General features: G+C 31.6%; 1 protein-coding gene, 1 long non-coding RNA gene and 1 pseudogene across 2 annotated transcripts; all 3 read right to left on the minus strand.

The window, feature by feature from the left end:
• Positions 1–5,334: 5,334 nt before the first annotated feature.
• Positions 5,335–44,473, minus strand: LOC134694193 (uncharacterized; annotated as a pseudogene).
• Positions 44,474–48,044: 3,571 nt separating this feature from the next.
• LOC134694194 (uncharacterized) lies at positions 48,045–51,602 on the minus strand. The gene has a single exon (XM_063555191.1). The coding sequence runs from the start codon at positions 51,600–51,602 to the stop codon at positions 48,045–48,047; it is 3,558 nt and encodes a 1,185-aa protein (XP_063411261.1).
• A 712-nt stretch (positions 51,603–52,314) lies between these two features.
• LOC134693919 (uncharacterized) lies at positions 52,315–53,468 on the minus strand. Its single transcript, XR_010102523.1, has 2 exons — positions 53,364–53,468; positions 52,315–52,678 (listed from the first exon to the last, which is right to left on the minus strand). It is a non-coding gene; the product is annotated as an uncharacterized LOC134693919 (long non-coding RNA).
• Positions 53,469–72,089: the final 18,621 nt, after the last annotated feature.

Here is a 72,089-nt window from a genome sequence, read left to right on the forward strand (position 1 = left end):
TTGATCTTCTGTTAATTCTCCTTTACTGTCTCTTATAGCAGTAATGTTTTTCCTTGTTTGTCTTGATTTTTCTAATCCCAAAAAATATTTTGTATTTTTTTCGCCCTCTTCTATCCATTTAACTCGTGATCTTATTTGTGCCCCTTTTATTTTATCTGAATATAAAGTTTGTAGTGTTTCTTCTGTTTTATTTATTGAATCTATTATATTTGGCAAATTATTATTTTTTTCATCTATGTAGTTATCGTGAATTTCATTCAAAAGTTTAAGTTCTTGTTCTAGTTTTGTAATTTCATCTCTTTTATGTTTAGCTTTTATTTTACAATGTTCTATAGTTTTCTCTCTAACTTCTATTTTAAAAAGATCCCACACGATTGCTAGACTTTTTTTATTTCTTAATTTTTCATATTTATCTATCAAAGTATTTATTTTTAGTTTGTATGATTCGTCGTTAAGGATATTATTGTTTAATTTGAAGTATCCCTTTCCTTTGTTCCCTTGACAATGATTAATTTTAAGTGAAATCGCTAAGTGATCTGTATATTGAATTGTTGCAGGTCGTATATCAGTGCTGAGTACTCTTGGTCTCACATCTTCACTTACTAGAAAATAATCAATGCTACTAGCTACTTCATTATTTTTTCTTTTCCAGGTATATTGCGTTTTATTTGGATTTATAGCTCTCCATATATCTATAACTTTTAGTTTTTTTATCAGAGTTTTTAGCCCATTTGTCTTATTTTTTTATTTTTTGTTGATCTTTTCTATTACTTTTTCTATCTTTTATATTAAGCGTTTCATTCATATCACCGCCTATGATAATTATACCAAGACTATATTTTTCAATGACACTTAAAGCTTTTTTAAAGAATATATTTCTATCTTTACTTGTGTTTGGGGCATAAAGGTTTACAAAAGTAAATATATTTTTGTCGATTTCTATGTTGATTAAAACAATTCTTCCGTGTTGATCTACATATTTATCTATGATTTCATACTTAATTTTTTGGTTGATATAAATCGAAACACCTCTTGATTGTGTGCTTCCAAAACTATGATATAAATCGCCCGTAAATTCTTTATCTATTGAATTGTTCGAAAAATGTGTTTCTTGTAAAAATATTATGTTGCATTTTTGTTGTTTTATCCATTCTTTTAGTCTAATTCTTTTTTCATATTTTCCTAACCCCTGACAATTTAAAGAACATATATGCAATGGATTAAGTGACATCTTGATTTTGTTTTTAAAAGAAGTATTTGATACATGTATTTCAAATATAAAAAGCATAATATACATACAAATATATACAGAATTTAGAGATAAAAATACAATCATATGTGCATCTCTAGTGACAGTTTTAGCTTTGACTGTACATGTGTAAGTTGCTAGACGAAATATAATTACATGTACACACATACATTTAATTTCATATTGACCGACTTTAATAGGTTTCCACCTATTTCTATATTTAGAATTGTTAGCTGGTAAAATATATTGACCTTCACATGTAAAACGATTAATGTTTTTTTAAATATAAGATAAGATAAGATAAGATAAGATAAATTTTATTTTCCAAATTAGGTCCCCAGGGGGGCATATACACATAACATTTATGATTGATACAACATACAGTATTTTACATAACATTGTAAAATAAACTATTGAAATAGTCATACAGGTATTATTTGTTAAATAAAAAAGTATTTGAGAGTTGCTACTCCAGAGATGTGGCAAACCCCTTTTTTTTCTCTTTTTTTTTTTTCTCACTTGATTTTATAATATTTTGCTGAAAATGTATAAATATAAAATATAAAATAAATATTAGGTCCGAAATATTTGTATGGTTGGTACGAAATGTTCTTTGATTGCGATTTTTTCTTCGCCCATTATAACTGTTTTTATGAACATTTTTAGAAACTATATCCAAAATGTTAACATAATTGGTTCTTGATATATTACTAATTCCCATGCTATTATCATTTAGACCGAGAGGGTAAACTGTAATTCTTTAATCCAATTTAATTCAATTATTTTTCGTGATCGTACAAACTTTGAATATGATTAACCAAGCTGCTTATCTACTACTTCTAAAGGTTGAACTGTTAAATATTTAAAAGGATGATTGTGCTTCTTTATAAGATGTTGATAAATGATACTTTTGAATTTATTGGGTCTAGATCTTTTAAAACGATACAGGTGTTCTTGCGTGCGTTTAGATAAATCTTGTCCAGTTTCACCTACGTACTGAATACCGCATCCCAGTTTGTTTTATGTGAGTAAATAAATAATACTGTTTGCTTTTCAAGTTATACCAGTTTCAAAATGTAAAGAAAATGTGCGACCATTAAGCGTGGACCTTTATACCGTATTGTTGGTGGAAAGCCGGGCCGGGACATGTTTGTAATTTTTTGATATGACACTAATCGATAGAAGGGTATTAACCACGATTCTTTTTATGCCCCACCTACGATAGTAGAGGGACATTATGTTTTCTGGTCTGTGCCTCCGTTCGTCCGTTCGTTCGTCCCGCTTCAGGCTAAAGTTTTTGGTCGAGGTAGTTTTTGATGAAGTTGAAGTCCAATCAATTTGAAACTAAGTACACATGTTCCCTATGATATGATCTTTCTAATTTTAATGTCAAATTAAAGTATTGTCCCAAATTTCATGGTCCACTGAACAAAGAAAAAGATAGTGTGAAGCTCAGGTTAAAGTTTTTGGTCAAGGTAGTTTTTGATGAAGATGAAGTCCAATCAACTTGAAACTTAGTACCCATGTTCCCTATGATATGATCTTTCTAATTTTAATGTCAAATTAAAGTATTGTCCCAAATTTCATGGTCCACTGAACAAAGAAAAAGATAGTGTGAAGCTCAGGTTAAAGTTTTTGGTCAAGGTAGTTTTTGATGAAGATGAAGTCCAATCAACTTGAAACTTAGTACCCATGTTCCCTATGATATGATCTTTCTAATTTTAATGTCAAATTAAGGTATTGACCCCAATTTCATGGTCCACTGAACAAAGAAAAAGATAGTGTGAAGCTCAGGTTAAAGTTTTAGGTCAAGGTAGTTTTTGATGAAGTTGAAGTCCAATCAACTTGAAACTTAGTACACATGTAACCTCTGATATGATCTTTCTAATTTTAATGCCAAATTAAAGTATTGAACCAAATTTTACGGTCCAGTGAACATGTAAAATGATAGTGCGAGTGGGGCATCCGTGTACTATGGACACATTCTTGTTTGTTAAAAATGTTAGCGATGGTCGTATTTTTTTATAAGCAATTTTGAAGATAGAAACGTGTAGATACCCTTTGAACGGGTTTAGTATTTATTATTTTTCCATTTCTAAGCTTCATATTTGTTTTTTGGTATGTGGATTTTATAAGAAAGGAGCAAAGACTAGCGTCCAGAATATGAACCAGCACACAATAAATTGAATTATGTGAGGTAGTACCGCTCTTAAATTTTTTTATATCGAATGAGAGAAAAAACAAGAGTGCCACACTGAAATGTATCGCCTTTTTCACTAATCATTGATATTACGTTGACAGTTCTTAATATAAATCTCGACTTCAACTATCACCTACACTAAACATGATCCAAGAAAATGGGGTCAAGGCCATAAAAACCAAACGAGAAATATATGTTCACCTTGCAATCATTCAAAGCACTATTTTAATAGTTGACATATTGTTTAGTTTCTGAGAAACAGACTAAACTAAGAAAACTAAACATTGAGCATTGAACTATGGAAAAGTGTTCACCACATTTTTAATGTTACTTCGAATAGACAGAACAAATATTACAGTCATTCCTTATAATGTATGTGTCAGTCTCACAGGTTTTATTTGACCTTTATTAGAAGACACTTTACATCCAAAATTAAATCATCATAAAATATTTATATACACGAAACATAGTTGACCTACTGCATATTGTATTACAAAAAAAGACAAAAATACACTGAACCATGAAAATGAGGTCAATGTCAGATGATATCTGCCAATTGGACATTTACACCTTACAATCCATCCATACACCCAATATAGTAGACCTTATGAATACAGTATATGAAAAACAAACCAAAACACATAAACTTAACTATTTAAAACATTGAAGCATAAAAATGAGGTCATGGTCAGATGACACTTGCCAGCTTGATATGTACACTCTACAATCCTTCCATACTCCAAACATACTTGATCTATTTCCTTTAGTATCTGAGATATGAACTTGACCACCAAACCTTTTTTTCAAGTAGTCACTTAACCAAGTATATGAGGCCAAGGACAATGGTCATGTGACAGACTGAACCTTTGTACCTTAAGGCATCTTTATACAAAGTGTGAAGCATCCAGATCTTCCATCTTCTAAAACATAAAGATTTTTAGAAGTAAGTTTACTGTGCTGTCGACGCCCATGTCACTATCCCTGTGTCAAGCTTTCTGCAACTTAAGTGGCAGGCTCTACATAAACCGGGTTACAAACTAAAACCAAGGGAGACATATCAACTATAACAGAAAATCGCCAGTATCTTTGAAGCATCCACCTTTGAAGATTGCAAGGTGTAGATATTTTATTGAATAATAATAGCATTCAAAAGTGAACATTAGCAAGTCATCTAGGTTTTTTTCTCAGAATTAAGAGTTTAAAAAAACACATTTCGATATGAATTTTCGTGAAAGGTAAAAGATGAGATTAATTATTTAACTAGACATGTATTGTTAATTTTTGTTATAGGATATTTATTTCTTTATTATTTCATAATCAAGCTACAAAACCAGAAATTCATTATTAGAAATTAAATTCCCTATTATATTTATAAAGCATTAATCAAGATAATTGTATTTATTTATTTAAGATATGTATATTTGTGCATCAACTTATAACAAATGGAATTATAATAACATAAAACAAGAATGTGTCCATAGAACACGAATGCCCCACCCACACTATCATTTACCATGTTCAATGGACTGTGAAATTGGTTAAAAAATCTAATTTGGCATTAGTATAAGAAAGATCATATCATAAGGAACATGTGAACTAAGTTTAAAGTTGATTGGACTTCAGCTTCATCAAACACTACCTTGACCAAAAACTTTAAACTAAAGCGGGACAGACAGACAAACTGACAGACAAACGAACAAACAAAAGAAGCACAGACCAAAAAAAATAATGCCCCTCTACTATCGTAGGTGGGGCATAAAAAACAATTCTTTATTAACATTGATAATATGCATAAATAAACACATTTCTACCAAAACAATCATAATTGTTGAAAAGAAAAAACAAAATAAATGCAATTGAGTTCAGATAATTATGAAGTTTGTTCCTAGTTTGAATGTTTTTGTAAATTCAGTTTCATGGCTTCGAATCGGGAATGAACTTTCTCCAAATTGATTGTAGATGGAGCTTCTGACTGGAATGGATGTGTATATGTTGAAGCATTTGTGACAGAAGAGGAACGAGACTGGGAGGATGGCTTACATCTGAAACATAAAAAAATACAACTCTATAAATCTAAACAAAATTAACTTGCATGCATTGAAATGTAAAAGAGAGGTGCAAGATCCCAAAGGGATATTGAAGATAAACTGAATACCAAATGGAATATATGAAAAAAAAAACAACAAAAAAAAGACAGTTTACAAAACACTGTTAATGTATATTTGTTCCCTGTGATCTTTGCTATATACAAATCTAACAAAGTGTTATAATATGCATACTAATTATGTTTACTTAAGATCCTGCACCAAGCTGATAGACAAGTTGTCTAAGTTCTAAACAATTTTATGTTTTTTGGATTAAAAATAGCAATCTATATACTGTACAATTGATCTGCCAAATTAATTACCACGACGATAATTTTGGAAAAGAACAAAATTATAGAATGATTTTTATACACATTTATATCAAATTTATCAAAATTGAACAAAAAGTCTGAATAACCAGTTAGGGTTTTTGGTATTTGATATTCAGTTCTTCCCACAGTTAACCGTTGACAAAACTAGTCAATAGTGTGTTATCTTACCTGACAGGATGTCCCCGTCTGCCCCTCTGAACTTTTTTAATAATGTTTTTATTATTGGTCATCTCTTCAGCCAGTTTTCCATCCAATGTCCGAATATTTAAATCAGTCTCAGGACAATTCTGAAACAAAGAATAATATACATGTACAAAATAACTCATAAAAAGTAGGGTTTCTTTTTTCTTTTGGTCTTATTTTTAGGTTTTAATTATCATGTGCATATTATATGAGAAAACCATGATTTGTCCTCGGCAGAAGGACAGCTTTAGAATTTCTACTTGCTCACCAATTTTCTCGTGTAAAAGCAACAAGCACCAATCCTATATAGGCTTTTCTTTACCCTAGCTGAGGGTCAAACTTGTAACTTCCCTTAATTGTAAAAAAAATGCACAAGATTTTGGGGTGGTTCATAAAATATAAAATGATGTTCCTTGCATTAAAACTAATCAATTGATATTTATAAACTATAATTTTAGAAGCAACCTTTATCACTGAGAAGGGGCAAAAGGGGGTCTGTTAACATGTTTACAACACCTCAATTTTGGCAAAAACAGTTAACAAAAAATGCAAAAATCATGTTAACAGTTAACAAAGTGGGTTGAAAACAGATAACAGTTTAAATTTATCTCAGATAACAGTTAACAACACCTTGAAAAAGGCCAAAACAGGTTAACATAAAAGGGTATTGCCCCCCCCCCCCCCCCCCCCCCCCCCTCATCACTAATATATACTGAATTCATACAAAGCGTAAGGAAAGGTCAATTTCAACTATGTTGAAATCAAATACAGTGAACTCTGTTTAAACCAAATCTTTATAAAATTTGATACAACTGGAATTAAGAACATGACTGTATGGTTCAGACAGGTTTCAATTTGTGTGCAAGATCCAGTTGATACAGGTTTCACTGTACCATGCTGTCAACTTATCAATAGCAAACAGTATACTTACAACAAGAATTTCTGTACATTTCCTTCTTTCTAACTGGCAGACTAAATGTAAAGGGGTTAACCCTGATTTGTTTTGAAGGCTGACAGTCATATCATTGGGATCTATTTTTAGTAACAACTCCATTATTCTAAAGTTGTCTCCCTTGAGTAGAGAAGTATGCAGTGAAGTTGAACCATCCATGGAATTAACAGCACATATATGATTGATGAATCCATCTGTTATTAAACAATAATAATATAAATGTTCTGCAAATTCAAAAATTATTGTGTGCATTTATTATTGAGATGTTTGAAGAACAAAAATGTGAGTTTGATTATTGTGATTTTAGGAAAAACTATATATCATATACAGATATATGTATTAGATATCAGAATGCAATTTCCTATTAATATAATACTAAAATTGTCTAGCAATTTTTTTATTTTACCAAAATGGACGTTTACATTCATAGCTTTACCAAACTCTAAAACCTAAAAACTAGAGGCTCTAAAGAACCTGTGTCGCTCACCTTGGTCTATGTGAATATTAAACAAAGGACGCAGATGGATTCATGACAACTTTGTGTTTTGGTGATGGTAATATGTTTGTACATCTTACTTTACTGAACATTCTTGCTGCTAACAATATCTCTATCTATAATGAACTTGGCCCAGTAGTTTTAGTGGAAAATGTTAGTAAAAATTTACCAATTTTATGAAAATTGTTTAAAGTTGACTATAAAGGACAATAACTCCTTAGGGGGTCAGTTGACCATTTTGGTCATGTTGACTAATTTTATGGTATCACTTTGCTGTACATTATTGCTGTTTACAGTTTATCTCTATCTAATCCAGATTTGCTCTAAATGCTTTGATTTTTGAGTTATAAGCCAAAAACTGCATTTTACACCTTTGTTCTATTTTTAGCCGTGGCGGCCATCTTGGTTAGATTGTCGGGTCATCTGACACAGTTTACAAACTAGTAACCCCAAAGATGTTGTGGCCAAGTTTGGATTTATTTGGCCCAGTAGTTTCAGAGGAGAAGATTTTTGTAAAAGATTACAAAGATTTACGAAAAATGGTTAAAAATTGACTATAAAGGGCAGTAACTTTTAAAGGGGTCAACTGACCATTTTGGTCATGCTGACCTTTTTGTAAATCTTACTTTGCTGAACATAATTGCTGTCTACAGTTTATCTCTATCTATTATAATATTCATGATAATAACCAAAAACAGCAAAATTTCCTTAAAATTACCAAATAAGGGGCAGCAACCCAATAATGGGTTGTCTGATTTATCTGAAAATTTCAGGGCAGATAGATCTTTACCTGATAATTTGCTGTAAATGCTTTGGTTTTTGAGTTATAAGCCAAAAACTGCATTTTACCCCTATGTTCTATTTTTAGCCATGGCGGCCATCTTGGATGGTTGGCCGGGTCACCGGACACATTTTTTTTATCTAGATACCCCAATGATGATTGTGGCCAAGTTCGGTTTAATTTGGCCCAGTAGTTTCAGAGGAGAAGATTTTTGTAAAAGATTACAAAGATTTACGAAAAATGGTTAAAAATTGACTATAAAGGGCAATAACTCCTAAAGGGGTCAACTGACCATTTTGGTCATGTTGACTTATTTGTAAATCTTACTTTGCTGAACATTATTGCTGTTTACAGTTTATCTCTATCTATTATAATATTCAAGATAATAACCATAAACAACAAAATTTCCTTAAAATTACGAAATCAGGGGCAGCAACCCAACAACGGGTTGTCCAAAACATCTGAAAATTTCAGGGCAGATAGATCTTGACCTGATAAACAATTTTACCCCGTGTCAGATTTGCTCTAAATGCTTTTGTTTTTGAGTTATAAGCCAAAAACTGCATTTTACCCCTATGTTCTATTTTTAGCCATGGCGGCCATCTTGGATGGTTGGCCGGGTCACCGGACACATTTTTTAAACTAGATACCCCAATGATGATTGTGGCCAAGTTTGGTGTAATTTGACCCAGTAGTTTCAGAGGAGAAGATTTTTGTAAAAGCTAACGACGGACGACGATGACGACGACGACGGACACCGGACGCCAAGTATGAGAAAAGCTCACTTGGCCCTTTGGGCCAGGTGAGCTAAAAATGTGAAAAAAATCAACCAACATTGACCATGTGCATGACTGGTTTAAATTCTGTATCAGCCAGTTACATATAAATGGAAGTGGCAATTTTATTTTAAAACTAAATGTAACATACCATGATATATGGATAGTCCAAATGGGCGACTAATATCTTGTAGTAAAGACTCAACTTTTTTGTTTTCTACCATTTCAGATCTACAATTTTAAGTCAGAAAAGATTAGATAAGTGTCACCATAGCAACCATTTAAAACCAGGAGAGCAAATGCAGATCAACCTATACTGAAGTAAAATAGACAACAGTTGAATTTCATACGAATTATTTTCACTGAAGCATCTGTTGGAAGATAAAATTGAATAAGAGTACATAATCAAAGGAAAAAGTAAACTATAATAGTTAAAAGATTTATTATATATGTTTAATACCACTTTCAGCAACACATAGCTATATCATAACAGCCAGCTTTATTGTTGGTTGTCCAAAACAATTTCCACAAATGCATATTTTATATTTAGAAGAATTGTCAATATTGAAAGATTTTCAATTTATATAAAATGACAAAAAAGTGTATACAAAAATAAGAAAATGTGGTACGTTTGCCAATGAGACAACACCCACAAAGAGAACAAATTACCAATTGACACAGAAATTACATATTGGTCACTGTACATCCTTCAGCAGTGAACAAAACCTATGCTTCATAGTCAACTAAATCTATTTTACAGTAAAGAGACAAATTTATATGCAATCTCAGTGGAAGAGAAACTTTCTTACCTCATTACTGGAGAGTTTCTAACAACTGGATAATAAGTACAATGAGATTCACCTACAACACATACAACAAAGTACTTTATGTCATGAAATTATAAAGTTAACAATAATATATGCTTCAAACAATATCTAAATTATTTTTTGTATCATGGTCATTAATTCACCATACCATCATTTTCTTACATTAGATATTTTTCAACCCACAAAATTGAAAAAGAAAATAATCTGAGTCATTGATTGAAAAATATGAGACTTTATGTTGATGCAGTTTTTTATTTTTTATTTTAAACATGAAATTGAATGAAAAGGTTTCTTATGATTGTAGTTTTATTACCTACCTTCCCGACTATCAGTTCTTACAGAATCAGTATCCAGAACTCCAGAATCATTATCTGAGTTGTCCTCTCTGAAAGGATAAATCCGTTTTTTCTAATATGTATTTGGTTTCCCCTATTTTTAATTTACTAATTAACCCTTGTCGTGCGGGGGCCGTAATATTACGGCCGTACCCAGAATACCGTTATTTTGGCATCAATGGCGCTCCATACATTTAGAGGTCATCGTAATACCATTTAATTCGTAGTGTATGCACGTTTCCTCAATCTGAAACTTTTCATGTCATGTTTCTCACTTTAAATATTCATTTTGAGCTCAAATACGAACTTCAAAATTTGATATCGGACAAAATTGTTTTTTTTGGAGGGGTGGGCTTACCTTCAAGGTCTGAATCACGGAGTTTAGAGGACTGAAACCTTGACAAATACTGTTAACCTAAAGGCACATAACGACTGGTCGTGTTTATTATCAAAATACGCCGAGGAAACGACTACTTCCGGTTGCAAGTCCAGTTAAAGTTCAAAATTGGAAAAATTCCAAAATTTTGTGAATTTTGGTGCAAATGACCTTCTTTACACTGATGAACCCAGATCAGTTTCAATCCGACCTAACAACTGTTGTGATAAAAGTGTTCACTGGTGTCCACGCTACATGTAAACTACAGATGGATCGATGCATCTATTAGCATCTCTCGGACGTACAGGTCGATAAAAAGAACGAAAAAACATCAAAATGGATTTTTTTTGTACCTGAGGACCAACTTTGGGGCAAATTCCCACCCACCCACCCTTCCCCGCCTCCTCACCCCGACCACCCCACTCCATGATCCCCTATTTTAGATTTATTGCAATCAGTATGCATCAGCATCAGGGTACAGCTCATTTGCATATCATTTGCATATTTTTGCAAATACTCGAAATTTAGACAATTTCTGAAAACAACTCAGCATGGTAAGGGTTAAATACAAGCTATCATCAGTGTAAAGTGATTTCAAGTTAAATTTATTCTTGAAAATAACATACGACTTGTTTAAAAAAGAAGTGTGAGTTTCTCTTTAACTAGAATATTCAATAGGTATATTATTTTACAATCTTAACAGATACCGAGGTTTCAAATCCTAAATCAAATTTACCCTAGAATTTCTTTTTCATTTGATACAATGCTGTATCTTATTATCCAATTTTGTATCTTCAATGTTTGTTTATTTCTTTTACAAAGATAATGAAAAGTACAAAAATATTACAAGAGGCTATTATCTTCCGCAAAGGATTGTGGGTAAACAGCAGACTGTAACAGGAACAGAACTACATCAACATTGCCAACTTTACATGCTACCATTAGTGGAGTGTTACCATGGTGATCTCTAAGATTATGATCAAATCCTGACTGTAAATAAAAATTACAACAACATCAGCTTTATGTTATCTATATATAATAAGGCAGGTAAAATCGTAGTTAATATATATAGCTATCAAGTTTAATTCTAATAGAATAAATTTACAAATGTAAGAATAATAACTTTTTTTCTGCTATATTTTAGTTATAAATACAATGTACATGTGATCCTGTTATTTGTTTACAAGTTGGATTTCAAAATCAGAACATGATTGATTTCCCTAACTTTATACCAACCAATTCAAAACTTCCTAGACTACCATTAAACATACATGTACATCATGTAAATAACTTTTTACAAATTGTGACTTGGATGGAGAAATGTCTCATTTGCACTCATACCACATCTTTTATATATACAACTCGTCTAAACATCAACCCAACAATGTTAGATCTGTAAATTTGCTTTTGCAAATTTTTGGTTCTTCCCTCGCCGGGATTCGAACCCATGCTACTGTGATATCGTGACACCAAATCGCCTCCACTGCAGCCGTCCCGCTAGACCACACGACCACCTGGGCTCTCAAAAAAAGAGCTTTCAGTGGCCATATGTTACCTTTCCACGTCAGTTTTAATCTAGCGGCGTACTACAGTACATGATATATAAGGCATGAAGATGTTATTGTATATATATATATATATATACTAGAACACACCCGTTTTAGTATTTGTATTGTTATCTTAGAAAGTCTTACTGATTAAAATACTACCATAGGTAACAGTTTGACTATGATTGAATTTAGTAGTGTCAGCCCTGTGATTATGACCCGTGTATATAGCATAATCCTAAATATACCGTTTGGTGGTGCGCCTGTCAGATGCGAAACATACAGATAAGGTAAAAGGTAACAGGTGAATATACTTTGGTATCGGTATCGGACTCGACCCGGAACTTCTTAATTATTGGCAATATTAATTACGTGGAAAACAAAAGGGCCTGGAGTGGTGCAATTTTTAATCTACAACTTTGTACTATATTAATTATAAATAAAGTTGAAGTCTTTGATTCATCGTTCTTTCGTGATGACGGCTGACAAATTGGACCTCGTAATTTTAGTATTATAGATATATATCCAAGCTGTATAATGAATAAAGTCTTAGTCAAATCATTGTCAGTTGTATCTAAAAAAAAATCACAAATAATTTAAAAGTAAACTGGTCATAAAATAAGTTGTTCTTATCGATACTCACCACCCAAGCCTTTTTCAGTTTTTCAATATTTTGTTTTGAATCTTTTTCTATCAAATTCATGATCAGATTTGTATGTCTCTGTCTGTGTGATAGTATTTCACTCCACACACCTTCATATTCTGGTACAGAGAACAGGTTACCATTGGCATCCAGAATAGCTGTTGTTGATCCGTGATTCAATAAACATTTGACAGGTTTCAGAAAACCTACAGAGAGGGACACAATTTGTAATTAATTTTTTTTTCTTCATAATAATAATTATATAATCACTTGAAAAAAAAAGTTATGGTTGAAAAAATATCCACATACTGTGGATTCTTTAATATTTGTTGGATACTAATTTGTGTTGATTTTGTGGGTACAAGGGAACCATCAATTTAAATGTTCAACCAATTATTAATTTTAAATAGAAATGTACGCAGACTTTGCCAGAACCACAAAATTAAATATCCACGAACATACAAGTTAATCTAAATCCACGAAAATAAATGAATCCACAGAAGTATTGCGATCAAAATGCCACATTTTCAGAGAATCATTTTCTCCTTGTCACGTTATCTAAACTTTAGTTAGTTCTATTGCCCCACTGAATAAACTCAATTGCTATTGTTCTCTGCATTGTTTATTCACTGGGTCCTTAAAAGGAGTAGGTCCGGTAAGGACTCATTTTGGCCTCAAATTTTAGTTTCATCTAACGAAAGATTTTGACCACTTTTTAATCACTTAAGTGTCTATTTCAATTGATTCAATTAGTTTTTGTGAAAGATTTTAACTAATTTAGTCATTAAAAACGATCCGATTCAAGCTCAAATATGAAAAATCTCTCAAATATGCAAAAAAACGTCACTTTTCAGATGGTTTTTGTCAAAAATGAAAGTGGCCGCATCCGTGTTCATCCACAATCTTTATATATGTTATGTATTATTATAAAATACAACTCACATTTCAATATTATGGATGAAAACGAATGCGGCCACTTTCGTTTTACACGGAAACCGCCTAAAATTTAACTAAAATGATAGAATTTTGAAGATTTCAATAATTTAGCATGACTTAATGGTGCTACAACCCGATATATGTGCATTGTATTGTCAAAAACAGTCCATATTTATGTAGCAGAAGCATTCAACTGTCCAATAAATATATTAAAGTTTACATTTTAACAATTTTGTAAAACTGCCATATTTTGGGGCCAAAAAGGGGTCTTACCGGACCTACTCCTTTCTTGTAAGTAAAATCCATCATAAATTGATTTTGTTTGGCCAACAGGAGATGACTTTGGGGGAATGCTTCATTTGGTTTGCAAAAAGCATCCATCATGACTACTAAAATCATTGACAGCCTATTTATTTACCTTTGTCTGCTGCTAACTGTAGGGCTGTCTTATCAGATCCATTTAGAGCATTTACGCTGAGCCTCTTTTTGGAACTCCCTGAGAATCTTCCCACATCAACTCCATACTGAGGCTTACAGAACTTTAACAGGAATTCTAAAACATCTAAACGACCTAGACTTGCAGCTAAATGCAAAACAGTATTTCCTGTAGATAGGTGGCGCTTTCTTAGATCAGCTCCTTTCTGAAATAGAAATTAGTATTCAATTGACTTTTAGGTGTACTTACAACAACTCAAATTATATTTAGTTTAAAGGACAAGGCAAAATAAATAAAATTAAAAAAAAATTGTACATTTAAAAATTCTAGATCAAATTTTCCATGAAGCTGAGTGATGAAAATTTTCATGTTCTACAAGAATAAAAAACAAGAATGTGTCCAAAGTACACGGATGCCCCACTCGCACTATCATTTTCCATGTTCAATGGACCATGAAATTGGATAAAAAATATAATTAGGCATTAAAATTAGAAAAATACTATCATAGGGAACATGTGTACTAAGTTTCAAGTTGATTGGACTTCAACTTGATCAAAAATTACCTTGACCAAAAACTTTAACGTGAAACAGGACAGGCGGACGAACAGACAGAAGAAAGAATGGACGGACAGACAGACGGACGAATGAACAGACAGATGGACGAACGGACGCACAGACCAGAAAACATATTGCCCCTCTCCTATCGTAGGTGGGGCATACAAATGGAATAATCATCAAAAAGGAACTGACTATCTGGGAGGTCAGAAAATAATATACATGGTACAACTCCTTTAGATAAAGTTCCAGATCAAATACCTAATCCTTTCATTCATAAAGAAACTGTACATATGACCTGTGTCGAAGAAAAATCTACATTATCTAAATGCATGTATACATATACATGTTGATGACTTTGATTGATTTTGGATTTTATAAGTTCTGACATACATGTATCGTCTAAAAAGATGGTCAAAGGTGATATGTAATGCCCCTTTTGTCTACAATGGGGGCATAAAAACATACCTCACACAGTAATGTGACCACATCATGATATCCATTTTCTATTGCTAAGTACAATGGCCAACTTCCAAATGCACTCTGAAATAATAAATGTGATAAATAGACTAAATAAACAAATATACTAAAACAAGTGAAACTGCGAGCTACTGCTCACTGATGATACCCCCGCCGCAAGTGGATAATATTAATAGTGTAAAAATATGCAAGTGTTCGGTAAACAGGAAGTTGTCGAGTGATGAATCTGAAAACGCATCACACAGTATAGCTGACTTATATAAACCCTGAAACTAAATTTCAGAAATCCTTGTATTGTAGTTCCAGAGAAAAATGTGACGAAAATTTTCAACTTGGCTATCATGTGTAAAATCATACAAGTGTTCGGTTAACAGGAAGTTGTCAAGTGATCAATCTGAAAACGCATCACACAGTATAGCTGACTTAGATAAACCCTGAAACCAAATTTTTGAAATTCTGGTTTTGTAATTTCTGAGAAAAATGCGACGAAAATTATTCATGTGACGGACGGACTGACTGACGGACTTAATTTTGTTTTTTACCTTTGTATCAACCATATCTCCTTCCTCCAATAAACAGTACAGTTTGTCAGCATTGCCTTCCATAGTAAACTCAAGTAATCCAGGGGAGACAATCTCATCCTGTCTTCTAAAAATAGAAACAGAAAGGAGATAAGGTGACAATTATTCCATAAGTGTATTATGATGAGAGGAGTCAAGGGCATCCAGGGATCTTAATCATAAAACTTTACTCAATACTCTTGAGTGAAAGATTTGTGCTCCAAATACAAAATTCAGTATTTCGATTGGTTGATTCCTGAGTATGAGTACAAAATTGTGCTAGAAAGCTTTATGACCGCAAACCCAGGAGTCCTGTATTATCATTCAAATAAAGTAACCTAAAACCCATTCCCCATTTCTATATAGTTAACAATACCATCTGATTTATTCATTTTTTTTAAACATCAATTTTAGTGGATTGACGAAACAGTGTTTTGTGGACACTTGTTTTATTGGTTTGGAAAACTCTAAATATAAATCAATATAGAATTTGTACATGTTGAACACTTGTGGTTCACATTTCGAATGAAATTTCACAAACACTGGTACCCCACAAATACCAATGAATCCACAGTAGTCTATACTCTTGTCACTAACCTCTGATGAGCTTGTTTTAATTTTCTTTGTAAAGCAGGACTGTTACATAAATCTAGAGCTTTCTTTAGTCCCTACAAAATAAATGTTCAAATGAAGTACTGCTGAAAAAGTTATTTGTGTCCATAAAAATGTATAACTGATTTTCCCAGAAATTTCTTTTTGAGATGACATATTATCGGTACATGATGGATGTGTAGTACAATAATGTCCGTCAGACGTGTCACTGCACCATATCATGATGAGGTTCAAGATTGAATATTGAAAATTATCATGCAAAACCTTTAAAAAAGTTGACTCTATAACAACATGCCAATGTAAGAGAAATAAATTGTTGTAAATTTTACATTTAAAGAATATCATATGTCTGCTACACAGCAACCCTTCAGCAAAAATATAAATACAAATCAGTTCCTTTGAAAGATGACTTTGCAGCAGTTTTAAAAGTTTATGCTGGACTTCAAAATGATGAGAAAAAAAAACAATGGCACTTCGGAAAGGGTGAACTTATATTTACTTGGCAATCGTACCTTATAAGTCAAAGGAAAGAAGTCAAGAATGACATCAACAATATCATCATGACTGTATCACAGCATGGTTAAAGGGGAGATAACCATTGATGTCAGCAATTCCAGGATTAGCTCCTTCCTAAAAGTAGAACATAGTTCATTCATACACTGACAATTATAATACAAACAAATATATGTAATTTTGTATTATTAATTTTTATAATACAAACAAAATAAGTTGAGTTAAAGGGGCACTAGCTACGAGATGTATAAAAATTTAAAGTATGATTTGTTTTTGTTCAATCAATAATAAAAGTGAAATAGTGAAATAATAATTCGCTTTTAGCAGCCAAAATGGTTCAATTTTGTCAAATTAAGCTTAATAATATTGATAATGAATCATTCACTTGAGTGAATTAGTCGACCTCAATAAATCCGTATGCATGCGAACTTCAATTTAACCCCTAAACTAGAGATGGACGAAGCATGCTTTGTACGTGTACTGTTTATTTAAAGGAAAGGAATGTCAACATTGAAAGTGAAACAAAGGTAAATCATTTGATGACTGGTTCGATCCACTAAAAATCCTTCTTCTACATGTAAAAACGATGAGAAACATATATTTAATATGAAATTCAACAGACCTATAAAAATACAACAGTAAGTGTTGGCTTAATCTATTTATATCTAATCATTAGTATATTTATGTGTACATCGCTTATATTGGTCATGCATCTGAGGTCAACTCGATATTTAATTAGATTGAGTCTAGACTAAAATACACACGAAACGAAACTACATATTATTGACCCTATGCGCTATAAACTGTTTATTTCACACTTTTGATATTTTGGATAAATGTTTCACATTGTTATAAATAAAATATGAGAATTTGAGTCAAATCGGTGACCATTATTACAAAGTTACCAAAATTAATAATACTTTGTGTTCTCAATTTCCAGTGTCATTTACTTGGCATACTATTAGATAAAGCTGTCATTCCAATCTCTTTCATACTGTAATTCTTAGAGGTCTGAGAAAAGCAAACAAATAAGTTGCTAATTTAAAATTTATATACTGATATATTTTGTGTTTTTGAATTAGAAAGTACTTGTTTGTTTCTTTCAATTCAATTTTAAAAAGCTACAACAATAATTACTTTTACAGCACTTTATTAGTGCAATTTTTTAGAATCTTTTAATGATTTTCCAAGATTCGAACAAATTTTACATTGCTTTAATAGATCAAATTTCCAAATATCCATTATCAATATTAAGTTAAAAAATGAGTGAAAATATTTAAAAACATAACCAACGAAAATAATTGCTGAATATACAAAATCTGCAACAAAATAAAACTTACATTAGAGTACTGTGCATCTACAGACTTTAGACTACAGTATAACAGTTCCTTCAGGTTTTCTATCCTGAAAAGTAAACATTCAGTATTTTTTTCAGTATTGTATGTTTCTTTAACTGATGAGGTGTTCCTCAGATAGATAGTAAGTTAAAGTTGGCATAATGATATTAAATATTTCAACCTGAAACTCAATATGGGATCCATATGGATCAATGGATTGGTGCTAAGTGTCCACTGGAAAATATGAACTGCATAAGAGTAAGCAAACATTTGGTTTCTGGTTGATAGTTGGCATTCATACACACCATCATGTTGATATCTAATAACCTGTAAAATTTCTACTAATGTGTCAAAAATTCTTTCATGTTTAGCTAAATAACAGCTTTTCTCTATCCAATGCCGTAGTAAATACTATTAAAACATTTCCTTCTGTTCATCAGTTTTTTTTCTGACAAATGGCCAAACAATATAAAAAAAGGTAGTAAAATTTAAAAACACATGATTGTATAATAGATATCAACTGTCATTTATAACTTCTTTTACCTGTTAACATCTAGCTGCTAACGTGATAATTGTACAACCCTCATCATCATCTCAACATAAATCACTTTCGACAAGGTCATATGTAGTTATCTGCCCCTGAAAAAAACCCAAGATAATTGTATAACCCTCATCATCGACACAGCATTAATCACTTTCAACAAGGTCATCAACATGCCGCATGCTTAGCGGAGAAGCAGCAAAAACCAATTTTAAAATCATTGGTTTGACCGGGCTGGGGTTTTAACGTTTAGACAGTTGACTGTTATAGGTGATCCAGGCTGTTACAATCATACCCTTTTGGAGTATACTATCAGTAAAATAATTTTAGTCTTCAAATTATTTAGTTATCTTCAGTCTTTTTAATTTGTCAATTTTCAAACTTATCAACTGCATTTTCATTCAATACTGTATAGACAATTTGCTTGCTGACAATAATTTTTTATCTATCCCAAAAATATTGTAAACATGCAAGTAGGTGGATAAGAGCATATTTGAGATAGTGTGTGACATGTTAAAAATTTACTTAAATTTAACTGTTAGTCGTATAGCTCTGGAAAGATAAAAGGAACACTTTCAGAATCAAATGGGGCTTTATTTACTTGATACAAGTATTCAATACAAGTTTAATAAACTTTGATCAAAATATTTTCTAGCTTTTTAAAGGTGAGCGCTGACAGTAAGATGACCAGACCATTTATACCAATTTTTTTTTCTATGTATGATGACTAGCTTACGGAAAAAAAATATAGCTCTGCATAGCGAGACTAATACAACTCATACATGCAATTAGGTAGCTCAAGTTTTGAGACAATGACAGTTATAGATTTTTGGCTAACAACATAAGAATTCAACAGTCAAGGTCCAGGTCAGACAAACCTGATTTTGGTATTTTACACATTTCAATCCCATGATGATTTTGCATTAAAGTTTGTCAAATCAAGTGTTACGGTACAAAGGTTGTGCACCGTAAACGATTCAGACAATTTGTGGCTATCTATGGGTAAAAGGTCAAAATCAATGCCATGATTCTTCTGTATACATATTTTGGACAATCATAAGTGCTATTATACCAAATTTATGCAATTAAAACTAACGAGACAACGTTTAAGTATCATAGGAGTCAAAGGTCAAAGTCATTGTCAGAATGACCAGACTGTGATATATGACACACCTCATCCCAAGATGCATCTGCGTACAAACTTTGGTCAACCTTAATTCTACAGTACAAAAGTTGTGTAATATGTGTAGGACACAAATCAAACAAACTTTTACTATCATATGGGTAAAGGTCAGAGACAAGCTCAGAGTGACCTGCCTTTGAAATAAGACACACCCTAGCACAAGATGAAATTGCATACCAATAAAATTGAGAATGGAAACGGGGAGTGTATTAAAGAGACAACAACCCAACAAAGAGCAGAAAACAGCACAAGGCCACCAATGTTTCTCAAGTTTGTTTAACCTTAGTTTTACAGAACATAAGTTATTAACTGGACATGAATTGCACCAACATTTACATTAATAGGGGAGAAAGGTCGAAGTCAAGGTCAGAGTGGCCTGACTTTGGTATATGACACACCGTCAGACAATAATGCATCTGCAAATCAAGTTCAACGGTTCAAAAGTTATGTGCAGAAGCTGAAGTTTTCATCCATCTGTAATGCATTTCCTCTTAAAAAAGAGAAAATACTTAAACTACATTTTTTTAGTTCAATTGTAGATTTTGTTATTGTAATCAGAAGTAAATTAATTCTTTATAAATTATATTGCCAAGAGACTTGGATTGATATGACACATTGCTATAAAATACAAAGGGATTTTCATTATGATTTTCTAAAAACAACAGTGTCGAAACACAATACTTATCTACATGTCATCTGGTTTTACCAGTAGTAGTTTGAATAAGAACAAGAATAATTATAAGCTTATCGAATCAAAAATGCTTAAACTATAGTCTCTTGTAATTTTGATTCAAGCTGTATAATAAATGTAAGTCAAAACTCATTTCACAAATCCCGCTTTAAAAAAAAATCCTACTTCAACTTCTATTTCCTTCTTTTCCCCAGATCCCACTTTTTCACCCCTATATCTCACATCCCCACTTCCTTTTACCCCTATTTATATCCAACTTGTTTTACCCCTTTATCCCATTTCCCAAAAAGCATGTCATCCCCCTAAAACATGGGAAAATAAACACTCAATTAAAACAAGAGTGCACACGCTGAAATGTCTCGCCTGCTTTACTGACCATTGATTTAATGCTGATAGTTCTATATATAAAGTTTCACTTCAAGTATCACATTATTTTATCATGATCCCAAAAATGAGGTCATGGTCAGATAAACCAACCCAGAAATATATGTACACCTTACAAATCATTCCATGCACTGAAGAAAGTTAACCCATTGCTTTCAGTATACAAGAAACAGACCAAACCATGAAAACTTTATATTGACCAATGAACCATGAAAAAAGTGGCTATTTAGTGTAGGCCGATTGGCCAGTGGGGTGAGTTGACATGGTTTCAAAAATAAACATCTTGTCCATGGGTCATAAAGGGTATATATTATATAGTAATGTATAAAGTATGTTATAATGGTTGTGTGGCGTTCTAAACTAGATTTTATAAATTGATGTTTTTTCGTCTAATCTAAAACCGCTGGGATGTAAAATAGTTATCCCATTCAGACTTGGTGTGTCAGTGTCAGATCACCCTCTGGCCTCCGGCCATCGGGGTGATCTGACACTGACACACCGCATCCTCATGGGATAACTATTACAGAAATATTAACATTGACCAATGAACCATGAAAATGAGGTCAAGGTCATATGATACTTTCCAGACAGATATATATACCTTACAAGCATTCCATACACCAAATACAGTTGACCTATTGCTTAATATAATTATGGTTTAAGAAAAACAGACCAAAACACAAAAACTTAAAATCCCCGAAAATTCTCCAGTTTTGAGATGTAAAAACATGTCTTTAACAATTTTCTCTGGTTAGTTCCTAATTTTTTATTAGAGTTCAATGTCTCATCTCACATGTCTCATTAATTCAACAAAGAAACTAATTGTGCAAGGACTTCAAAAATTGCCCCTTGTGGGCTTGAAAATGAGAAATGTTCCGAAGATAACAAACAAATGAGATTTTCATTGTCCATGAATGATAAGTAAAGACATCTGCAAAGGACAGACAATTAAAAATTCTATAAGAGCAAAGAAGTCTTGATAAATTCAAGAAAAGAAGATAGTATGACTTTTTTACTCGTATCTGAATCTGAATGTCTAAGGGACATAACTAAGACAATAAAATAAGTTACCTATACAAGTATGAACAAATACACTTGTATTAGTATCTTACAAATTTACTTATATATGTACATAATATTTACTCATTCAAGTAAATAAAAATAACTTGTACATTTAGTACCCCTGACTGGTGGACAATGACAAACATTGTGACACCCTTATACAACCAAAATTTTCGTTGCCATAAATAAATTTAAATCCCTGATTGGCAATGCAAAAATTATTGCAGACAATGATCTACTACTCTCCATGAAGTCATACATTTCATTTAGTATTACATTTTATTTCATGATATTTACAAACATCAAAATTCAAACAGTTCGTGTAGTTTTTGTCGGTCATCTAATTCAAATAAGGAGATGTGGTATGATTGCCAAACGAGACAACTATCCACCAGATCAAATGATAGGTCATTGTACAGCCTTCAACAATGAGCAAAACCCATACATCATTTTCAGGCAGCCCAGATAAACAAGAGGTGCGGGGTTGGTTGGTTAACAGGGTTGTCTCAGACAAGACAAAAAAGAAAAAATGTAGACAGACACCTGAAGACAGGACTTAGCCTTACTTATCCCTAGAGGGGCGTCTCTAGACTAAAAAGAAGTTAGAGTCTTAGCCAGGGAGAGCTGAATTTTGAGACATAGGAACAACAGAGTAGACGCGGGGCCACTAGGCTTATCTGCCCACTTTGCACCAGCCTATTAAAATGAAAGCCTAGGGTGGGAATTGAACCCACGTACACCTACTCCATTGTCCTCTATATACATGTTTAATATATATCAAAATGCAAAAATACCATTATCATGGGAATATAACATATTGTATCAACATACAGGCACCTAACCTTGTTTTTTAGGCATAATGAAGAGTGTATTATTAAACTATGAAAAAGTGATCTATAAATACATTTTTTTTATATTAACTGTTAAACAATAACAACAACAAATAGGATATTGGTGATGTGCAGGGACAACAATTTACATTTGAAGTAAAAAAATTCAATGAACAATATGTGTTGATCAACTGAACATAAATTATAAAAAGACTTATCAGTTAAATTTACACAATTTTTTGTAAAAAAACCCAATTAATCACCTCTGTATATTTTGTAAATGTTATAAAGTTTGTATTTGTTGTGATAATTTGTGTATGTATGGAAATATAAGGAAGATAGCATTGATTTTTACTGAAAAAAATTGCTTACACAAATTTCCATAGATATATCCTCTTCAAACACAGCCTAATTTTGTAAAGAAGGACGGTAATATATAGCAACTTGTATAACAGTAAATGCCACTGGATAATCTATTAAAAACAATCAATAATTTACATATTCATGACCGGACACACAATGGTGTCCACAGCTTTTGTTTTGATGAAAAAAAGCAAACATTCGAAGCCGCCATTTTTAAATATGAAACAAATTAATTTACAATCTTGGATTAATAGACACTGCAGTGCACATATTGCAAGCGTTTCAGGCACTACCAGTCATGTAAAATATACCTTTTAATTTGTTTTCTATACTTACAATTCTAGTTTTCACTTAAATTAATGATTTAATTTTTCTGCCTTTCCTTTTCTAAAACTGGAGCATTCTTACTACAGAATCGATTACATAAACACAATGAGATTGTAATAAACTACAAGATTATAAGTGGTAAACATAACTTTAAACAATGACTATTACATGTTTTTGAATGTTATTTTCATTTTTGTGTACAATCAATTAAATAAAATAGTCATTCAGAATCTTAAATAAAGAATTGTGTGTATTTTTAGCATTCCATAACAGTGGATTTTTTTTAATCAGTTGACAAATATATATATCTTTATTCTCAGAAACCAAAGTACAATGGTACATATATATCTTTATTCTCATAAACCAAAGTTCAATGGTACATATAAAATTGAGAATGGAAATGGGGAATGTATCAGAGACAACAACCCGACCAAAGAAAAAACAACAGCAGAAGGTCACCAACAGGTCTTCAATGTAACGAGAAATTCCCGCACCCGGAGGCGTCCTTCAGCTGGCCCCTAAACAAATATATACTGGTTCAGTGATAATGAACGCCATACTAATTTCCAAATTGTACACAAGAAACTAAAATTAAAATAATACAAGACTAACAAAGACCAGAGGCTCCTGACTTGGGACAGGCGCAAAAATGCGGCGGGGTTAAACATGTTTATGAGATCTCAACCCTCCTCCTATACCTCTAGCCAATGTAGAAAAGTAAACGCATAACAAGACGTACATTTAAAATTCAATTCAAGAGAAGTCCGAGTCTGATGTCAGAAGATGTAACCAAAGAAAATAAACAAAATGACAATTATACATAAATAACAACAGACTACTAGCAGATAACTGACATGCCAGCTCCAGACTTCAATTTAACTGATTGAAAGATTATGATTTCATCATATGAATATCAGGCGCAATCCTTCCCGTTAGGGGTTTAGTATCATACCATCATAACATATATGAGAAGAACATAACCCGTGTCATGCCAACAACTGGTTTTTGAATAAATGTGTTTAGTTCCGATGCAAAGACCCTATAAGTGAATGAATATTAACGCCAAAATATGCAATCTTTAATGACCTGACAACAGTATCGTAACTATATCCCTTCTTAATAAGTTTATTTAAAGGTTTTGTTAGTTTCTGCGGTGAATACTGACATTTTTGTGCTATATCTTTATTATCGTAAACCAAAGTACAATGGTAAAGAGACACATCCAAATAAATTAACACACATAATATAAAACGTAAGTACAAATGTAAAGTAGAGACATTAAGTGGTTACCAAGGAGATTCTAGACATTTAATAATTAATGGAATAAATTTGCACTGTTTGTCTAGTTCAGATGAGTTGTGCTATTTATAAGATCTTGAAATTTTAAGATACATATGATTGGCAACTGGCAACAAAATATGAAATTCATTTGAAAGTGACCAGAATTTTTATTGTGTATAACCCTAGTTACCATGCTAATAATGAAAACGAATTCATTTTTATGAAATTGTAACACTCAAATCAAGGAAGTTTGAGTTACTCCCCTTTAGCTTAAAATTTAAATACTGATATATAAACTAACATAAACTGACAGTATGTTTTTAAAAGAGAAAAACAGTTCAAAAACATACTTGTTTATATGGAACTAAATTTCACTAAGGTTTATATTTCTATATTTGGCAATTATTTAATGCACAGATATAACTGAATCAAGATACAACATAGAGAACAGCTTATCTAGGTTGCAATTCTGTAAATAAAGACAATGCAATTTCCCTTTGCCACTAAAACTGTGACACTTTTACTGTGAAGTTTTGTGAAAAATTATATCCTAGAATGGAAAGTTGATATGCACTGCTATTTTATTCAAAGGTCAAAACATAGGGCTGTGCAGCATATTATCAACATTTTTATTTAAAAAGACCTGAACTTGTTTGTCAGAGTCTAAACTTTTACTAAAATTCTATACTACCCGTACCTAAAATTTGTTTGCCTACTTCATATTTCAACGCAATAGTATGTTTTTATACTGGTAACAGTTATGTCTCTATGACATAGAGATCATATCTCGGGACCAGTATGTCAACAAATCACATTATCTATGAATATTATATATCTACCAAAAGCGGAGTAGTTTGCGAAACAGCTGTATTTTCAAAGTGCAACTTCTAGTACTGTAAACTGCAATATTTCTAAAATGGAATGTTTACTGATAAAAACTTCGGTAAACATAAAGTTTTACGTACCATAATACAGCTCCAAAACCACCATTTTGCTTGTAAACAACAAAGGATGGGAACTTCTAAAAACATAAAGTTAATCATACCATAGTACAGCTCAAAACCACCAGTCTGCTTGTAAACAACAAAGGATGGAAACTTCTCAAAACATAAGTTAATCATACCATAATACAGCTCAAAACCACCAGTTTGCTTGTAAACAACAAAGGAAGTGAACTTCTCAAAACATAAAGTTAATCATACCATAATACAGCTCAAAACCACCAGTCTGCTTGAAACAACAAAGGAAGGGAACTTCTCAAAACATAAAGTATAACATACCATAATACAGCTCAAAACCACCAGTCTGCTTGTAAACAACAAAGGAAGGGAACTTCTCAAAACATAAAGTATAACATACCATAATAGAGCTCAAAACCACCAGTCTGCTTGTAAACAACAAAGGAAGGGAACTTCTCAAAACATAAAGTATAACATACCATAATACAGCTCAAAACCACCAGTCTGCTTGTAAACAACAAAGGAAGGGAACTTCTCAAAACATAAAGTTAATCATACCATAATGCAGCTCAAAACCACCAGTTTGCTTGTATACAACAAAGGATGGGAACTTCATAACATGCAGCTCATTGCATTCTGATCTCAATTTCTTGCAGTCTACTCTTCCAATCTGAAATATTTATCATTCATTGACATACTTTGCAACATTGAAAATTATAAAATCTAAAATATTTGTTTTTGTTCATCATGTACCAAAGTTATATCATTAAGTTCAGGTTCAGCAGCATTTTCAAATGTCCTCTTGTAAATCTGTAACTGAGTTTTATTTACAGAAAAGCTTCCTCCATTTACATGTATGACCTTTTTTAGATGTAGAAATAAAAACAAATGGTATTATTGCCAATGAGACAAAAGGTTGCTTTCTCAATCTTCACTGATAGCAATAGCAAAATGTTTTAAAATCTTGTAATGCATTATTATATCAAAACTGTTTCCATATTACTGTGGATTTAATAATAGTCAAGGAGTAAGTCTTAAACACTTTAGTTTTAGAAAAATGAGGGTACACAGGGAACCCTAGTCATAGATTGCTCTAACATACAATCACAATTTTGAGGGTGGCAATTGGGACCATGAGATGCTAGAATTGAGCACATATATAAAATTATAGACCCTGACTTTCCTTCAGTTTTGTTTTCAAAATAACATTGTTCCTACAGCCTGGAACCATACACAATATTCATAAAATCTTCCTTTTAAGTGAAAGAATAAATTAACTAATCTATTTTGTTATAAAAGTCTACAAAGAAAAATCTGACAACTATTTTCAAGTTAAACTCATTTCAACACTGTTTTGTGATGTTATTAAAGTTTTTTTTTTTTTGCTCTATGTTGAAGGCCTCACTTCTACTTTGAGATGATGTACAGCAATAACAGTGCTGTTCCTTTTCTTTTTGTGTGTTTTTTCGTTGTTGCACATGAACTGTTTTTTTGTCATAGATGGATGTTCCAAATCCTTTGTTTTTCAATTCCATAGTAGTTGGGTCTGAAGTGAAGGAATTTGTTGACATGTGACAAGTTTTTTTCTGTTTTTTCTGTAAGTTATTCTATGAAATAGCTATTAAGAAATTTGGAAGATTATTTCAAGGATAATCTAATTCTAACAGTGTTTTGTGATATTAAACTTGTATTCAAGAGTTGTTTCCCTTAGATGGTACCTTAATACCTTCCAGCATGGCTGGTAGTTTTCTGAATTCTATATCCTGACTGTCATCTCCTTCCACAAAATGAATCAATCATGTACGATGTTGACCAGTTTTCAGTCTGTTTATAATTTTCTGTAAAAAAGAAAAGACATTTCTATCAATCTTACACTTGTAAAGATAAAGAAGGTATATATGTCCGATATCCCTGACACAAAAATTGCATGAAATACAATGGAATAGCAAATAATCTACAAAACATCATTTTAATCGTGTAGATTTTCATTAAACAAGTTTGGAAGGACATACAAGACATCACTTTCCATTATGTTTTCCCCAAGTAACAATTTAGCAACTGATAAAATATGGAATATGAAAAAACACATCATTTCATCTTATATGTTTAACCAAATTTTATCCTTATCAATATAATTAACTTAATATCTAATAAAATATTTCATAAAATGTACAACAATTTTTACAAAAACAATTGAAAAAATTCCTTGTGGTTGTATGACTTGTGAAATGTTTTAGAGCATCCAGCTATTGAATATTTAATTTTGAGCTTTCATGGTGTGGTTGGGTCTAGAGTGTGATTCCTGATTTTCAGTCAGAAGTATTGTTTTTATTTTGTATACCCTTGTATATTTTTACATCATTTGTACTTGATAATCAAAGTCATTATTAAAAAATTCCAAAAAAAATATTACCATTTTTGTTAGATTTATTTTAACCGTTCCAGGGCTTCCAAAATTAGCCTTGATTAAAATCAGAAAGTATTGAAGTAGGGGTTGTTTTGATAGCAATTAATCATCATGTCACTTTTATGACTGGAAATGTGTGGTTGTTAAAGGCAAAAGGTTGAGTCAAATAGATCGTGAATTATGTGAATTATGTTAAAATTACCGTCTCTTAAGCCAGACATTTACCGGACATTATACAAATGTTCGGAATATATGACCGTTTTGGAAGCCTTGATTGAGTCCTTTTATTTTGTGAAGTAAAGTAACATTTTGTGAATTATACCATACCTTTAAAGTTTTTGAATCCAGGTTATCAACATCAGGTAACCATGACAATACTTGGTGAGCAATTTCTTGAGCATTTAAACTGGATATTTTCTGAAATATAAAGTCCTCAAATAAGTTTTTCTAAAATCATACATCTGGCTCAATTTAAATAATTACACATGATGATTGATTTATTGTTGCTGTTTTAACACCACTTTTTTCAGTACCACTTTGGGCTATTTGTGTCCATTGTTTAACAATCACATTGAAAAAAAAGAATGCAAAAACTATAGGTCACTCTATTATAATCAAGTATAAACAGATTCATATCAATATACAATCTGTAAAAGCTGAAAGGTTCTTTAAATCTATTTCTTTTCTAGACCACTAGTTTTTTTTTAATAATTTATCCTTACCTTGCCTTCGTCTTTCGCAACTTCTGCAGTAGGATAATAGTATGTTCCATGTTCTATTCCAAGTTTTTCACAGAATTGTTCGTCTTTATGACAATCTACTGATGCAACATTAACCAAATCAGTCTGAAATTAAAAAGTTTCAAATACTGTGGATTCTTGTATTCTCTTTGATATCACTGTTTGTACATGGTGAAAAATGTATTTTCATGGATATTTGAACTTTATTACCAAATTTGGTATGTATACAAGGTTATAGAAAACTTCAACATTAGATTCACCTCTGACCTTTACCTACCAAAAATATCCCATGAATAATGAATCCTGTAGTATTTCCATCAAGTAAGATTTGTTTAAAGTTTTCTTTTTTTTTGCTTTCAGTAAAATTAGGTAGATATCTCATTGACAAAATGTCAACTAATATCATTTTTTTATATTAAGATATTTCAGGTTTAAATAATGCAGATATTATGATAGAAATTGGCATATGTTCAGAAAAATAATTGTTAAACATAATCATATAAACCATTTTCACAGAAGTTGTACCTAAACTAAAGAAAATCAAACTTATAACATACACCCAAGATGAAAAAAACTTCAACCCTAGAAAATAACCTATTTAAAAAAAAAGTAAAATATTACCAGTATTGCTGATAACTTGGTCGTTGCTGTTGATGACAAACAATCTGCATAGGAAAGACAAGTCAAATTATATATAATTTTATATACGAATCTAATAAAAAATATTATCGCTATTTTCTGCATTTTTCCTTTGGTCTTTTTATGTGATAAATTTCATATCATTTTTCTCGCTTGAGATGGAAAAATTATCGCTAGAATCTAAGGAAGTCACGTGGCGTTGCTAACGAAATTGACATTGAAATTGACAACATCATCAGAGGTAAAATAGCGATAAACAGATTATTATTGGTCATCTCAACTCAATTGCTTTTCTCGCCGTCCCGGCTCAAGCAAGAAAATCAATCTTGTTGAGATAATCAACGATAATCTATAATTAAATGATGTCAACATTGAAATACATAATATATAACCATTGTCCTGTGTCAAAAAATGTTTTAAATTATAGTTAATTAGAGTACAAATGACATACACAGAGAGGTCAGATTTCAATTTGTGGGGTAAAAAACCTAAAATTCTCCTATCTTTTCTCCTGTTTCTCAAAATATTACCAAATATGTCTGTTTGTAATTGTATTGCTGACAAATAATTTGATTGTTTTTTGTTGACTTGATATCAATTGTGAGTACAGTATAAGTATTTTTATCGCACATTTTTTCAATCCATTTGAGATACTAAAAGTGATATCCATTATCTTTCATTCAGAATTGTCTACCAAATCAATTTTTCAAATTTTTGACAGTAAAGCTTACTGTAGATTCATCTATTTTCTTGCCTTAGGTACCAACTTTTTGTGGATAGATCAAAATTTATTGAACATTGGACTTGTGGTTCCCTGGTTACCACAAAATCCAAAAACTAGAGGCTCTAAAGAGCCTGTGTCGCTCACCTTGGTCTATGTGCATATTAAACAAAGGACACAAATGGATTCATGACAAAATTGTATTTTGGTGATGGTGATGTGTTTGAAGTTCTTACTTTACTGAACGATTTTGCTTCTTACAATTATATCTATCATGAACTTTGCCCATTAGTAACAGAGAACTATATTTGGTAAAAATTTACATAAATTTACCAAATTAATGAAAATTGTTAAAAATTGACTATAAAGGGCAATAACTCCTTAAGGGGTCAATTGACCATTTAGGTCATGTTGACTTATTTGTAGATCTTACTTTGCTGAACATTATTGCTGTTTACAGTTTATCGCTATCTATAATAGTATTCAAGATAACCAAAAACGGCAAAATTTCTTTAAAAATTACCAATTGGAGGGCAGCAACCCAACAACCAGTTGTCCAATTCATCTGCAAAATTCAGGGCAGATAGATATTGACTTGATTAACAATTTAACTTCTTGTCAGATTTGCTCTAGATGCTTTGGTTTGATAGTTATAAGCAAAAAACTGCATTTTACCCCTATGTTCTATTTTCAGCCGTGGCGGCCATCTTGGTTGAATGGCCAGGTCATAGGACACATTTTTCAAACTAGATACCCCAAAGATGATTGTGGCCTAGTAGTTTCAGTGGAGATTTTGTAAAAGAATACTTAGATTTATGAAAAATGGTTAAAGATTGACTATAAAGGGCAATAACTCCTAAAGGGGTCAACTGACCATTTTGGTCATGTTGACTTATTTGTAGATCTTACTTTGCTGAACATTATTGCTGTTTACAATTTATCTCTATCTATAATAATATTCAAGATAATAACCAAAAACAGCAAAATTTCCTCAAAATTACCAATTCAGGGGCAGAAACCCAACAACCAATTGACCGATTCATCTGAAAATTTCAGGGCAGATAGATCTTGACCTGATAAACATTTTTATCCCATGTCAGATTTCCTCAAAATGCTTTGGTTTTTGAGTTATAAGCCAAAAACTGCATTTTACCCCTATGTTCTATTTTTAGCGGTGGCGGCCATCTTGGTTGGTTGACCAGGTCACGCCACACATTTTTTAAACTAGATACCCCAAAGATGATTGTGGCCAAGTTTGGATTAATTTGGCCAAGTAGTTTCAGAGGAGAAGATTTTTGTAAAAGATTACTTTAATTTACGAAAAATGGTTAAAAATTGACTATAAAGGGCAATAACTCCTAAACGGGTCAACTGACCATTTTGGTCATGTTGACTTATTTGTAGATCTTACTTTGCTGAACATTATTGCTGTTTACAGTTTATCTCTATCTATAATAATATTCAAGATAATAACAAAAAACAGCAAAATTTCCTCAAAATTACCAATTCAGGGGCAGCAACCCAACAACCGATTGACCGATTCATCTGAAAATTTTAAGGCAGATAGATCTTGACCTGATAAACATTTTTATCCCATGTCAGATTTCCTCAAAATGCTTTGGTTTTTGAGTTATAAGCCAAAAACTGCATTTTACCCCTTTGTTCTATTTTTAGCCGTGGCGGCCATCTTGGTTGGTTGACCAGGTCACCCCACACATTTTTTAAACTAGATACCCCAAAGATGAATGTGGCCAAGTTTGGATTAATTTGGCCAAGTAGTTTCAGAGGAGAAGATTTTTGTAAAAGATTACTTTAATTAACGAAAAATGGTTAAAAATTGACTATAAAGGGCAATAACTCCTAAACGGGTCAACTGACCATTTTGGTCATGTTGACTTATTTGTAGATCTTACTTTGCTGAACATTATTGCTGTTTACAGTTTATCTCTAACTATAATAATATTCAAGATAATAACCAAAAACAGCAAAATTTCTTCAAAATTACCAATTCAGGGGCAGCAACCCAACAACTGATTGACCGATTCATCTGAAAATTTCAGGGCAGATAGATCTTGACCTGATAAACATTTTTACCCCATGTCAGATTTGCTCTAAATGCTTTGGTTTTTGAGTTATAAGCCAAAAACTGCATTTTACCCCTATGTTCTATTTTTAGCCATGGCGGCCATCTTGGTTGGTTGACCGGGTCACGCCACACATTTTTTAAACTAGATACCCCAATGATGATTGTGGCCAAGTTTGGTTTGATTTGGCCCAGTAGTTTCAGAGGAGAAGATTTTTGTAAAAGTTAACGACGACGGACGACGACGACGACGGACGACGGACGACGACGGACGACGACGGACGACGGACGACGGACGCCAAGTGATGAGAAAAGCTCACTTGGCCCTTCGGGCCAGGTGAGCTAAAAAATGGAATCCATTAAATAATTTCAGGTCAGAATTTTCAAACTGTTTGGTTTTGCATACATATAAAAATGATACTGAATGGGAAGTGACCATGAAAAAAGGTGCCTTTCAACCACCAAATTTTTTTTTTTAAATAGTCCTTATCAAATGTCATAGTACCTCCACTATCTCCACAATATTATATCAACCATGGTAGACCATTATCTTCAATCTCTTCCTCTGACCTCAGTGTAAATGCATCAGATTGTATACTTTTTAGGGCAAACTTTACCATCTTTCGTGTTGTTCTATCTCCATGATATTTCTCAGCCTGAAAAATTTATTGCAATTTCATCTACAGAAATCTGATATTATTTTTTTTCGTTTATTAGCTATGGAAAATAAATTAATAATCTTAATTCTGTGAGGTACATTTTAAAAATTTTAAATCTATGAACATATACTTTCCTGCATTCTGTTGATACCTATATAGTTTTGGCATAGCACAAAATTGATAATTTGTTATCAAGTTCTAATTTTATGAATTATTTTTACTTACCAGTCAAGGAATATACATAAGGATTATCTCCCTTACAACGTTCTCATAACTCGCAACACCTGGATGATTTCAAACATCTATCTAACATTGATCATCCGGGTGAATGCCTCCTCAGTTTATCGGCGGGAACAAAATATTCCCTTTTACCGAAAATTATTTATAACTGGGGAGGTGGTGGGAGCCTTGACTGGTAAGTAAAAATAATTCATAAAATTAGAACTTGATAACAAATTCTCAATTTTATATCATATATATTTTTACTTACCAGTCAAGGAATATACATAAGGATTACTACTGATTTCAAAGCAGTCTGAACCTTAGGAGGAGTGTTATAAATAAATTATCTCACCTGAAGAGACTTTCTACAACACATCTAATAACAGAAAAACTTCTCTGTGATTCTTTGTCATTTCAAACTTCATCATAAGTTGAAATGTAGTTCATGTTCATATTTAAAAACATATAAAATACTTCCACCATTTAAAATGCTTCCACCACTAACATTTTAATGAATAACAAAAACATACTGTGCAACTCGCCGAAAATATCAACTTAGTCTATTTTCTGTAACACATTTACATCTAATTCACGCAAATAAAATCTACTAAAGGTAGATTCTGAACTCCAATCTGCAGATTCTAAGATCGAATTGATAGATGCTCCTTTAAAGAATGCCCAAGTTGGGTCAATAGCTCTTGTAGAATGCGCATGTATTTTCCCTTTCCCTGGATATTCAGAATCAGAATAAGCCTGTTTAATAATTTGAACAATCCAATGTGAAATTGTCTGAGAGGTAACTGATTTGTGAGGTTCACATAAAGCTAAAAAAATAATTTCCCTCTTTGGTCCTGTTGTAATTTTTTACGCAACGATTTTGTTTTATCTAAATATTGCAACAGACTTTTCCGTGGATCTAAAGAGGTATTCTCAGTGTATGTAGGTACGAAAATTTTTGCTCCAAAATGTTTCTCCCTATCCTGTTTGGCTAGGCCATGTCTTATAAACGTAATTCCTTAAGTCTGTATTCTCATGGAACCTTCATCCGTTCTTAGTGCCTGCAGATCGCTACATCTCCTGAAAGTAGTAATGGCAGTTAAGAATACAGTTTTTAAAGTCAAATCTTATAAAGTCATTTGTTTAACATTGTCAAAAGGACTATTTTCTAACATTCGTAATACTACGTGCAAATCCCATTCAGGTAATAGTTTTGCAACTGGAGGTCTTGTATTGAAAACACCTTTAATCAATCTAATTATTTTAGGATGTTGTCCAATTTGGAAATTATCTATTGGAGGTAATACCGTGGACAACATTGAGCGATACCTTGCAATTGTTCTGTATTGCAAACCACTATCAAATAAATACGATAAAAAATCAGCTATCTGACTTAAAGATATTTTATAGGGATCAATTTTCCTTGTACTACACCAGCTATTGAACCTTCTGAGCCATTTTGAGCAGTAATCTTTTTGAGTACCTTTTCGCCATGAGGCGGAGAGTAACTCTCTAACCCTTTTAGAAAAGCTTCTGTTGTAAACCGTTCGTTGATAGAAGCCATGCAGTCAGCTTGAAAAGTTGTGCAAGACTTTTGGGATCAGATAAATTGGGGGATAAGCATAGGCGTACATTCTCTCCCATGAAATTGTCAAAGCATCCAGAGCTAAGGCTTTCTGATGTGGGATCCATGAACAAAAAATTTCTGTCTGACGATTGTCTATTGAGGCAAATAAATCTATGAGAGGAGTTCCCCAAATTTGAAATAGATTCTGAACCACAAGTTTGTTCAGAGACCATTCTGTATGTTGAATTTTGGTTCGACTGAGTTGGTCTGCTAAAATGTTCAATTTTCCTGTTATATGAGCAGCATTCATTCGAATATTGTTTTGAATTGCAAGATTCCATAAATCCCATGTTTGGTAGCAAAAAGTGGGCGATTTCGTCCCCCCTTGTTTGTTTATATATTGGACCACTGTGGTATTGTCCGATCTTATCAGAACATATTGACCTTTTAACTGATTGAGGAAGTGTTTCAACGTTAAAAACACTGCTTCCAATTCTAGGGAATTTATATGTTTCTTGCTCTGCATTTCTGACCATTCCCTTTGAAAAAATTGATTGTTCATAAAACCCCCATACCCGGTTTTCGAAGCATCTGTCGTTATGGTTACAGAAGTTTGAGCCAGTTGAAAATATTGGTCTCTCAGCGTGTTTGCTGAATCTTTCCACCAACTGAGATGTGATTTCAGATGTGGTGTAACTGGTATCTTTATGGAAAGATCCTGACAACTTGGTCTCCAAAATGAGAGGAGATGTAGTTGAACCGGTCTCATGAACAAGCGTGCATTCGGAATTAACTCTATGCAAGATGCCATTATGCCTAGTAATTGTAGGAAGTGAAATGCTGACACTGCATTCCCTGATGAAAGAATTAGTATTGCCATATTCAATTTGTCTATTCTTTCCTGAGTTGGGCAAACAAGTCCCTTGTCCAAATGAAACTGCCCCCCTAAGTATATCAAGTTTTGAATTGGCACTAGACTTGATTTTTCTCTGTTGATGAGAAAACCTAGTGAATTTAGGAGAGTGTCCATTTTGAAATGTATTTCTTGAGATACCTGTTGAGGGGTATGAGATTTATTACTGGTCTCATTGTCCCGTTCTTTTTGGGGACTAGAAAAAACGTACTGTAGAAACCTGTTGCTGCATCTTGCTGGCGAACAGGTTCTATAGCATCTTTTCCTATAATAGTCTTTATTTCTTGGATTAAAATATCCGAGTCTTTTAAAGACACAGAGGTTTTCCGTATGCCTGTCCAAAATGGCATTTCTAGAACCCTCTGCTATTATTGACAAGACCCATTGATCGTCTGTTATTTTTTTACCAATTGTCTCGAAAAAAATCTTAGACGACCCCCAACTGGTATCTCGGCCTGATTCTGATAAATTATTACCTTTAACTCTGAGTCAGCTACTGTTTTTCTTTGGGATCCGAAAAGAATTCCAGTTGCCACCTGCTTTCTTTTCTTCATCTTTTTTCCCAAAGTCATCAGCTTTATTGTCTTTCTGGAAATTCCTAGGAGTAGATCTCACAGAAGATTTATTATAACTAAAACCTGAACGTTTATCAGCTGAATTAGCATTGTTATAATTAACATGAGTATAACTATTGTTAGAACTATATCTAGGAGCTTTATTTTGCCAATCTTGACGCACCTGAGTAGATTCAAACTTTCTCTTATTATTGTTCTTATACTCTGGTAACAGATCGTCTAGTTGCTCACGTTGTTCTTTACGTTTCTCAAGTTTGTCTTCCAAACCTTTACCAAATACACCTTCATTCGAAAGAGGTAAATACAAAACTTTAGTCTGTATATCTTTCAAGTTATTTAAACCAGACTCAGTAGCTGCAGCCTTCCTGCGTATCATATGGTTAAACGCACCTGTGCGTCCTACCTGATCAAGAGACTTTGTCGAAATTGCAAACAAGTCCTTCACCATTTGACAAGTTTCATCACTAACATTTTCATTTTCAACCCTCTCTAATAAGGTTCCTAATGTTTGTTGCATATACAACACTGATATAATACCCATACGTGAAGCCACCTGCCCTTGATAGGCTAGATTCTCTATCTGTTTTAAAGGTTGAGTAACCAACTGCTTATGTTTGTCCCATGACTTAACACTATTTGTACCATGAACAGTTCTTATCATTGGTTCTAATAAATCATCCAAACTGGGTACTTGCAAAAAGCTTTTAGATTTATCATTAACCGGAAAACAACTACGGTATTCATCTTTATAAGCTGTAAGTTTCTCTGGATTTTTAGTTCTCCAGGAACGTTCTAATATTCTAACCTGTGCCTCATCAATTATCAAGCCACCAGAATTATCAGAAGATTCTGAAGGAATATCTTCCTTGAAAAGTTTAGACAATAAATTTAAATTATCTGACTGCTTGTCTACAGTTTTATTGTTATTATTATCAATGTTACTTGTTTGTCTCTGATTTGACTGACTTTCAACATTGTTACTAATAGTAGGTTGAGTTTGTAGATATTGACTAAATCTTTCAACATTTCTAGATTTATTGCCAGCCTGAGAATAAACAGGACTACTGAGGCCACGAGAATATTCATCCTCTGATGAACATAAACCAAGTAAATCAGCCTTTTCACGACTGTCTATATGAAGAGAAATTTCTGACCTATTGTCAAAATCAATATTTCTGATAATTCTAGGACTTCCCAAGTCCTCATCAAGATTTGCATTCAAAGAAATTACCGGTCTACGCTCCCCTGTACTTGGGACGTTATCCGAACTTTGTTCTCTCTGCGTGGCTGAACCACCAGATTGAGAAACCTGTGCAACAGTCGAACTACCTATAGTAGCACATGACTTGTTCATAACAGCAAATAACATATCCATTTTCTTATCAAACCTGTCTTCCATTCTGTTTAACTTATTCTCAAGTTCAGCCGTCTTTGACACACGTTTCTTTTTCTTTGAAGAAGCGTCTTTTGTTGTCCTCGCCATTTTTTTCACGAGAAAATCACCCGTTGGCGTTTCACCTGCACTATCTGAATCTAAAATTTCAGCATTTGCGTCAGTCAGTGAGTGTCTATATTCTTCAGCCATCGTCCAATATGAGCGGACGATAATATTAAACGTACATAAATAAAAATTTGCAACGACGAGACTATAATAGAAAAGTCTCAAAGTGAGAACGTCTTATTTTGTTGCCGCCGAAAGATAAACTGAGGAGGCATTCACCCGGATGATCAATGTTAGATAGATGTTTGAAATCATCCAGGTGTTGCGAGTTATGAGAACGTTGTAAGGGAGATAATCCTTATGTATATTCCTTGACTGGTAAGTAAAAATATATATGATATAAAATCATGTTTTTCTCTGAATGTGCAAGGATTGATATTCAATTATTCTTTATTAGTTGTTACTGGCTTTTACTTTATACATGCCATTACTCTAACCTCTTTACTTTGTGTCTGAATTTTTCATTCTTTTTTATTTATGGACAGATCTTTCACGATAAGCTTTTTCAACTAGTTTTCATATGTTGTTCTTATTTTGTATTTTAGATCAGGGGCCAGGTTAGGAAGAGGGTTTGGTGCTAACAAACATGTTTAACCCCACAACATTCTGTACGAGCCTGTCCAGATTCCGGAGCCTGTAAATTCAGTGGTTGTCAATTATTGCTGTGTATCATGTTTTTTTTCTCAATAATTATTATGTAAATAAATCAGACCATTAGTTTTCTAGTTTGAATAGTTTTACATTTGTCATTTCAGGGCATTTTATAGATTCCTTAGCAGTATGGGTTTTTTGTAATTGTTGAAGGGTATCAATTTTCCTGGATTGCTGTAAACTTGCATTTTTGTGGATTTTGATTTCATGGTTTTGCAGATCTCTGTATGTAAAGCCTATTGAAAATATGATAATCGCTTAAAACATTTGAATTTATGGTCCACCTGTAACCACAAAAATTGGTATCAAACGAATAATAATAAATGAAAAATCCACTTTAGAAATCTTACTGTAGGATACATGACCAGTGTTGGATATGACCATATTCCCTGCATTCTACAAAGATTCCAGTCATCTCCACAATTAACAGCTCCTATACGTATAACACCTGCAAGCTCCTGGGCTAATTCTCTCAACTGAAAGTAGAAACAAAATTAGTGAACTTTCTTTTAAGTAGTTTTAAATTGGATTAAAATACAAATTCACTTTCTACACTTCACTTACAAGTGTGTTACAATGTTTCTTTCTGATATCATTTTAGAAGATCTTCTTAGTATCTTTCTGTTTTGTCGTATAAATACACACCACACAAATTTTTGAAGACAATTCCTTGCTCAATGTAATATCATAAGAACAGGTAATTAAATACATTGCAGTCAGATCGTTTTAAACTATGGACACAGGGTTTTCATTTATCGAATTTGATTGCGTATACAACTGACATTCAACATAATGTTTTAAAGTCTTAGGTTTCATCAAATTAAACCATGCATACTTCAAATTTTCTTATTGTGTAAAAAACACACAATAAAATGATTTCTTTTTGAGTTTGTTTTATAAACGTCTGGTGCCAGTTGTAAATGTCTATGTCAGTTAGTCTCTTGTGGAAAATTGTCTCATTGGCAATCATCATGATCCTACCACATCTTCTTATTTTCATTTCCATTACAAATTGCCTGACAAAAAAATATCGCTTCAGGCAGGTCATCATATAGTGTACTACCTTTATGAAATTAGGACAATTAGGGAGCATTTCACTTCTCAAACAATTAAAAAATTATCTAAAACTTTTCATCTTTCAAAATTTAAAATTTTGATTCAGCAATCATTTTTTAATCATTATTCATATGGAGAATATGGTCAAATATAAGTACAAACCATGCAAAATGTAAAAATAAGGTTAGTCCAAAAAATTGGAGATAACTCTTACTAAATTTACTAACAGCTGGTGCCAATTTATGACAATGTCAAAGGGAGATAACTCTTACTACATTTAATTACTTACAGACAATGTAAAAGGGAGATAACTGCAACTACATTTAATTACTTACAGACAATGTAAAAGGGAGATAACTCTAACGATATCTACTTACAGCTGGTGCCAATTTATGACAATGTCAAAGGGAGATAACTCTTACTACATTTAATTACTTACAGACAATGTAAAAGGGAGATAACTGCAACTACATTTAATTACTTACAGACAATGTAAAAATGAGATAACTCTAACTTAATCTACTTACAGCTGGTGCCAAGTCATGACAATGTCCACAATGTGCTGAGTAATAGTTGATAAACCAGGTATCACCTGATTCTTCTACTGATTGTTCTGTAAAATATAAAGTAGGAATTAAGAATCAAATTTCAGAAATTGAAATTAATAATATGCCATGAACAGGCCAACAAAATTAATTTGTCTAGGTGTGTATTTCAAGGACAATTTTAAGGTTGGTTGAAGTGTTTCATATTTTTTCATATTTCAATATCAAAATCAGTCATTATGTTAAATCATAGGAGTTAGTTCTTCAGATATCTATATTAAGGATGTACTAGGGAGAAATTAAAAAAAAAAAAGAATTTAATAAATTGATACAAAAAGTCAGAAGAGCATTACTTAAGGAACATAGTAAAAATACTGATTGGTTATAGAACTCCTTTTCTAGATATTTGATTTATAAACTTGCTTGTTTATTTCTATAAAATGCACTCACCAAAGTCTGATTTACTTAATGTTATTATCTCCTTATCATCATCATATAAACCTGTAAAAAAAATGATAAAATAAAACTGTTGTATGAATGTATGAGGAATAAATAAATCAAAACTTCTAGTCATAATAAGATTGATGACTGATGGGCGATTGTTTAATGTCCAGTGGCAAATGTTACATTCATATTCAGAGTGCTATCAAGTTACAGTAATATGAAAATACCCTACTTTCTAGTCTCACATGCTGATTTGTACTTATTTGCAAGCTCAAAACAATGCAACAGGGAACAGTCTAAAGGCAATCTCAAAACATCATTCTGACCCAGAGAAGACCAGTCGCTGCACGGCAGAGAAGCAAATATCAATAATTTTAAACCTTTTGTTTTGACAAGGAATCAAACTACATACTTTCTGTACTAGAAACAAGTATGCTCAGTGTCACGAAACCTCCAAGATGGTAGGTAACATGACTTTAGGATCATAAATCTAAGGTATAATTTTTTTTTCAACCAATTCCCCTCAAAATTATTGCAGATCATAGTATTAAATCAGTGTTCTTGTCTGTTTCTTTGAAGTTCTTCTTGTTAAAGACTTTGGTTAAACTGAGCGTTATTTGCCTTAGTACAGTGGCAAATATTTAAAGAACTGGAATAAAAGACCACAAAATGTATTTTTCATGATCAGCTAGCTTGAACCAAATTAAAGTAATATAAGTTCACATACATTCATAATATTCTTAAATAAATTTACATACAATTTTCATACATGTACATCATGTAAATGTGATGCAAACTTGGATGAAATATTTTTTTTGTAAATGAAAATTTACCGAATTCTTCTTGATAAAATTTCCAACTTTCATATCTGTTTCCACCATGGAAATCATCTTTTAAGCCTTCTTCTCCATGCATGTCAAATTTTTTACGCATATCTTCATCTTTTAAAACTTCATAAGCTCTGTTTATCTTTAAAAAGTTATCGTGAGCTTCTGGATCATCCTAAAACATAGAAAAATAGAAAATTAATCAAACTTTTGCATATGATAAATCATAACTACATTATATGGTAATAACCTCATGTCAAAATGCAAGATTTCGATTGGTTAATAAGAGGGAGATAATTTACTCTATCCCAAAACCTTAGAACCCTTAACCATTTGTTAACAGAGATGTTTGATGAAGTGTGCACTTTTTTAAAATAATTTGACTTTGAAATTTAATAGAAAGTAATAACAAAATATTTCATATAGTAAAATTAATGACACATATCTGTGAGGATGATAGAGCAAAATTGTAACCCATGTTAACATGGCATGCATTATAATTACGATCTTTTGGTAAACACTCTTAGAAATTTAATTAACAAATATAAGTTATCTATCACAATAAAATCAAATTGACCAACTGCTTAGATGCTTAAAATACAGAGTTCTCAAAATCTTTTTTTTCTGGTGGTTCAAGAAAATCTGCAGGTCCATTAATTCTTTTATTTCTACTGCAAAATTCAAAACTTGTGTCAGTCCTTAAACAATTTTGGTGGTTAAAACCTTTAGACCCCACTTTTCAAGAACTCTGCAAATATAAATAATGTTTTGCTATTAACATGGTAAACAAACCGGGTTTTTATCTGGATGCATGGTAACAGCTAGCTTTTTAAAAGCTTGTCGTATTTCTTTTGTGGTAGCACTTCTTTGAATTCCTAAGAGTTTATAATAGTCCTCTGCACCAGTCATATTTAATACACAAATAAATAATATAAACACACTTGTAAATAATTGTTTGATCCTTAACATGTCAGTACATAATAAAATCTGCATGATGGTTGATTAGCTGCTGTACACTATAGTATCTTGTCCTGAAAAGACAAACGAAAAAAATACATGTAATAAATCAACATGTACATGTAAATTTAACACTTTGTATTTGTTTGGCTTTTTAACTATTTTGATCTGAGCATCACTGATGAGTCTTATGTACATGTAGACGAAACGCGCTTCTGGCGTATAAAATTATAATCCTGGTACTTTTGATAACTATTTACCAACTTTTTACCAAGATTTGAAAACAAAATTTTGTTAAAAAAAAAAGGAACCAAACTTTTTGCTGCATTAACGTCCACTGAAAGTTAGCTGTGGAACCCTAGTTCTTAGGTCCTTATGTTATTTTTTTACTATTTGCGGACAAGGATTGAACCGTAGCTCTTAGGTCCTTATGCCCCATTTGTGTGCATTATGTTTTCTGATCTGGGCTTTCATTCATTCGTCCATGCGTTCTTCTGTTCCTTCGTCCGTCCTGCTTCATGTTAAAGTTTTAAATAGAGTTTTTTTTTTTTATGAATTTGAAGTCCAATCGACTTGAAACTTAATACACATGTTTCCTATGATATGATCTTTAAATTTGAATTGGTTGCTTATAATTGTTTCTCAGTCACTCAATGTTCAATGTTGTTCCATACTATAGCCAATGATAGCTGCTGACCTTGTTTGTTTACATTAAAATTCAAATGGCGTCAAAATCACATGATGCTTTGAATTGTTCTACCCAATAAATTGCTCTATTGTAAATTAGGTGCTTTTTTTTAGTCTAACGCAATTATATTATTTAAGAAATGACTGTAATATTTTTTTTGTCTATTCTAAATAACATAAAAAATGTGGTGCACACTGAATAACACGCATAGCGGGTTATTTATCAGTGTGCACCACATTTTTCTTGTAATTTCAAATTGCCTGATCGACCCAAAAGCTTCATTTTAAAGTTCATAAAAAACAATTTGCTTGATCTGTTTTGTCTGCCACAAGATTGATGACCCTGATGTAGACAAAGCAATGGAGGCCTGAAGTGGGGTTTTGTGAAGTTCTGAAATCATTTTAGGCATTCTGAAGTCAGGTTTGAGACGAACATTAGAAAATTAGCATTTTTAAGCAACAATTTAAAATAACAATGAAAATATATCTTTAGAAATGTTTTTATATTCAAAAGAGTAGAAAAATATTCTGCACTTCTTTTGTACGCTGGTAGTAGTGTAGTGACGTCAATGCGTAGTTTCCTTTCGTGATAAGTTCAAACACAAATAAAGAACAAACCAACAAGGTGACCAATTTTAGACTACAGTAGGATATAAGAACTTCCAAACCTTACAAAAAAACTATAAAGACTTACATACATTGTTCCTGCCAACTGTCACTATTTGTGGGGGATTTTCCCCATTGAGACTCCCAAATGGAAGTTTTGAAAGAGCAATTGTGTCCACTATTAGCATTTTAAACAATACAACTGATTGGTTGATTCCAAAGGAGTGTGTAGGACACCCGGAACTCTGATATTATGGTGGAGGAGCCAAAGTACTCTGAGACAACCACCAGGCTTCTCGTCGGGAACAGACAAACTGAAGAGATTTCTGACGATTGATCTCCAGGTCAAGCTGGGAATAACTTTGACCTACTGAGGCTTGGAAGTATCCAATCTAGTTTTAACTGTGGTCTAAATACCAGAGATGTGTATGAGAGTTATTGTGCACATAAACCCCATGGGCATTTTGAAAAGTTGGCAGGTATGGACTTATCAACGTATATTTATGGAGAAGATATCAGTTGCCAGATGAATGTTTAAAATCAGTTATTCCAAAGGAGGAAGATTGTTAAAAGCTGAAACAGTTTAGGACCATTTCACATCTCAAGACGTATTATAAGACGTCATATCGTAACTATGAACTTGCTACCGGTGCCGAAATTGCGAAAATAACGTTAACAAAACACTAGAAAATGAATGCTAAAGTTTCGAATCACTTGTTGGTGACATGGAAAGACATATGAGATATACAGGCAATTGGTTATCATTGAAAATAACTTATATACCGGTTTAATTTGGATATAGTCCACAGCACAAAAAACGTCTGCATGTGCAGTACCGGATGTTGTCAACGTGTATTTCCGCATGCGTACTCTTTCTCTACATTTTGTTTGGATATACATAAACTCGTACCTTCGCCATCTCGTACCTTTGCCAGCTCGCACTCGTGCGTGAATGAGATGATTGTGTCTTTTTATATTGACATTCATCAGAAATATTTTTGCTGGAAAAGAAAATATCTATAAAAAAAAATGTGATGCAACGTCCCCTCATGATAGCTGTAGAGTACAAATTTACCCCTTCCAAAACAAAACAAAATATTTATCATAGATTTATAGCCGATAACCAATTTTACATGTTGAGCTGTGTATATGATACAATATCATTTCATTGATGCTTTAGTTACCATATATATGCGCTTTGGACCGGGAAAATAGTATTCTTTTGTGAATAAGTGAATTGGAAGGCGACAAAGTTGCATATGGCCTTTAAAATTTACCATATTTACAAAGTTTTTTGGAAGGAGTTTTCATTATATCATAACGGAGTTCACCTATTGACGAAAACATACTATTAATTCTTTTTGCGTTTCACTCAGTGTTATAAATATAAGAAGATGTGGTATATGAGTGCAAAGGAGACAACTATCATCACTGAAAATGAATGTTCTTGTGTGTGTTTATAATCCTGGTACCTTTGATAACTATTTGTGCTGTATTTCTGTCAGGTCAGTGTGTTTTAGCTGCGAAATATATACATGTTTTTAACATCGTAATAATGAACAGAAAACCATATGAACATCGAAAGTGTTGAATTTATATCGTCAGCGCATAATCAATGAAGGTGACAGTAGTTTATCGATGTTCAAATATCGCATATCGATGAGGAATAGACAAACTAAAACAACACTATAAAAACTGAGAGGATCGCTTTTCATGAGAGTGCTCACTAAGTCGAACTGTCACAAAAAAAATTTACCAAATTAGACGACGTTACGTTTTCATTTTTTTTTTCATTTCCTTGTACGCATGTTTCTTGACGTACAAGGAATATTTTTGAATAGTTTACGATGATAGACGACGACGACAGACGACGGACGCCAAGTGATGGTTTAAGCTCACATAGGGCCATTCAAGCCCCTGTGAGCTAAAAAAAGTACACAGATTTGACGAATCCATAAATTACAAATGTATTTCATTTGCCTACTGTTTATGTACTTCTTTATCTCTTCGACGTCTTTCATTTTTATCATGGCGTTGTCAGTTTTATTTAGTTTTGTAAATTTTGAATTTTCTTTGTTATCTTTTCCTCAATATTTCCACGTATCAAACCTAGCTTGTTCAACTAGTATTATACACGTAAGTCAATTATAACTGTCATTTATAGTGAAGAAATAGCCGTTTAAAGGATAGATTTATTCAAACAAAATTTGAAAAGACTACGATATTATCAATTGTAACAGAACCGAACATACACAATACAATGCATTGTGTTAATTAAGTTGTATTGTTTTAAATCGTTAAAAGACAATAATATCCTTTCTAATTATTTCACCAGTTTAAGGTACTACAAGGAAGTATTATTAATAAAAAAATAATTATCTAAATATTTTGGTTGTCTTTTATAATGTATTTACAAAACTCATCAACTGCTCAATTGGTTTGGTAAATATATCAGGAAAATATATCCATAATTTAACAAACCTGTTATAAATTTTCCTCTAATTTTCTCCCTTAAAATACCCCTTTCGAGGACCAGACAACTTTTTAAAATACCTATTACACACATAGTTTAATTCATTATTTCTTTGGAGTGTCCTACATGCTTCTTAAAAGCTATATAACATGACATACCACGGTAAGTTTGATGTTTTTTTTAGATCTGGAAAAGGCACATGAATGAGAAGGTTTAATTCTAAAAAGTTGCAGCTCTACATAAACGTTTAGAAAAATAGGAACTCTGTCAAATGTTACTTTGATAGGCAGTTTTTTTTTATTTGAACATTTTTTCCACCTTCATTATATCCCTGCATGTGTGATTTCCAGTGACACTAGAACAATAGAAAAGTCACTCTTCTTATGAAAGAGACAGAAAAGGTCTAAAACAGGAGAGACAATTTACGCATAAAACCCGATATGCATAGGGATAAATATCTCTTAAAACACAAAACCATTATATAACTTTTATACAGCCACTATAAACAAAGTATATGTTAAAGCTAAATTTGTTAATATATGATTTTTTAATTGCGAAACATGCTGTTAATTGAACAACCTATTGTTCAACATAGGGGTGTGTAAAAAACTGCCAGATTTGACTGCATATTTTTCTTTTTTTTTGAAAAAAATATATATCAAACCTTAATAATGTAGCTTTCTGGGTATCCAATTTTAAACGTGTTCCGAAATGTAGTTTCGTCACAAGAATTTTTCAAAGTTGTGTCATTTTGTCTATATGTATGTCGGTAAATTCGTATGATCGAGCACACCGACAAGTATATCTGTCGAGGGAACGTTATGCGTTCGTATATGTGTGCCGTCGCCACTGTCGATGTGACGTCGCGTTACTATGTATATTGTATGCTTTTGAATGAATGTTGAACCACACGATTGTATTTATTGTTAGTCAAACCCTAAACGAACACAACGCGAAGTACAAACACACTCAAAACCCAACATTGGTGCCGTGACTAACGGAGAGAGAGAATGGACATAAGCAGATTACTGTCTCTGTAATTTACTATACTTAAATTACTCCTGAAATTTACTTTAACTAATTCACAATTGTCTTTCATTTTGCCCCTCCGTCATTGAATGAAATTGATATGTAAAAGTCCTTTTTGGTTTACTTTTGGCGGGAACGAAGTAAATAGTGCGTTTTACAATTTTCACTAATTGGTCCTTGTAATTCCAACGGATATAATTTAACAATTGGTCGGTTTGTAATACCAGTATCTGTTTTGATGATGGCAGTGCGGATAAATCCATCTTTTCCACGAATCAACTCCTTCACGACGGCTCACCTCCACATAAGTTTATTTGAATCGTTGTGAACTTGAACGATGTCTCCTACTTCAATAGTTTGAACGTTATTACCAGTTGCACGGTGGAATTCTCTTAAAGATGTTAAATATTCATTCCTTCCAACGTGTACGAAAATGTTCAATCAGTTGATGTTGTCTCTGAAGTTTTTTGTTACAAGACGAATGGTTAGAATTGTGAAAGTTTTCAATATCATCCATTTGATGTGGTAGCGAATCCAATCTCCTTCCGTTTAGTAAGTGTGATGGCGTAAGTGGTTGTGGGTCGGTTATGTCTGTTGATATATACGTAATCGGACGATTATTCAGCATGCTTTCAATTTCAGTCACTATGGTTCGAAGCATGTCAATAGTAACAAATGATCGACCTAATACTTTTTTAATAGCATTTTTGGTTAGTCCTATAAGTCTTTCCCACCATCCACCAAACCATGGGGCTCTGTTTGGGATAAATTTCCATTCGGTTCCACGCTCCACCACTTTTGTTGAATTGATTGGGCTGCAGCTTTAAATGTATTAGCGTTATCTGACATCATTATTCTTGGAAGTGAACGACGTGCCACAAATCTCCTAAAAGCTAACATGAATGACTCTTCTTTCATATCCGGTACAATTTCAAGATGTACTGCTCGTGTTGCTGCACATGTAAACAGGCAAATATAAGTTGTGCAGTCAATGTTATTTTAAGTCTATCTTTCGGAAGCGGCGGTGGCTCAGGTGCGCGGTAAGGTTTTCCTGTTACTTTATTGCACTGTGAGCATTTTCTAAGATGGTATTTCACACATTGACGAATTCTCGGAATCCAAAACTTCTGCTGAATATGCGCAATTGTGCTGTTTAGTCCAGAGTGTAGATTTTTGTGATGCATGTCTCTAATTATCAATGACGTAAAATGGTGTTTCGTTGGTAACAAAATTGGATACTTCGTATTATAATCTAATGGTGCGTTGTTTAGTCTTCCTCCGCAGCGTAATAATCCGTTGTCGTCCAAATAAAGTCTAAGTTGTCTAACTATAGCAACTTTATGTTTCGATGATGGGTTCAAACTATCAATCTCGAGTTCAAATGTCGTCCGCTGAACATTACGAATAAGTGTAATTTCGGATTCTCCGATTTCTTGAATGCTGAGTATTCCAATCGTTCGCTCGCTTTTACGGGTCTTCAGATTACGAATAGATCTTAACACATATGCTGTTATTCTAACCAATTTACTTAACGAGCTATATTTTTCAATTTGAATACAACTTGTCTTTGGTACATGTATCTCAACGTCCATATATTCCTCTGTAATTGTTGAAAATGTGTTACAGTTTTCCACATTTCTTGTCCAGCTTGGCCATTCTGTCTTGGTGGCGATCCATTTTGGTCCCTTTATCCAAAGTGCACTATTCATGAGCTGTTTTGCCGTAATTCCGCGGGTAAGATAATCTGCTGGGTTTTGGTCTGTTGGGCAATATCTCCAATCACTGTTTGCGGCCAATTTTCGAATTTCTTTGAGACGATTAGACACAAATGTAGGTAACGTTTTTGTTGACGATATCCAACTCAACACTATTTGACTGTCACTCCAAAAATATTTCTTGTTTATGTCAATAAATCCTACTAAATAGTTTGCTAATCTGGCGCCAATCAGCGCACCCATTAATTCCAAACGTGGCAAAGTTATAGTTTTTACCGGAGCGACTCTGTTTTTTGTAATGATTAGACTAGACGTGTTCCCTTTGACTAAATAGGCACACGCGCCATATGCTTGTTGACTGGCGTCTGTAAATATATGAAGTTCAGTCTCCTCTTGCGCATCAGATTCAGGTGTTATTTGGCGGGAAATTTCTGTTTTTGTTGCCTCTTCTATTTCCGTAGCGATCGCTTTCCATTCTTCTTTTAAAGTACTCGGTAATAGTTCGTCCCAATTTAACTTCTCTTTCCATAATCTTTGCATAAATAGTTTTGATGTCACAGTAACTGGTGATATTAATCCAATCGGATCAAATATTCTTGACGACTGGCGCAACACTTCTCGTTTTGTTAATGGTATATCATCATTTTCTGTCAAAGTAAGTTGATTATACAAAATATTATCAGATTTTGTGTTCCAGCGCATCCCAAGTATTTTAACTGTCTGGTCCTCGTCTCCTGCCTTTTCCTGTATTGCTCTATTTCGTAAGTTTTCATTGTTAGAATTCCATGATCTCAAGTTAAAACCGGCATCGTGTAATAATGTGCGAGATTCTGTATAAAACTTGAGTAGAGTTGTCTCGTCAGGAAAGCTCGTTAGAATGTTATCTACATATATGTTCCTTTGCAGTTCTGGGGATGTGTTAGATGGGTTTTCCTTAAAGTGTTTCATCAATGTAGCACTCAAAATGAAGGGTGAACAGGTTGCACCAAACAATACTACTTTGAACCTGTAAGTTATTAATGGACTGTTCGGATTGTTGGGGTTCTGTAACCAAAAGAATCTCGTAACATCTCTGTCATTTTCGTCTAATTCTATGTGTAGAAATGCTTTCTCTATATCAGCTGTCACTGCATATTTCTTCATTCTACAGCGTGTCAAAATTGTAGTAAGGTCGTTCATCATAGGCGGGTATTCTGCTAAACAATCGTTGAGACTAGCGCTGTAAGAATTTGCTTTACAGCTACAGTTATAAACTATTCGTACAGGCGTGGTTGTGGAATCCTTCTTGACAGCGTGATGTGGTATATAATGAATAAGATTTTCAGTAAGAGTCTCATCGCTTACCTCTTCTATGAAACCTCTCCGTTCTTGGTCAGATATAATATCTCCATACATTCGGAACATTTCTTTGTCTTTTGAAATACGACGTATTACATTTTCTGTTCTTCTTTTGACGATCTCTTTGTTTGTTGGTAATTCCGGGCAGTTTCCTTTCCATGGTAGTTTGGACACATATTTCCCATTTTGTTTTGTAATGGACGATTCGGCAAAGGTTTCCATGACATCTATCAATTGCGTATCAACTTCCTTTTCGTCAATTCCTAAAGACTCCAGTTTCCAAAATTTCTCTAAATCGCAAGTTTCCTGTTTATGAGATATCAAAACATTCATCATTGAAGTTGACTGGTTATTGTTCTTGACTGGAACTGGACCTGACAACAAATATCCAAGTTTAGAGCTTACAGCAGTCGGACCATTTCCACGTATTATTTTATCTTGCACTATATTCCAATAAAAGTCTGCTCCAATTAGAAGAGTAAGCTCAAAAGACTCTGCGTCTGTAACGGGGTGGGCTAGAGATAAGCCATGTAGATAGTGAAGTCCCTGCGTAATTTTTCTACTCTGGCTCTGAAGCGGTGATGCTATGGTGGGTACTATCAGTACTTGTATAGGTATAATCTCTCCATTATTGGCTTTCAACTGTACTGTGGTTTTGTCTAAATTTCTAATACCGCTAGTTTTATTCCCGAAAGAAACAATATTCAGATTTTCGGATCCCTCTTTTTGTACATTTAATTTAGTAGCTAAGTCTGCAGTAATAAAAGACCGTTGTGCACCCTCGTCGAAAAGTATGTTTGCCTCTGCTGTATTATTCACCGACATTACCTGAGCTACTGCTGTTTTCAGCAAAACGGTTGAAGTTTCTTGACTGGCTGATGTGTACAGCATTGAAGTTTCTGTGGTGTCCTTATCTTCTGATTGTTGTGTTGTATTTTTCTTGCAAATTGATGTATGATGCTTACGGTGGCAAATTCTACAGTCGTATTTAGAGCGACAATCTGATACTTTGTGAGTACCAAAACAATTAAAACACAATTTCTTTTCTTTAATAATGGCTATTCTTCTTTCATGTTCGGCGACATCCTTGCAGTCATTGGAAAAGTGGACCCCCTCACAGAATGTGCAAGCTCGTTTTCTTTGTGCGGAATTAATTGGTTTTTTCATACCTTGATACTTCGATGTTGTTCCTTGTGGGCGATTTTTGTTAAAATCCTTCTTAACGCTTGCTACAAAATTTGCGGTGTGATTAGCTGTCGGCGGTTGATACATGTATTCATTATGTCCTGATTCTTGAATTGAAAGTTCTCTGCAAATAGCGTCTCGTAGTTTCTGTATATTCCAATCATCACTTCCGTTTTCCCGTGTAATATTTGTCCTGAAATCTGGCGGCAATTTCCCTAGAATAACTGGAATCATTTTACTTTTTCTTTTACTGACAACTCGATATAATGTAATCAATATACGTGAAAGATTACCCAATGTGAAGTCATCATAACATAATTGATCAACACATTATGTTTGAACAACATGAGTCCTACAATATAAGATTTTAAAGGTGCATATCAATTACATTCAACGTTTTTATTGGATTTTTTTTTACTACAATGAAACCTCGAGGTTCATCGTTGATAGTAAAAAAAAATCCCAGAAAAGTTTTATTTTCGTGTGTTACAGAAGATTATGAACTTTTATGATGTACAGGGGGTAGGGGTTTTTCTTAAACAATATTATGATCCCAAATTTAAGGAATTTTGTTGGCAATACTTTAATATAAACACTACATATAGCAAAGAATATATATTAAATCTCAATGTATTATTATTTGGAAAAATGTTTGACTCGGTAAAAAAAATTCTTCCCCCTCCCCCCGTATTGCATGTAATGGTTTAAACCTAAAGGATTCGCACTAACTGCTTAAAAGGGGTCCGCTCCACTCTTGAATCAGTGATTTTGTTTATCATAAACACAATATTGTCTCACACTGAAAGGGGCAGCCGGGCAACCTGCACAGCCCAGCTGGTCAAAACAACTAAGATTTACAAAACATTACAAACAAAGACCATCAGTTGGGCAATCTTACTGGCATCTGAATATCTCTACTGATAAATAATGCAACACTAATGACACATTTAAGTTTTGGAATGATTTTATTCACAAAGAATGTTTCTCATTGGTATACATTTCTATGCTCTTGTCTTTTCGGAGTTTATATTGGAAATTAAAAATTGCTGCATGAAAGACACTAGCTCCACATTCCTATGCATATGATTGTCATATGTACGAGAATCATTCCATAAAATATCCGTTTGATATCCATTCAATGCATGACACTGTCTAAGGGTTTTTCTGCCACAATTACAAGGAAAACCTGGCTAAACTTGTGCTAAATCAAACACTTGAATCTTACATCGCTATTGGTGTTAAGCAATTATTTAAAGGGCCATCCGGAACTGTTGGGTTTTAAGACAGTCTTCTTTCCATACAGACCATCGCTGCAAAATAATTTTAACATTCAATTAGATGATTATAATATTATTTGGCAATCCAAAGAGAACCTGAAAATATCAGACCACAATTAACAGAGACCCAAAAAAAGCCAATGTATTTTTACAATGAAATGAAAAAGTAGTTGCATGTCAAATCATCTTTTGGCTGTCGACAACAAATAAATAAAATCTAAATTTCGTAGCATTTTACCCCCCCCCCCCTTTTTTTTTTACTGAATTTGTTCAAGCTATGGTGGTTTTACCCCTTTTCAGATTTCAGTATGTTTGGTTGTATATCTTTTATAAATTAGATGAATTTCTAGCAAGTTTCTACGATATTCTTTATCATTTGACAAAATACTATGCATCTGAATTAAATTGTTTACTATTTGAAAAAGCGCGCCTTCTTTTACTTTAATTTACTTCCCTTTATTTCACATAGCAACAAATAGATTTGACTGCATATCAATTTTTTTTCCCAAAAAAAATATATGTCAAGCAGCATAAATAACTTTACAAATTGGGAGAAAATAAAGATGTTCCGACTATAGGTTAGTATAAAAAAATAAATAATGAAAGGATGGCATGATTACAGGTTTGAACCCTGACGACACTTAAAATCGAAAATTCACTTATTTACCTATCATATGAAGATATGATGATGTGATAAACTTAATAATTAATAATTTACCTGGTGCATTATCATATTCACATTACGTTGACACGTCTTAGTTCGCCTTTGTTAGCTCATTTCAAGCTCGTAAACAATGTACACCATTTTCCGCTGTTCTTTACCTATTACCTCTAGTCAGAAGAGCGCACTGTTTACAGGGGAGGTAATATTTTGTCACCGGTTCACGCACATGCCTGTTTTTAAACCAATATGAGTGACTGAAGTATAAACTTATATCGCCCGGAGTTTTGATTTGATAATAAAAGGAGACTTAACACATGTGCCTTTACACGGCCGACACTCGGCTAACAGAGAGATAGGTCGGTTAATCTATATTGAGTATGCGGCTATATCGGCGGTGGGTCTGTTAATCGGATTGGTTATATGTCTGTTAAGAGTAAAACTCACAATTTAATGTTAAAACGAAAAGGCGTCGTGCAAGTATGTGGTTTTTATGCTTGTACGCATAGCAATATTTTAGATACAAGGCCAATACAAAAACCATTTTAAGATATGATTTAAAGGACACAAAGTAGTACTTTGGTTCTCAAAAATCAATTGTCGTTGGTAAATATTTCATAATTGTTATACATATTGAGTTACACCACATTTTAATGAATATAAGGGGAATACAGTCTGTTAATGGGTTGGACAATTTAAATCGTGTCAATTAAGAGTCATTTAGCCAAGACAATAGTCTTACCACCTTGAGTTTATATTTTTACATTGAAAAAAAAATGAGATGAATTTGTGACGAAAAAATTACAATACGGTGCAACAGTATCCTTATAGAAAGAGCACTTTTATTTAATTTTTTTTCTCTGCATTTCATTAAAAGGTTGTGACACTTTATAGCGTTATATGGACTGATTGGCCGCTTGAATTCACATGAATTTATTATTTACGCCAAGTTATCAATCAGCCTTATTTTTTTTGTCTTTTCAAAATCTGTAACATCTATCAATCTGTCATGTGTTGCAATGCAGCTGGATAAATTCCATGCGTTTTATTTGGAATACTAAGGCTCTTCTACCCCAGGAATATATTACCTTATGCCAACGTCACACATTTGCGGATAGACCGGCGTGCACCAAACGTACAGAGAAAACTAACAAAGTCCGTATACGTTAGTTGCACGCAATAAGAACGCTTATCAATCGTTTAAAGCGCGTTGCATAAGTTTGAAGTACGTCGAAATACAAAGGTAAAATTGAGAAAGGAAATGGGGAATGTGTCAAAGCGACAACAAACCGACCATAGAACGTCATAATAAACTCCGAATTATACACACTATAACGCTACAACCCGAAGAAATTTTTATGCAGCATTAAAAACATACAACATACGCCAACATACGTTTCTTGAACGCCGGATAAACGGTTAGCTTTAATAAAAGCTAATATTAAAAATTATAAAATTTTATAATCATTATTTTACCAAAGTATGGAATAATTTACCACTCGAAATAAAAAAATGTCCTAATGTGGAATTATTCAAGAAACATAGTTATAATCATTTTCTTGAAATTTATATGCAAGTCAAATAATTTGTTTTTCCCTAACAAAACTATATCAAATATTGTCATTTATTACCCTTTGTATATTTCAATGATTGAATTGTTGTATATACTAGTAATATGTATTGTAATTTAATGTATCAATGTTAACTGTATGCATGTATTTTGTTTGAGGGCCTCAATGAAAATTAGACTATTTCTAATTGAGTTACCCTCTTTAAATAAAGAATTTATTATTAGTACGCTTCTAGTACGCTCAACACACGCTTAAAGCATATTGGCAGCATAAATTAAAAAATAATTCTATCCTGCCATGCTCTATGCTCATTTTAACATTGGTAGGCATTATATTTGTTAATATCTTAATACCGAGCGTTAAATGTTTACAAATATAATGCCTACCCATGTTAAAATGAGCATAGAGCATGGCAGGATCGAATTATTTCGATTCTAATAGGAATATTTGTACTCTTTCACTTCGAAGCGGACCTATAGTAGACGCTCGGAATGTCACCATTTTGATTTCATGAGCCAAAAACGTTATAGGAAATCAGCAGTTTATCAATAAAAATAGAACAGAAGCATTTAAACTTACTTTCAGAATGTTTTTATTTAATTTCCTAGCGAGCAACACCAACAAAAATGTCCATTTATGATCTCTGGCGTTGTTCAAAATTCATCTGACGTTGCAATTTCAATTTTGACGTCAATCACGTGCAGCCCATGTTCTATTTGAATTAGAATACGGCTGCGTTTACAAAGCGTAATAAGGACGTCATATTAGAGTGATATTTAATAGCCGGAGCTATACGCTGATGTGTGACGCCGGTATTAGTTGCATGTTCTCAATGCTTTTCAACTTTGTTTTTTGACCTTTTAAACATTTTTTTCGAGCGTCACTGATAAGTTTTTCGTAGACGAAACGCGTGTCTGGTGTAAAGATAGGCGCAAATATCAAATTTCAATCCTGGTATCTATTGGGAGTTTATTTCCGGTATGCATTTTCCTTTGTACAAAGTCATCATTCTCATTTTCTGCCGCCTAAGGAAATGTCTGTACCAATTAAGTTCTAAACCGTGGTTCTCAACAAGAAATAGACATTAGTAAGATTTTTTATCTTAGTGTTGGGTGCTGATTTAATTTGTTACAACAAGACAATTTTAGAATCCTGTAAATCACAATAAATGCATCATATTAATTTTATCGAGTAATGATTTACTCCTATGATATCGTAAGTCATTTAGCCGACTCGCAGTCCGCAAACGTGCTTGTTTTTCTATCGAGTGACCTTCAAGGTGGTGTAGAGAAAGGTTGATTTTGAAAGGTTTGTCTATATTTGTTTTCATTATAAACATATTTCAGTTCATTTGCTAAAAAATCAAAACATTACGGAGTTTATCTCTGATATATGTACTTGTTAACTATGTAAATGACGAATTGGTGCCATTCATATCAATGAAACAGAATCCACATGATATATGCGACCATTCTTTGATGAAATTAATATTACTTTGATTTTACACTTTTTAAAACCATTCCTATCAATTTTCAGATTCCATTGTCTAAACTTAGTTGCCATATTTTCTAGCCACCAATCTTGAGCCTACCCCTTTATTCAGAAAACACCCCCTATAGCAATTAAATTATACTTGTAATGCCATTTATAACTCTTAGCAGACCTATTAACAGACCGAGTTTTATACATCCGACCCATTAACAGACCATATTTTTATAAAAAAAATATTTATGTCACCAAAATACAGTTTTTCGTGGAGATTTTTGACATATTGTATGGTAAACCAACATAATGCCAGACTTTTTTCGATGTTCAAAAGATTAAATGCAAGTAATCTCAACCAACTTCTCATTTTTGTGCACATTTTGTGTGTGTAAAATGTGTATAGATTTACTGATGAGTAACTCGCCTTTTCATTTTATAGATCGTTTATTGAAGCTAGAAAAAAAAAAGAATTACATCACTGGATTCAGTACTCCAAATCATTTTGTCAGACATGAATAGTTTTTATGATCTAAATATAAATAAAAAGTTATACAATGAAACATAATGACCTTGCACTGATTTTCACTATAACACCTGATTAACAGACTTTAGCCAACCCGATTAACAGACCCACCGCCGATATAGCCGCATACTCAATATAGATTAACCGACATACCTCTCGGTTAGCCGAGTGTAGGCTGTGCTTTAACTGAATTAAAATATTATGCTGCAACTTTCGAGTGATCCTCAAAGTTGAAGACTTCGAAAATGTTTCAATATGCCTAATGGTTTCCTGTTGCAATGTTAAAGATATGCCAGACCCCAGCAATAACCTTTATTTCAGAAGTCAATTCAATATTTTGTTTTAAGGCGATAAATTGAGAATCTGCATTAGTAGTATAGTACTTGAACGACTCCAGCGCACCCCCTCCAAAAAAAAAAAAAAATTTGACCCCCAAAAAATTACCCTCATTTCAAGTAAAAGAGCCCTAAATTTTCATAAAAAAGCAAAAAAACACCCCAAAAAACACCAAATTTTCTTACTCCCAAAAAAATTTTTTTTTTACTTTGGAAAAAAACGTTATTAAAAACACCCAAAAAACAACAAAAAAATTCCAAAAAAAATAAATAAAAAAAACCGGGAGAACAGGCGAAGAAAGAATTCTGTGGGATTTAAGAGAAAAATAAAATCAATTTTTACTTTTAAAAATGAAAGAAAAGCAAGCGAGCGGAGCGAGATACACTCCGGTTATCCTTAAAAAATGGAAGCGAACTGTTCCCCTTAATAAATGGAAGCGAACGATTCCCTTTATGAATTACCAAAATATCCCCATTGTGCTATTATATGTGGACAAACAGGATGTGGAAAAACAGAGTTTGTTCTTGATTTATTAGAAAAAGAATATAGTGGAGTTTTCAAATATATAGTCATACTTTGTCCAACCATCCAATGGAACAAAGCATACAAAAATCGTGAATGGATTGGTGATGTTAGAAAACCAAAAACAAAAAATCTAATAATTGTTAATCCTATTGTAGAAGTGAGAGAAGCGAACGGTTCCCTTTCTGAAGAAGAGAAGCTACAAGAACTACTAAGAATGTTCTTTAAAAAATATGCTGGTCATCCAACATTATATATCATTGATGACTGCAGTGCAACAAAAGAACTAACAAAGAAAAAAGATATGCTGTCCGAGCTTGCATTTTCAGGAAGACATGCGGAACAATCAGTGTGGGTCATTTCACAGAGATACAACTCTGTTTTAAAAGATTTAAGAGAACAAACAAAATGGTTATGCATGTTTTACACAAAAGATAGAGATAGTTTTGATAATTGTCTAAGAGAAAATGATGTTATTCCTACTTTGGAAGAAAGACAAAGAATAAAGGAAGAACTTAAAAAAAAGAAACATCGTAAATTAATATTAAAGACAGATCAACCTACTGATTATTGGTTACTTAATTGATTTTTTTAGCAATTCTCAAGTAATGCTTAAGTAATGCTTAAGTAATGCTTAAGTAATGCTTAAGTAATTCTTAAGTAATTTAACCAAAATAAGTAATTCTTAAGTAATTTAACCAAAATAAGCAAAATAATGCTTAAGTAATTCTTAAGTAATTCTTAAGTAATTTAACCAAAATAAGTAATTCTTAAGTAATTTAACCAAAATAAGCAATAAAAAAAAGCAATGCTGTTGGAAATACTAACAATTGCAACAAACACTGCAGTCTTATCATTAGTTGGATATGTTGTATTTAATTTTTTTAAAGTTAAAAATAAATTATATCCGTTTTTTGAAACGTATAAAATGAATGCTGAAGAATTATTAAGCGAGCAAATTGTGGAAAACATAAATATTGATGATGAAGCGAGCGAAGTGAACGGTTCCCTTCAAGAAAAAAAACGCGAAAGATTATCATCCGTTGTTGCTGGTGGGAGTAGTAAACAATATCTGGGTAAAGAATTACAACTGTCAGATATTGATAAAATGACAACAGAGCAAATAAACAAACTATACTGTAAATATGAAGCAAGATTGGGAGCTAGTATGACCAAGACATTAGGAAACTCTTTTATAAATTTATATGTCATGGGTGTATCAAAGTTTTTCAAAGTTGTTAATCCACCAATTTTAATACAAGACTTAAAGGAAGATCCTTTTATCAATAATGCTTTAACTAATACATGTTGTGAACTGTACTATAGATATGGAATGTATCTTGCTCCTTTTACTGCAATATTAACAACAGCAAGACATATTGAACCACTCGCTTCGCTCGATTTCCGAAAAAAAGATGAAAATAATGACATAAAAAATGATGAATGAAAATCCTGAACAAAAAGAAAACAAAGAAGAAAAAAAAGAAGTATTTAAAAAACCCAAACCAAAAGACCCAAAAAGAGTAGCTGCTGGTAAGAAAGGTGCAGAAGTAAGAATAAGAAATGCAGAATTGAGAAAAAAAGAAGTGGAAAAATTAAAAAAAGAAAATTCAAAAATCAAACAAATAACAAAAGATTCTGATACAGAAACAGATTATGAATCAAACGAACATATCCCTTCAGTCAAGAAACACTCCAGTTCCCTAGTTGATTATAAATTTGTACTTTTTTCTATAAGTATTGTTGGATTGGGATTGTTTTTTTACAACCAAAGTAAGAAACCAGAAAGAATGATTAAAGAAATAACAAAACCAGAAAAACAAAAGAAAGAAATTGATCCTTTTGAATTTAATTAAATTTAGTACATTAAAATGACAACTCAAAAAGACGGAAAACAAATAGCAAATATGTTATATCATGCTGGAGTGGAAACATTGTTAACAGTTGGATATGCAGAAATAGGTAAAAAGGTATTAAGGAGGCCAGCACCAAAAGTGGATTTTAATATGAATGATGTTGTAATGTTATCCATTGATATATTACTTGCGATAGCAACAAAAGATATGTTGATTAAGCAAGGTATTATACCTGCTGATATTATGAAGTAATTTTTGTTTTTATAAAATGGCAAGTGCTTTAACAATGATGCTTGGTGGGGCAATAACAAATGCTTTTGCATTTTCAGGGAGTAATTATTTATTTTCACATATGGGTAGTAATGCAAATGAAGAGAAAATAAGACATGATAAAGCTATAGAAAAATTAGAAAAAGCACAATCCGAATGGAATAAAAAAAGAATACAAAGATTAGATTTTATAAATGAACAATTACAAAAGGAACATCATGCGGTTCAGACTTTTGATGATGTTAACCAGGCAATGAAACTATACTATCGTGTCACGAATAAAAAATTAACTTCATTATCACCTAAACCTACATTAAGTGATTTTTATACTCCATCAGAAGACCAGAAAAATAGAGAGATTGCATTTGTTGTTGGTGGTATGACATTAACTGGTTTTATTGTTTGGAAATTAAAATAAATTAAAATCCAAAAGGTTGAGTATCTATTCCATTATCTAAAATATATCTTTTGTCGTCGAATGAAGACATACTTATTTTATTTACTTCATTAACAAACATTTTGTGTTTGCTCGAGTTCATTGTACACATTTTATTCATTTTGGTTTTATTATTGAACAAACAATCTTTATAATCATCAAATTTAATATCTTTATTTATTGTAGTTTTTCCAATTCCTTTTAATTTTTTTTCTTCACTTAAACACATTGTGTCTGTTAATGTAAAAGAATATGCTTTACTTTTTAAATAAACTATTTCATTCATAATTTTCCCATTAAGTTCATCTTTAAATTTACCAATTACTTTTTTATTTTTTTCTGAATATAAAGGGTGATCTTTTGGATAACCAGACGTATCAAGTTCATCTATCATTTCTTCCATGTCTTTAAAAATATCTTTGGTTTTTACACTCAAAATCATACTATCAGTATCACTTGCAACTAATTCATTCTTTTCCCATAATTCATTAACAACATCATAATAAAAGCTATACATCAATTGTTTTGAGTAATCCAATATAGCCTGTCCTAAATAAATAGGTTTATTAAATTTAACAGAAGGAACATTATTTTCAATTGCAACAAAGTTATCATTAAATATTATTGAGTCTTTAAAATTTGGTTTTTTTATATATTTTTTTACTTCTTCCCTGTCTGTCAATAATTTTATTTCACTTCTTCCTCTGATATTTTCTAATGTTTTACCATAGAAACTATTGTTCATCAGTTTCCAAAGATCTTTTTCAAAATCTGATTTTGCTTTAGTTCTTTGTTCTGTATTGAAATTTATGTATTTTGCTAACCAATTTGATTCTTTAAATGAAATTGTTCTGTAAACTTTTGTTACCTTTATTCCAAGTTTTATATATTCTTTTAAAATGCTATCGTGAATTATATATTTTTTTTTATCTCTCAATGTTAAAAATAATTTTTCTTCATTACCTAATGGTTTGTCTCCCAATAGATTTAATTGGTAATCAGATAATTCTTCTTTTTTTATTTTCATCTTTACTGGTGCTAAAGGATATTTATATGTTTTCTTTTTACATTTTTCTGTGTATTTTAAATCACATTCAATTAAACATCCTCTTCCTTTTGGAATTTCTTTATAATATTTTAAATCTTTTTCCCATTTAAAATCTCCTGTAGGAAGTTTTTGTGACATAGCCCATCCATATAAATTATTTGCATCTAGATACAACAAATAATTTTTTTCAAAAAATTTATTTAAATCTTTTCCTTCTTTTAATCTTTTTAAACACTCTTTTTTTTCATGTTCATCTATTATTCTATAATCTTTATCATAATTTGAAGTATATTTGTTGAAGGCTTTTACATGTCTAGGACCTAATACTCCAGAAAATCCTCCTCTTATTCCTTTCTCAAACATTTGTAACATATCAACATCAGTCAACAATTCTAATTTTACTCCAGTAAATTTTAACCCGCATTGCCAAGTCAATCCCGGAGCAGAATAACAATAGCATGGATCTATTTTATGGTTTTCTAAAAAGAAATTTCTAAATTTTTCGAATGCATCGGCTAAGATAAGAACATCAGTTTTTAGATATAAATTATGATAGTCTAATAAAGTTTTACAATTATAATGTTCCCAGACTCTTTGTGCATGTTTGTACTCTTCTTTTGTAATTGTTTCTTTTTTTAATTTAGAATAAAATTTTTCTATTTCAGGAAGTTTTTTATCTTCAAATTTTTTTATAGAATCTATGTATTCATATGGATAGAATCCTTTTTGTTTTAAATGAGCTATATTACCTTTAAACTCTTTTTCTAAAATAGGAAACTCATCCATTGATTTGGCAATATCTGATAAGCCTTTTAACATAAATCTATATGAATCTAGGAATCTTAATTTTTTATAATTTGATCCATAATCTATAGAAATATAATTTTCTGAGTTTTTAGAAAGAAGTTTTACTTTATTATATTCATCTTCATATTTCATTAATTCTTCGATTAAAAAGTGGAAATCATAATTCGATCCATTATGAAAGAACACGGGTATTAATTTTGTTGCTTTACCTTCTTTTGTGTTACACGATTGACACGCTGCTCCTCTATATTTACCTGAAAGATGATTATGTTCTCTTACTTTTTCGCTTTCTTTAAATTCTTCTCCACAAATATAACATCCAGTTGCTTCTTGAAATTCATCTTCTTCATGATTATTTAATATTGGTTTTTTCTTTTCGTTAAGGTAGATCTTATAAGTTATTTCTTTGTATATCTTCATTACTTTTTCCACATATTTTTCTACTGCATCATCACCAACATAAGAAAAGTATTGTGGTTTATATATTTCTGGATAATCAGAATGAACATAAATACCATAACTATTTATTTCTTGTTTACTTATTGGTTTTATATAAGATTTATTAGGATCTGGAGTACAGGATTGTATAGGAATATTATATGCTTCGAAATCAGAGTAGATAACAAATGGTAATTTATTTTTAAAATGATGATTATTGAATTTAAGAATATTTTTTCCTGGTTTTGGCATTATGGTTTTACAATGTTTGTTATCATGACATATTTTTTTATGTTTTATTAGTGTTTCTTCTCTTTGAAATCCTTGCAAACAGTTTCTACATATAAACGATTTATTTCTATTCTTATCACACATAAAACTATTTAAATTTTTAATTAGACAATAATGAGTATTTTCGTTACTTTCAATGTATAAGAGATCAATTACGTTTTTACTTTCTACATTTGATATATAAACTGGATGTAAAGATTGTTTATTTGTTTGATCCTCTAAAGCAAATACATTTATACTTAGATTATTTTGTTTCTCTACTTTTGGGATATCTTTTATTGAAACAGGATATTCAATTCCTTTCATGTTAATTTCATTTTCATATTCTTTATATTTTGTTACTCTTTGTTTGTCTTTATTGGCTGGAAATAAACTTGCTAATATTGACCAAAGAAAACACTTATTATCCTTTTTATTTTGGACATTAATAATATTACTTGATTTAAATTGAAGGGGAAAATAAGATGAAGCTCTTTGATATTCATATTTATATAGTTTTACTTTTACACTTTTGATACCATCGAAAACAAAACCAGATCCTCTTTCTTGAAATTTATCTACCCAAGCTTTAAATTTATCTAACAAATTATTGTAAAATGTAGATAAATTGTTTTGTGTTAGGACAACTTCAACAGGATGAGAGTAATGACTTTCTATTCTATCAAATGCCATAGGAGTTGTAAATTCACTTGTTATTATTATCTTTATTTTTAAAGGAAATTGATTAATAACTATTTTATCTTTTAATAAGTTTATGTATTTAGTTGCATTGATTTCTTCTATATCATCAATAGTAGTTTCAGTAATAAGATCTTTAAAGGATTTTTTAGATCCCATTTTGTAATATTTAATTTTCAATTATATTATTTTCTTGGATATAAATTCCAATAAAAAGGATTTCTTTCCATAAATTCTTTAAAAGCTTTTTTATATTTTTCTTTGTTATTTTGATAATGATTTTGTTTTGAAGGTTTTAAACATTCTTTACATGCAGATTTAACTCCCAGTGGTTTGTCTTTTGCTTTGTAATATTCACTTAGTAACTTGTATTCATTACATTTTGAACAATGTTTTCTTTCATCCATTTTAAAAAAAAAACATTTTAGTTACTTCAAAATGTCTAAAACAAATCTAACAAATAAATTAGCAGATGAATTACATCATAGAGTTATAAAATCTTTTCCTAAAAGACGTGTTTATGTTCATTCAATAGATCAAACATGGGCAGTTGATTTGATAGATATACAACAATATTCAAAACAAAATAAACACTATAAATATTTATTAGCAGTTATAGATGTTTTTAGTAAATATGGTTGGTTGATTCCATTGAAAAATAAAACAGGAGTAGCAGTGAGTGAAGCATTTAAAACATTATTTAAAGAAAGAAAACCAATATATATTTGGTCAGATAAAGGATCCGAATTTTATAATCGACAAGTAAAAGAATTGTTAAAAGATAATAACATAAAGTTATATTCAACTGAGAATGAAGAAAAATCCAGTGTAGTGGAACGATGGATAGGAACAATGAAACAACATATGTATAAATACTTTACTGCTAATGAAACTTTAAAATATTATGATATATTAGATAAATTAGTTAAAAATTATAATAATACAGTACATTCTTCAATTAAAATGACACCTGTTGAAGCAAGTAAATTAAAAAATGAATTAACAGTGTATAAAAATTTATATCCAGAAAAAGAAGAGAAAATTAAAAAAGCTAAATTCAAAGTCGGAGATAGAGTAAGAATAACAAAAAAAAAGGGTAAATTTGAAAAGGGTTATACTACTCGTTGGACTAAAGAAATATTTGTAATTGAAAAAGTTTTAAATACAATTCCTTTTACTTATAAAATAATTGATTTAAAAGGCGAAGAAATAACAGGTTCTTTCTATGAACAAGAATTAATGATGACTAAGTTTTAGATCTCTAGGTAGATTTAAAATCCATTGAATAAATCCATTAAATCTTAAATGTCTGTTTTGCATAGCAAACAGTAATTACTGGTTTGAATAGTTGAAACGTTGTGAATTTGATATTTAAATCTAACTACAGTCAATTGTAATATTATATATATTAATAAAAGAACAAATTCAATAATATCGACAAAATGTAAGAAACATACTTGAATTCGTTTGTTAAATCATGCATCAAACTAATTAACTGCGTCAGTAAAAGTTTAATAGTTGTAAACAAAATTCTCAGGTAAAATTTACAATAACCTGTAGTTAAGTAAGTATTTACTGCATCTAAGGAGTTGTTTACTGCATCTAAGGAGTTGTTTACTGTAACTAAGTAAGTGTTCATTGTAACTAAGGAGATGTTTACTGTATCCAAGCAAACTGTTTATATTTAATTCAATAGGATATGACTTTAAATAAACTAAATCGATCATTGTAAATATTTACAGGTAACAAAGTGCGGTTTTTAATTAAATTTGCCATTTAATATTGCTACAGTAACTTCAAAATGGAATCTGAATTGAGAAGATGTTATTTAATTAAAGTGTCGGATGAATTAGAAAAACTTGAAACATTATTAGTGAAACGTAATAATACGATAAATATACAAGATATGGATATAAACAGCATAAAAAAGGAAATTGAATATTTAACCGAGAGAATAAATAAAACTAAGGAAGATTTTGGTGACAGAAACAAGAGACGGATTTGGCTTCGATTAACAAGACAAAAAGTTAGTGCAAAGACTAAGCTTAAAAAATTCATAACAAAAAGAACCTGTGAGAATGAAGAAAAGACTATATTGGAAATAAAGAGAAGTGATTTAATTTCTGAACAGATTAGGATAACAGAACTTGTTCGTCAAGACAGTAATTCCTAGTAATTAACTTCTTTAAATCTTCCATCTTCAAAATTAATTTGTGCATCTTGTATAACAAACAGATAAACATTTATTAATTTATTTGCTCCTGCTGTTTTAGTTATTTGGATAGTAATACCTTCAGAAGCATTTTCAATTCTTCTACCTGAACCGTGTAATGAGTTGTCATCTGTTGAACGTAAATCTAACCATAATGCATAATTAGTTGTAAGATATTTTTCTAATGTTGTATAGGATAAATTTAAATCCTTTAAAACTTCTTCTGTTGTTTTATTTCTTTTTGAATTTAAAGCAAAGAATTTATTTATTTCATCCCATTGTTGATATGCTTTCATTCCTTGACTGTATAGTTGATTTGGAACACCTTCTATTGTCATTTCTACTTTTGTTATGTTAGGATTATAATAAGTTTCGGTACTTGTTCTTTCAGGATCTTCGAACAACATTAGAATTCCTTTCATACTTCTAGCTGGAACATTTAAATTTATATTCCACAATGTATCAGATTTGTTTTTGGTTATTTTTCTATGTCTTAGTATTCTATCGTACAAAATAACCATCTTACCATTAACTTGTTGTCTTATCTGTCTTGCTAATTCTGCATCAGTAACCATATCAAATTCTAAACAAATGTTTTTGATTGTATAACTTGCAGATGTATCTGTTGATTTAATAACATTGCTATAATTATTAAATGTAAGTTCATATTCAAGTCTATCACCAAGACCTGCTTGATAAAAAGGCATATGAGTTTCTAATAGTTCAAAATCAAGTGGGATACAAAATCTTGCACCATATGCAGTTGCAATTGCTTCATCCCCTATGTTTGATGCTTTATCATCCGCACCAACTCTGTGTTTTAACATGTTTGTTTCACCAATTCCTTGGTATGCCATATTTAAACGTTCAGATGTAGATTTCCATAAATCAACATAACAATGATAAATATCACTATCATCAATTGACATAATTTCATTTCCACTTATACGAATTGTTGTTTTTTTAACTATTGTTCTTCCTATGTTTTGATATATAGTTGCATTGTCGTCTGTAGATGTGAGTTCTATTTCAAATGCCAATCTGGTTGTTCCAGGAACAATAACATCATTATTGCTTAGATTGGGGAATCTCACTAATAGCTGTTGATTTTGATCAATAGTTGAAGGATTATTTGTTATTGATACACTTTGACGAATACCTTTCACACCACGGGGTTCTCTTATTTTTCTGTAAGGATTTAATTTGTTTCCGTATGCCGACATTTTTAAGGATTAAATTTGTTATAAAAATAATTCAATTATCACTGATACTAGAGTATTGATACATGTAGAATTATCACTCTCACTAACAAACCCTATAATATCTCCAGCCTTAACTTCAAAAGGTGTATAAAAGTTATGATAACTGTGTGTGTCACCATTACTTAAACTTATTCCGTAACTATATGTCTTATAATTATTAACAGTTATCATAACATCTATATTATCTGAGTTTGTTCTTAAACTTACTAAACTAATACCCAATATTTGTCCTGGAAAGTTCATTACATAATAACCACCACCACCATCACCAAAATTAAACTTTTGTCTTGCATGTATTGAACCATCAATTCCAGCATTTATACTTATTAATTTTTTGTCTGGTTTATTTTTAATATTACTAACTATATTTTCAACATTTAAAACTCTGATGGTTAGGGCAGCGACACTCCGGCGTAAATCTCTATCCTTAGTATCCATTGTTTGAAGCTCACTCTTCATATTTAATATTTCCTTTTTTATTTCCGATGTATCTACGTTTTTTTTTTTGACACCAAGTATGCTCATTTTATTAAATAAATTATATAACTTCTAAAACACAATTAATTGGTAAATGATTAATTATCTTGTTATTATTTTCATCTCTTATTTCTAATTTCAATTCTGTTATAACATCATTTACTAAACACTTATATTCCGGATGCTCAAATCTCGCTGTTATAACTTCACCAAACTCTTTATTCTCGACTGGAATAACAGCCAATAATGTACTTGGCTTACCATCAAGATAATTATGAGAAGTGCTAACTTGTTCCAAATGGATATATAATGATTTATGGATAGCAAAATCCACAAATTTGTTTCCATAATGTAATTCATTAGGTTCGAATTTACGTTTATTATTAAATCCTAACATATTTCCCAAACCCTTACTTATCTTTAACTCAGTAGTAGTGTTTAATGAAGCGATACCATTTGCTTCATTTACGGATAATACAATATTTTCTTTTTGAAATTCATCCACTATTTGTTGAAAACTATAATAACCATTCATAATCCTTTGCTGTTCCTCTCCGGTTTTTTTTATAAACCCATGATAAACATTATACCAACCTATGCTGTATCTTATAAATTTCAAACCAATACGTTTATTTCCATTTCTGTTATTTATGTATTGTTCTAAGTTTATTGTATTATCAATATTTAAAATAGTATGAAACATTTTTAATATAAAAAAATGATAACAAAAGAATTTAAATATAATCCTAATGTTTCATATAATCCAGGTATTAAATATTCTGAAAAAGATCATCAATTAAAAACAAATCTTGTAAATCAAACGATATTTGTAAATCAAAAAGAGAACTTTAAAACAGCTTTTCCTGATTTATTTCAAAACTATCAAAACCCATCAATACACACTAACGAACCATGGAATGCCTGGATTCATTCTTCATTTGATTGGTGGCAATGTCAGTTAAATTTTGCAGTTTGGTGTGCAAGTACAGGATGTGGTGTTTCTTTTAATGATCATATACAAAATACTTCAAATCTTACAAAGTCTTTTTATATGTTTCATTTATATTATTGCATTGCAAGAATTTTAAAAGAACTTAAATCACCTTTACCAACAGATTCTTCTTTCTGTTATTACAAGAACCCATATGACAAAGCTGCATATCAGAAATTATGTGATGAATTTAATATTTCTCCAAATACAAATTGGAGACAAAAACTAGAATCATCATGTCAAGGATTAGGAAGTTTTGAGCAATATTATAAACCAAGTGGAGAATATAGACAAAGAAATAAAATTAAAGGACCTTTCTTTAGTACTCATGATACTATTAAGCATGAAAAAGATATAAGTATGGCTTGGACTACTTTTATTTTAGATAATGGGAATGGATTTACACAATCTGGTGTTGAACGTATTAATGAAAGTATTAAAATTTATGTATGGGCTTTGTTAGGTGCACAATCACAAACAAAAACAGAAATTTTAAAAGTAGGAACAGGATTTGATGCACAAAAACAATTCTTAGCAAATGTACAAGATGTAATAAATAGTCCTATCGATTTACCCACCCAGATATCGAATTATGAAAATGTTTTAAAATATGCAAGAAGTAAAGTTGATTATGCTTATGGACTTGGTTTATATATGTCTCCCAGTGATATGGTTTTACAAATTGGAAGTATTGTTGGTTATAATAATAAAATTATAATTGCAACAGAAAATCAAACACTTGGGTTAAATGATGATTTAAATAATAAAAATTTTGATCATGTTGATTTTAAACCAAAAGAACCTGTAAAACCACAAGAACCTATAAAACCTGAAAAGCCTGAAGAACCAAAAATAGATCCAATAAAAAAAATTGAACATGAAGATCATGAAGATAATAAACAAGCAATAATATTTGTAAGTATTGTAATAGGATTTACAGCACTTTATTTTTTCAAATAATCTCTAGCAGCAGTAAACAATAAACTAACAACTAAAATAAGCAATGCCCATAAGTTGTTTGCAAACCAATTTACTACGTCTTTTGTTGCAGACAATAACCAAGAAACAATAGAACCTATAATACCTGGTAATGCAGCTGCTAATTTTCCTGCAAGAAAAGATAATAATTTTCCAAGATTTTTTAATTGTTTTTTTATCCAGTCTTGTACACCACCACCTTTTGATGGAGGAGAAGGAGAAGGAGAAGGAGAACCAGTAAATACTTCAACAATAACACCAATAATCATTCCAAAAGCAGTTAAAACACTAACTATTGTTATTCCTTGTTCTCTGAATAATGTTCTTATTCTTTCACCTAATGTTTTGTCTTCGTTTAACATTTTATGTATTGTTTGTTTAAATCTGTTTACTTGACTACGTAGTTTTTCTTTATTAATATTAATTACTTCTAGTCTTGCACTTCTCTCAGATTCTAACTCTCTTATTCGACTACTTATTCTATTTATTTGAAATTCATCATTGTCTTCTTTAGCTTGTTCTAATTTGGCGTTTTCTTTTGCTAAGTCTTTATTTGTTTCATTCAATTTTGCTAATTCATTTGCAATCTCTTCTTTTACTGATGTCATTGCACTGATTATACCATCCATCTCTCTTTTTGTCATATCTGTTTGTGTTTCTTCATTTATGAAAGATGTTCCTTGTTCAATAAATGAAGTTTCTATTTCTTTCACATGTGTTTCTTCATTACTTGCTATTTCTAATAATTCTTGTCCTTCTTGTTGTGTAGATATTTCTTGTAATGGAATTTCTATATTATCGAGTTCACGAATTGGTGCTTTTATCTTTTTTTGAAAATCTTGAAACACTGATCTACCTTCTTTTAAATAATCAGATATTTTATAATCATCTACACCTAAAACATCCCTGACAAAATTAACACCGTATTCTTTTTGAAGAGTACTAAATTTATAAAACTTTAATACTCCTTTTTGGTAATATGTTAATGCAATATCATTACCTTTTTCATCTTTTACATATAAGATTTGTCTTTCATTATGATCTTCCCTAACAAAAAAAACCTCTTCATTACGTATAGTTTCACCATTTTTTTTATAAAATTGTTTAATCATTTTTTTTGTAGTTTCTTTTTTACGAATTTTAGCTTCATTTTCTGATAAATCTCTTGATTTTTCAAATTCCTTATTTATATTATTTTGAAACTCTTCATCATCTTGAAAAGACGTTTCTTCTTCTTCATAATCATCATCATAATCATTATTTTTAAACTCAGGATTATCAAACTCATAACCTCCTTCAGCCATTTTATTCATCTAAAATATTAGATAATAAACAATAAAAAGAACCTGTTAAAAACAACTTAAGATAAAAATAATTAAATTTTTTATTTAACATTATTTTTACATTTTTTACTAATTTTTCTTTTGTTTCTTCATCCATTTATTTAATTAAAAATTGATTCATAGTTTGGTGGATTTCCCACGTTCACATAGTGGTGATTTTCAACTAAAGTTATTTTGTTTATAAAAATTATAGATTTTCCATTTTTTTTTTTATTTCATTTCTTACTCTATTTTCTGTTTCTTCTATAATTTTTCTTCTTTCATCTTCTGGTAAACTTTTTGAAGTTTTTAAATTTGCCATTTTTAAATTTTTTTTCATCTCATTAAATTTTTCTAGTTCTTCTAAAATAAGTTTAAATTCTTCTTCACTTATTTTATTGTCAGTTAAAGATCTAGAAATTAAATCTTTAATACTATTTAATTTACACTCTGCTAAAGTTTTTATTTCATAATGTTTTTTAGCTTTTGAAGTAAGCTTTCTTCTTATTAATTTTATTACACCCCCAACACTACCGCATGCGACTGCTGTAATCTGTAATGGTAATAAAATAGGAATAGCAATACCTATACCTGCAGAAATAACTGATGCTGAAATTAAAGTTGTATCTATTCCATCTGTAAAGTTTACTCCTCTTTTATATTTTTTATATAAAGAATTTCTTTTGTCTCTTTCATTTTTTAAAGAATTTTCTATTTCTGAAATTTTTTGTAATCTATAGTTTTGTCCATCTTCTATAGGTAATTCTGGATATAAATTAGGAGCTGTAGGTTGTTTCATTTTTTAAAGTAAAAATTGATTTTTTTATTTTTCTCTTAAATCCCACAGAATTCTTTCTCTGTCAGTTCTCCCGGTTTTTTTATTTATTTTTTTTTGGAATTTTTTTGTTGTTTTTTGGGTGTTTTAATTGTTGGTTTTTTCCAAAGTAAAAAAAAAAATTTTTTGGGAGTAAGAAAATTTGGTGTTTTTTGGGTGTTTTTTGCTTTTTTTTATGAAAATTTAGGGCTCTTTTACTTGAAATGAGGGTAATTTTTTAGGGGTCAAATTTTTTTTTTTTTTGGAGGGGGTGCGCTGGAGTCGTTCAAGTACTATACTACTTGCATTGCCTACACATTTAAACTAAAACCTTTTAAATGTTAATAAATTGTTTGCTGTCCGTTTAAAAGACATGTACACCATGTTTTTTTTTTAAATTAAGTACCAATATAAACTTTTTAAAACACCTTAAACGTAAGTTGGATTTGAAAATATTGCAATATAA

This window comes from Mytilus trossulus, chromosome 13 (genome assembly GCF_036588685.1).
Source record: "Mytilus trossulus isolate FHL-02 chromosome 13, PNRI_Mtr1.1.1.hap1, whole genome shotgun sequence".
In the NCBI taxonomy this organism is placed as follows: Eukaryota; Metazoa; Mollusca; class Bivalvia; order Mytilida; family Mytilidae; genus Mytilus; species Mytilus trossulus.

Excerpts from the sequence above, each read along its gene's own strand:
- LOC134694194 (XM_063555191.1), bottom strand. The coding sequence starts at position 51,602 with ATGATTCCAGTTATTCTAGGGAAATTGCCGCCAGATTTCAGGACAAAT.